Here is a 72089-nt window from a genome sequence, read left to right as displayed (position 1 = left end):
TAATATTGTGTCTGGTTTCATCCATCAGATGTCTGTGATCTCACACTGGACCCAAACACAGTACACAGACTCCTCTCTCTGTCTGAGGAGAACAGAAAGGTGACATGTAGGAGACGGGAGCAGCCGTATCCTGATCACCCAGAGAGATTTGACTACTATAGACAGGTGCTGTGTAGAGAGGGTCTGACTGGGCGCTGTTACTGGGAGGCAGAGTGGAGTGGGAGAGGGGGGCTGATATAGCAGTGACATATAAAGGAATCAACAGGAGAGGAGGGGGGGTTAATGACTGTGTGATTGGATTAAATGACAAGTCCTGGACTCTGTTCTGCTCTGACAACAGTTACTCTGCCTGGCACAATGATAATACCACTACCATAGACGTCCCCTCCTCCAGCTCCCACAGAGTAGGAGTGTATCTGGACTGGCCAGCCGGCACTCTGTCCTTCTATAGAGCCTCCTCTGACACACTGACCCACCTGATCACATTCACCTCCACATTCACTGAGCCCCTCTATCCAGGGTTTGGAGTGGATTATGTTGACTCCTCAGTGTCCCTTTAAACAATAACACACACAGAACACAAACACTGGACACACACACACGCTGGACACAGACACACACACACACTGAACACACACACACACACACACACACACATACACACACACACAACCAGGACACACACACACACACACAGGACACACAAACACTGGACGGAGACACACACACACAAACACACACACACAGGACACACACACACACAGGCTGGGCACACACACACTGGACACACACACACTGGACAAACACTGGACGCACTGAACACACACACAGGACACACACACTCACACACTGTACACACACACACACTCCCTTGACACACACACACACACACTGTACACACACACTGGATAGACACAGACACACACACACTGAACACACACACACTGGACATACACACACAAACTAGACACACACTGGGCAAACACCCTTTACACACACCCTTGACACACAAACTGGACTCACACACACAGGACACACACACAAACTGGACTCTCTCACACACACACACACACAGGGCACACACACTGTACACACACACTGGACACACGCACACACTGTACACACACACTGGGCACACACACACACTGGGCACACACTGGACACACACACTGAGTACACACACACACTGGACACACGCTGGACACACACTGGACATACACACACACACTTGCACAAACACACACTGGACACACACACACACACACACAGGACACACACACACACAGGACACACACACACAGGACACACAGGACACACACACAGGACACATACACACAGGTCACACACACAGGACACACACACAGGACACATACACACAGGACACATACACACAGGTCACACAGGACACACACACAGGACACATACACACAGGTCACACACAGAAACACACTGGACACACACCCTTGACAATCACCCTTGACACACACACAGGACACACACACACACAGGACACACAAACATACCGGACACACACACACACACAAACTGGACTCACACACACACATGACACACACACACAAGACACACATACACATGCACACACACACACACACACACACACACACACACACACACACACACACACACACACACACACACACACACACACACACACACACACACACACACACACACACACACACACACACACACACACACACACACACACACACACACTGGACACACACTGACACACACACTGACACACACACACACTCTGGACACACACACTGGGCACACTCTCACACACACACACACACACGCGTATTCCTATAATTGTGAGGACCTTGTGATCTTGACTCAGGAACTTCAAATGATTCATTTCTAATAGAATTGGGAACAGACACCTCATTCCAGCACCAAGTGGTCCCACAAACACAGAGGTGTAAATATAACAGGAATACAAATATTACAGAATATTCTGCAAATGTTGATGAAGACGTCACTCAATCCCCCCAAAACAACATGCAGTCTTTCCACAAGACTCCCATGAAGTTATAGTGTGACGTTATGAGTTGACGTTAAATTAACATTCTCAGAACATACTGCACTTGTTTTATACTGTTTTAGATGGATCCTCTGTTTATCATCTTGTTTAATACTGTTTTAGATGGATCCTCTGTTTATCATCTTGTTTTATACTGTTTTAGATGGATCCTCTGTTTATCATCTTGTTTTATACTGTTTTAGATGGATCCTCTGTTTATCATCTTGTTTTATACTGTTTTAGATGGATCCTCTGTTTATCATCTTGTTTTATACTGTTTTAGATGGATCCTCTGTTTATCATCTTGTTTTATACTGTTTTAGATGGATCCTCTGTTTATCATCTTGTTTTATACTGTTTTAGATGGATCCTCTGTTTATCATCTTTAAACATTTAAACTCTTAAATTTAAACAATTTAAACAATAACACCGTTAAAATACCAATGTGATCATTTGTTGTACGTCTTTTATGTTGAATAACAAATAGTACAATTATGTATGGACATACGCTCCACATACACTGCTGATTTCGCAGAAACAACCAGAGGGTAGTGAGGTCTGCACAACGTATAACATCATCAAGGACATCAACCACCTGATGTCACAGGAAGGCCATAAAGATCATCAAGGACAACATCCACCTGATGTCACAGAAAGGCCATAAAGATCATCAAGGACATCATCCACCTGATGTCACAGAAAGGCCATAAAGATCATCAAGGACATCATCCACCTGATGTCATCTTGTTTTATAAAGATTTAGATGGACATCATCCACTGATGTCACAGGAAGGCCATAAAGATCATCATACTGACAACATCCACCTGATGTCACAGAAAGGCCATAAAGATCATCAAGGAAGATGGACATCCACCTGATGTCACAGAAAGGCCATAAAGATCATAGATGGACATCATCCACCTGATGTCACAGGAAGGCCATAAAGATCATCTTGGACAACATCCACCTGATTCACAGAAAGGCCATAAAGATCATCAAGGACAACATCCACCTGATGTCACAGAAAGGCCATAAAGATCATCAAGGACATCATCCACCTGATGTCACAGAAAGGCTATGAAGATCATCAAACAACATCCAATGTCACAGAAAGGCCATGAAGATCATCAAACATCATCCACCTGATGTCACAGAAAGGCCATTTGATCATCAAGGACAACATCCACCTGATGTCACAGAAAGGCTTGAAGATCATAACAAATCCACCCGATGTCACAGAAAGGCCATGAAGATCATCAAGGACATCATCCACCTGATGTCACAGAAAGGCCATAAAGATCATCAAGGACAACATCCACCTGATGTCACAGAAAGGCCATAAAGATCATCAAGGACAACATCCACCCGATGTCACAGAAAGGCCATAAAGATCATCAAGGACATCATCCACCTGATGTCACAGAAAGGCCATAAAGATCATCAAGGACAACATCCACCCGAGGCACTGCCTGTTCACCCCGCTATCATCCAGAAGGCGAAGTCAGTACAGGTGCATCATCACCACCGAGCCACTGCCTGTTCACCCCGCTATCATCCAGAAGGTGAAGTCAGTACAGGTGCATCAAAGCAGGGACCGAGAGACTGAAAAACAGCTTCTATCTTAAGGCAATCAGACTGTTTATCAGCCACCACTAACATTGAGTGGCTGCTGCCAACATACTGACTCAACTCCAGCCACTTTAATAATGGGAATTGATGGAAATTGATGGAAAAAAATGCATCACTAGCCACTTTCAATGCCACTTAATATAATGTTTACATACCCTACATTACTCATCTCATATGTATATACTGTACTCGATACCATCTACTCCATCTTGCCTATGCCGTTCTGTACCATCACTCATTCATATATCTTTATGTACATATTCTTTATCCCTTTACACTTGTGTATATAAGGTAATTGTTGTGAAATCGTTAGGTTAGATTACTCGTTGGTTATTACTGCATTGTCGGAACTAGAAGTACAAGAATTTCGCTAAACTCTCATTAACATCTGCTAACCATGTGTATGTGACAAATAAAATGTATACAAGAAGATATTGTATTTTTCATATTAAAACATAATTGAAACAAGAAAAGGCATGTTAATTGTGAAAACAATTTCGTTTTTGATTTTACATTGCCTCTCCCAGTCGCAGGTTGATGTTTATCATGAATCTTGACCTGGAGGCAGAACTGCGTGATTTCCTCCAGATATTAAAAACCTGTTGAGGCTAGGGGGCAGCATTTTCACTTTTGGATGATGCCCAGAGTGAACTGCCTCCTACTCAGTCCCAGATGGGAATATATGCATAGTATTATTACTGGTGGATAGAAAACACTCTGGAGATTCTAAAACTGTTTGAATTATGTCTGTGAGTATAACAGAACTCATGGCAGACAAAAACCTGAGAAGAAATCCAAACAGGAAGTGAGAACTCAATTTAGAAAACAGTGCCATTGGATGTCCATCTTAGATATGGATGAGCATGCACTTCCTAGGGCTTCCACAAGATGTCACCGTCTTTAGATTCTGGTTGTATGATTCTACTATAAAGGTGGGGCTCATAATAGCTCTTTGAGTGGGTGGTCTGGCAGAAAGCCTCGGTCTCGTTATGCGCGGTCACGAGAGAGTGTCCTCCCGTTCCTATGCTTTTCTTCAGACAATGAAATTCTCCGGTTGGAACCTTATTGCTGATTAATGTTTAAAACATCCTAAATATGGATTGCATACATCATTTGACTTGTTTCTACGACCTGTAATGGAACTTTTTGAGTTTTTGTCTGGAGGAATTGCTCGTGCTTTTTGAAGATTGAATGCTGGGCTGAACAAGCTAACAACAAGTGGCTAAATTATGGGCTTTTTGGAACTTTATGGAACAAATCAGTCATTTATTGTCGAACTGGGATTCCTGGGACTGCCTTCTGATGAAGATATTCAAAGGTAAGTGAATATTTATAGTGTTTTTTGTAGCTTCTGTTGACGCCAAAATGGCGGCTATTTCTTTGGGTTCTGAGCGCCGTTCTCAGATTATTATTTTTCCGTACAGTTTGTTTTAAATCTGACACAGCGGTTGCATAGAGGATACATTTATCTTTAATTCTGTGAATAACACTTGCATCTTTTATCAATGTTTATTGTGAGTATTTCTGCAAAATCACCGGAGGTTTTGGAATCAAAACATTACTGCACAGTAACACCTGCCTCTGATTGAGAACCAATGTAAACTGAGATTTTTAAAAATATATATATATATAATGTTTATTGTGAGTATTTCACATTATCGAACAAAACACACAATACATGTATAACATGATGTCCTATGAGTGTCATCTGATGGAGATAATCAAAGGATAGTGATTCATTTTATCTATATTTATGCTTTTGTGACTGTGACAAATCGCTGTGTGTGTGTTTTTGAATTTGGTGGTCATCTAACGTAAATATATGTTGTGTTTTCACTGTAAAACATTTTAAAAATCGGACACGATGGGTAGATTAACAAGATGTTTATCTTTCATTTGCTGTATTGGACTTGTTAATGTGTGAAAGTTAAATATTTCTAAAGAACATTTTTTTCAGCTGAATGGGAGGGGGCGTTCCCTTTAGGGAACTCCTTGTGCCCCCTAGCCCCAGCTGCAAAGTAAAAATTGGCTGTAGGATTAAAATCAGATTGTATTACTTTGTGCCTGTGTCAGCTAGTGACCACTTTGCTGAACTGCCTCCAGGGAAAGATTCATGACAATAAATGCCAACCTGCCTCCCAGTCATCCCCTCCTTATCTTTACAAGGCTGCAGAACATGCAAGCTAGTGATGTGGGGTTCTCTCATAACCCTCAGTCCCCAGGTGGGTAGATGACAGGTTGAATAAAGAGAAGCTAGTGATGTGTGGGTTCTCTCATGACCCTCAGTCCCCAGGTGGGTAGATGGCAGGTTGTATAAAGAGAAGCTAGTGATGTGGGGGTTCTCTCATAACCCTCAGTCCCCAGGTGGGTAGATGACAGGTTGAATAAAGAGAAGCTAGTTATGTGGGGGTTCTCTCATAACCCTCAGTCCCCAGGTGGGTAGATGGCAGGTTGAATAAAGAGAAGCTAGTGATGTGGGGTTCTCTCATAACCCTCAGTCCCCAGGGGGTTAACTGAATTGAATAAAGAGAAGGGTGTTCTTAAACCCTGTCCACTCAGGTGTTTAACCTATAGAATAAAGAGAAGCTAGTGATGTAGGGCTTCTCAGTGTATAACCCTCAGCCTACACTGCTCAATTAGAAGGGTGTCCTTAATATTGTGTCCACTCAGTGTATATAACCTATAGACCATACTGCTCAGTTAGAGTAATATCTAGTCCACTCAGTGTATAACCTATAGACCATACTGCTCAGTTAGAGTAATATCTAGTCCACTCAGTGTATAACCTATAGACCATACTGCTCAGTTAGAGTAATATTGTCACGACTTCCGCCGAGGTTGGCTCTCCTGCCCGTTCAGGCGGTGCTCGGCGGTCGTCGTCACCGTCCTACTAGCCACTACCGATCCCTTTTCGTGTATCTGTTGGTTTTGTCTGATTGGTTTCACCTGTGTGTTGTTTAGTTTATTAGTGTCTGTATATATAGTAGGTTGTCCCGCCCTTGTTTTGTGCAGGATTGTTTATTTGTCATCTATGTCTGTCGGTGTATCTTGTGTTCTTATTTCTCCGGTTAGTCTGTTATCCTGTGTTGGATAATTTCACCCTGTGTGTGTTTGGGTTGACCTTGTTTCTTGTTCACCGGAGAATAAACTTTCATATCGCTATCTGCTCTCTGCGCCTGATTCCACCCACCTTGATTAGACGTGACAGAATCCCGCACCACCATGGAATCAGCAGGAGCAGCAGCGTCTCCTCTCCCATCGATGGAGGAGAGGGTCCTCCATCATACCAGCGTGATTCACCGGATTGGTTCTGCTATGGACCAAATGATGGAGAGAATAGATCGATGGGAGAGGAGTGGCCTCCCCACCTCATCTCTAGCAACCCCTTCTCCAGCACCTCCTGTTTCTGCGACCACATCTGGCTCCGGGGCTCTTCAGCTGACACTCCCACGGGAGTATGACGGATCGGCGGCTGGGTGCCAGGGTTTCCTCCTTCAACTGGAACTATACCTGGCTACCGTGCGTCCTGCTCCCTCTGGAGAGGAGAGTGTGTGCGCCCTAGTCTCCTGCTTGACTGGGCAAGCCCTCGAGTGGGCCAACGCAGTGTGGAATGGTCCGGACTCGGCTAAGGATAATTACCCAGAGTTCACCCGCCGATTCCGAGCTGTTTTTGACCATCCACCCGAGGGTCGGGCAGCGGATGAACGGCTGTTCCACCTGCGTCAGGAGATGAGGAGCGTACAGGATTTTGCTTTAGAGTTTAGGACTTTGGCAGCAGGAGCAGGATGGAACGACAGGGCCTTGATTGATCATTTTAGATGTAGTCTCAGCAAGGACGTCCGCAGGGAGCTGGCATGTCGGGACACCACATTCACTCTGGATGGACTTATCGATCTGGCTATCCGTCTCGACAACCTGCTGGCAGCTCGCGGGCGTTCGGATCAGGTCCTGTCGTTTCCTATCCCCAGCCCCCCTGTCCCTATCCCTATGGAATTAGGAGGTACGGCTTCGAGGGGGACCGGAGGAGGAGTGTCCTCCTGCACCAGTTGTGGTCGAAGAGGGCACACGTCCGACCGGTGGTGGAGGAACTCGTCTAGGAGTCGGGAGGACAGGCGGAACACTGCTCGATCACCCCAGGTGAGTAAGCACCAAACTCATTCAGAGCTTCCTGTCGGTCATGTGTTTGTATTGATTTCTTTCCCTGGGTTTTCCCCCTCTCTACAGCATAAGGCGCTAGTCGATTCAGGCGCAGCTGGGAATTTTATGGATCGTGGGCTTGCGTTAAGGCTAGGGATTCCCCTGGTGTCTTTAGATCGACCTTTCCCCGTGCACTCCTTAGATAGCCGACCATTAGGGTCAGGTGAAATTAGGGAGGCTACGGTGCCGCTGGACATGGTAACGCAGGGTGATCATAAGGAGCAGATTAGCCTGTTCCTTATAGATTCACCTGCGTTTCCAGTGGTGTTGGGGGTTTCCCTGGTTAGCTCAACACAACCCGGTGATTTCCTTGCGACAGGGGGCTCTTAAGGGGTGGTCAGAGGAGTGTTCAGGTAGGTGTATAGGAGTTGCCGTTGGTGCGACTACGGTGGAGAGTCCAGACCAAGTTTCCACCCTGCGCATTCCCTCTGAATATGCCGATTTGGCTATCGCCTTTAGTAAAGGGAAGGCGACCCAATTACCACCTCATCGTCGAGAGGACTGCGCGATAAACCTTCTGGAAAACGCTGCACTTCCTAGGAGTCACGTGTATCCATTGTCCCAGAAGGAGACAGTTGCGATGGAAACATGTGTTTCTGAATCACTGGGACAGGGGTACATTCAGCCTTCCGTATCACCCGTCTCCTCGAGTTTCTTTTTTGTGAAGAAAAAGGAGGGAGGTCTGCGTCCGTGTATTGATTATAGAGGCCTAAATTCCATCACAGTGGGGTTTAGTTACCCACTACCTCTCATCGCTACGGCAATGGAATCATTTCACGGGGCGAGCTTCTTCACAAAACTGGACCTGAGGAGCGCGTATAATCTGCTACGTATCCGGGGAGGAGATGAGTGGAAAACCGCATTTAGTACTACTTCTGGTCATTATGAGTACTGCGTCATGCCATACGGGTTGAAGAATGCTCCAGCCGTTTTCCAATCCTTCGTAGATGAGATTCTCCGAGACCTGCTCGGGCAGGGAGTGGTAGTGTACATTGATGACATCTTGATCTATTCTGCCACACGCGCGGAGCATGTGTCTCTGGTGATTGGCCGACTCCGACCACGGTGAAAGAAGTGCAGCGGTTTTTAGGGTTTGCAAATTACTACCGGAGGTTTATCCGGGGTTTTGGTCAGGTGGCTGCTCCCATCACCTCACTGCTGAAGGGAGGACCGGTGCGCTTGCGCTGGTCAGCAGAGGCGGGTAGAGCTTTCAGTCGTCTGAAGGAGCTGTTCACTAATGCGCCCGTGTTGGCGCATCCGGACCCCTCTTTAGCGTTCATAGTGGAGGTGGATGCGTCCGAGGCTGGGGTTGGAGCCGTGCTGTCCCAACGCTCGGGCGTACCATCCAAGCTCCGCCCGTGTCCTTTCTTTTCGAGCAAGCTCAGCCCAGCGGAGCGAAACTATGATGTGGGGGACCGGGAGTTGTTAGCTGTAGTCAAGGCTCTGAAGGTGTGGAGACATTGGCTTGAGGGGGCTAAATACCCTTTTCTCATCTGGACTGACCATCGTAATCTCGAGTACATCCGGGCAGCTAAGAGACTAAATCCACGTCAAGCTAGATGGGCCATGTTTTTTACCAGGTTCCAGTTTACCCTCACATATCGGCCAGGCTCCCAAAACACCAAAGCTGACGCACTGTCTCGCCTCTATGATACCGAGGAACGGTCAGTTGAGCCAACTCCCATCATTTCACCGTCATGTCTCGTGGCACCGGTGGTATGGGAGGTGGACGCTGAGATAGAGAGGGCCTCACGGTCAGAGCCAGCTCCTCCTAACTGTCCAGTAGGGACCAAGTACGTGCCGAGGGGGGTCCGGGACAAGCTGATTCGGTGGGCTCATACTCTTCCCTCCTCGGGTCATCCTGGTATCAAGAGGAGAGTGCAGAGTCTGAGAGGGAGATACTGGTGGCCCACACTGGCTAAAGACGTGAGATTTTATGTCTCCTCCTGCTCAGTGTGTGCTCAGAGCAAGGCTCCTCGGCACCTGCCTAGAGGGAAATTACAACCCCTCCCCGTTCCACAACGGCCGTGGACACACTTATCGGTGGATTTTCTTACAGACCTTCCCCCGTCCCAGGGAAGTACTACGATCCTGGTCGTTGTGGATCGGTTTTCTAAGTCCTGTCGCCTCATTCCGTTGCCCGGTCTCCCTACGGCCCTGCAGACTGCTGAGGCTTTGTTTACCCATGTCTTCCGGCACTATGGGGTGCCTGAGTACATCGTCTCTGATCGGGGTCCACAATTCACGTCCAGAGTGTGGAGGGCGTTTATGGAGAGACTGGGGGTCTCGGTTAGCTTAACCTCAGGTTTTCACCCCGAGAGTAATGGGCAGGTGGAGCGCGTAAACCAGGATGTGGGCAGGTTTCTGCGGTCCTATTGTCGGGACCGGCCTGGTGAGTGGGCAAGGTATGTTCCATGGGCCGAACTAGCCCAGAACTCCTTACGCCACTCCTCTACTAACTTGTCTCCTTTTGAGTGTGTGTTAGGTTACCAGCCGGTCCTGGCTCCATGGCATCAGAGTCAGACCGAGGCTCCTGCGGTGGAGGAATGGGTACAGCGCTCCAAGGACACCTGGAAAGCCGTTCAGGACTCATTACGGTTAGCGGGAGAACGGCAGAAGAGGAGCGCTGACCAGCACCGCAGTGAGACCCCCGTGTTTGCACCGGGGGACAGGGTCTGGCTCTCGACCCGAAACCTGTCCCTCCGCCTGCCCTGTCGGAAGCTGGGGCCGCAGTGTGTGGGGCCGTTCAAAGTCCTGAGGAGAATAAACGAGGTGTGTTACAGGTTATAGCTTCCTAGGTATTACCGTATTAACCCCTCGTTTCATGTGTCTCTCCTCAGGCCGGTGGTGGCTGGTCTCCTGCAAGAAGGTGAGGTGCCTGAGGTCCCTCCGCCCCCTCTGGACATCGAGGGGTCCCCGGCGTACACAGTTCGAGTCATTCTGGATTCGAGACGCCGGGTGGGGGGCCTACAGTACCTTGTGGACTGGGAGGGGTACGGCCCGGAGGAGAGATGCTGGGTTCCGGTGAGGGACATTTTGGACCCTTCTCTCCTGATAGAATTCCACCGCCTCCACCCGGATCGCCCAGCACCTCGTCCTCCGGGTCGTCCTCGAGGACGGTGGCGGCGCGCTGCAGCAGCCGCGCGTCAGGGGGGGGGGTACTGTCACGACTTCCGCCGAGGTTGGCTCTCCTGCCCGTTCAGGCGGTGCTCGGCGGTCGTCGTCACCGTCCTACTAGCCACTACTGATCCCTTTTCGTGTATCTGTTGGTTTTGTCTGATTGGTTTCACCTGTGTGTTGTTTAGTTTATTAGTGTCTGTATATATAGTAGGTTGTCCCGCCCTTGTTTTGTGCGGGATTGTTTATTTGTCATCTATGTCTGTCGGTGTATCTTGTGTTCTTATTCTCCGGTTAGTCTGTTATCCTGTGTTGGATAATTTCACCCTGTGTGTGTTTGGGTTGACCGTTTCTTGTTCACCGGAGAATAAACTTTCATATCGCTATCTGCTCTCTGCGCCTGATTCCACCCACCTTGATTAGACGTGACAAATATCTAGTACACTCAGTGTATAACCTATAGACTACACTGCTCAGTTAGAGTAATATCTAGTCCACTCAGTGTATAACCTGTAGACTACACTGCTCAGTTAGAGTAATATCTAGTCCACTCAGTGTCTAACCTATAGACTACACTGCTCAGTTATATCTAGTCCACTCAGTGTATAACCTGTAGACTACACTGCTCAGTTAGAGTAATATCTAGTCCACTCAGTGTCTAACCTATAGACTACACTGCTCAGTTATATCTAGTCCACTCAGTGTATAACCTGTAGACTACACTGCTCAGTTAGAGTAATATCTAGTCCACTCAGTGTATAACCTATAGACCACACTGCTCAGTTAGAGTAATATCTAGTCCACTCAGTGTATAACCCATAGACTACACTGCTCAGTTAGAGTAATATCTAGTCCACTCAGTGTATAACCTATAGAGTGCACTGCTCAGTTAGAGGCCGTCTGTTAAGGTGCCTCTTTATCAGCATCATAAAAGCTGATAGTTTTTCAACCACATCAAATATCCATCCAAGTCAAACTGAAATCTTATCTGAAACATGTTGGGCCTTTTACAATGAAGATTGTCCACTAGATTATTACCAGTTTATATTCATAACTAAAACATCCCCTCATTTTAACATTCTGTCATAAAGAACACATTCTAACATTCTGTCATAAAGAACACATTCTAACATTCTGTCATAAAGAAAACATTCTAACATTCTGTCATAAAGAACACATTCTAACATTCTGTCATAAAGAACACATTCTAACATTCTGTCATAAAGAACACATTCTAACATTCTGTCATCAAGAACACATTCAAATTAGTAACTAAAATAAAAACACATTCAAATTAGTTTTTTTCCATCTCAAAAGGTTAAATAAAGAAATGACTATATTAAGAGCATATTAAGTGCCAAATTGACAATTTGTGGAAATAGGAAGGCAAATGTGAATAACTGTTGTTATTAAGTGCCATGACCAATTTAAAGGCACAAATACCATAACTATTCTCTGGGGAAGTGGGTATCAATACCATAACTATTCTCTGGGGAAGTGGGTATCAATACCATAACTATTCTCTGGGGAAGTGGGTATCAATACCATAACTATTCTCTGGGGAAGTGGGTATCAATACCATAACTATTCTCTGGGGAAGTGGGTATCAATACCATAACTATTCTCTGGGGAAGTGGGTATCAATACCATAACTATTCTCTGGGGAAGTGGGTATCAATACCATAACTATTCTCTGGGGAAGTGGGTATCAATACCATAACTATTCTCTGGGGTGGGTAAGTGGGTATCAATACCATAACTATTCTCTGGGGAAGTGGGTATCAATACCATAACTATTCTCTGGGGAAGTGGGTATCAATACCATAACTATTCTCTGGGGAAGTGGGTATCAATACCATAACTATTCTCTGGGGAAGTGGGTATCAATACCATAACTATTCTCTGGGGAAGTGGGTATCAATACCATAACTATTCTCTGGGGAAGTGGGTATCAATACCATAACTATTCTCTGGGGAAGTGGTTATCAATACCATAACTATTCTCTGGGGAAGTGGGGATCAATACCATAACTATTCTCTGGGGAAGTGGGTATCAATACCATAACTATTCTCTGGGGAAGTGGGTATCAATACCATAACTATTCTCTGGGGAAGTGGGTATCAATACCATAACTATTCTCTGGGGAAGTGGGTATCAATACCATAACTATTCTCTGGGGAAGTGGGTATCAATACCTTGGAAAACAGTTAATAAAAGACTTAGAGCTGGGAGTCAAGAAGATATAAACCCTCTGGACACCGTCAGGAGAGGTTTCAGAATAATAACTACTGAAATGGAGACAGAAGGACCAGATTCTCCCTGTAAAGTGGGACTAGATGAAGATATAAACACCCTGGACACCGTCAGGAGAGGTTTCAGAATAATAACTACTGAAATGGAGACAGAAGGACCAGATTCTCCCTGTAAAGTGGGACTAGAGGAAGATATAAACACCCTGGACACCATCAGGAGAGGTTTCAGAATAATAACTACTGAAATGGAGACAGACGAACCAGATTCTCCCTGTAAAGTGGGACTAGAGGAAGAGAAGAAACACCCTGGACACCGTCAGGAGAGGTTTCAGAATAATAACTACTGAAATGGAGACAGACGGACCAGATTCTCCCTGTAAAGTGGGACTAGAGGAAGAGAAGTTTAATAAAGCCATAGAGGTGCTGAAAGAGGAGCTCCAGCATTCTACTAATTTGGCTCCAATATGGGAACAATGTATCAAACTGGTCATCATTTTGGAGGGTAAGTGTTGGGTTAGGGTTGGGTTGGGTTGGGTTAGGGTTGGATTAGGGTAAGTGTTGGGTTAGGGTTGGGTTGGGTTGGGTTAGGGTAAGTGTTGGGTTAGGGTTGGTTGGGTTGGGGTTGGGTTAGGGTAAGTGTTGGGTTAGGGTTGGGTTGGGTTAGGGTTGGTTTAGGGTTGGGTTAGGGTACGTGTTGGGTTAGGGTTGGTTTCAGGTTAGGGTTAGGTTTTGAATTTGAGTAGGGTTAAAAAGAGACTGATTTGTCTTGTGATGCACAGGTCTATTGTTGTGTACCCCTCCAATCTGAATACATTCTATTGTTAAAATACACTAGACTGACTCCTAAAAACCTTAACAAACGTAAGTAGGTTCATATTGCTTCTAAAATTGATAGTCTGAGTGGTTATCTAGGGTTGGGTTAGGGTTGGGTTAATGTTATCTAGGACCATGAAGGGACTAAGATGTTAAAATATACAAGGGGTCAAGGGAGAGATGCTTTATTAGTACATAAACCAACACAGTTAAAAGCCCATATATCTATAAAAGTGCTATAAGATCAAGTGCTGAGTTGTTAAAACAAATTGAAAAACATAAAAACGAAAGGAATAAAACTAGTATAAATAAGCATCTGTTAAATATAATAAAAGCCACAAACTTTATTTATTGTGTTTATTGTTTTATGGTGCATCCTTCTTCCAACTCCTTGAGAACCCTGTAAACAAGTGCTATGTCCTTCAATTGATCCTATCTTACCAGTTAAAAACACTCATTCAGACCGCTAGGTGTAATTGATCCTATCGTACCAGTTAAAACACTCATTCAGACTGCTAGGTGTAATTGATCCTATCGTACCAGTTAAAAACACTCATTCAGACCGCTAGGTGTAATTGATCCTATCGTACCAGTTAAAAACACTCATTCAGACCGCTAGGTGTAATTGATCCTATCGTACCAGTTAAAAACACTCATTCAGACCGCTAGGTGTAATTGATCCTATCGTACCAGTTAAAAACACGCATTCAGACCGCTAGGTGTAATTGATCCTATCGTACCAGTTAAAAACACTCATTCAGACCGCTAGGTGTAATTGATCCTATCGTACCAGTTAAAAACGCTCATTCAGACCGCTAGGTGTAATTGATCCTATCGTACCAGTTAAAAACGCTCATTCAGCTGGCTAGGTGTAATTGATCCTATCGTACCAGTTAAAAACACTCATTCAGACCGCTAGGTGTAATTGATCCTATCGTACCAGTTAAAAACACTCATTCAGACCGCTAGGTGTAATTGATCCTATCGTACCAGTTAAAAACGCTCATTCAGCTGGCTAGGTGTAATTGATCCTATCGTACCAGTTAAAAACGCTCATTCAGACCGCTAGGTGTAATTGATCCTATCGTACCAGTTAAAAACACTCATTCAGACCGCTAGGTGTAATTGATCCTATCGTACCAGTTAAAACGCTCATTCAGACCGCTAGGTGTAATTGATCCTATCGTACCAGTTAAAAATGCTCATTCAGACCGCTAGGTGTAATTGATCCTATCGTACCAGTTAAAACACTCATTCAGACCGCTAGGTGTAATTGATCCTATCGTACCAGTTAAAACGCTCATTCAGACCGCTAGGTGTAATTGATCCTATCGTACCAGTTAAAACGCTCATTCAGACCGCTAGGTGTAATTGATCCTATCGTACCAGTTAAAAACACTCATTCAGACCGCTAGGTGTAATTGATCCTATCGTACCAGTTAAAAACGCTCATTCAGACCGCTAGGTGTAATTGATCCTATCGTACCAGTTAAAAATGCTCATTCAGACCGCTAGGTGTAATTGATCCTATCGTACCAGTTAAAAACACTCATTCAGACCGCTAGGTGTAATTGATCCTATCGTACCAGTTAAAAACGCTCATTCAGACCGCTAGGTGTAATTGATCCTATCGTACCAGTTAAAAACGCTCATTCAGACCGCTAGGTGTAATTGATCCTATCGTACCAGTTAAAAATGCTCATTCAGACCGCTAGGTGTAATTGATCCTATCTTACCAGTTAAAACACTCATTCAGACCGCTAGGTGTAATTGATCCTATCTTACCAGTTAAAAACGCTCATTCAGACCGCTAGGTGTAATTGATCCTATCGTACCAGTTAAAAACGCTCATTCAGACTGCTAGGTGTAATTGATCCTATGGTACCAGTTAAAACGCTCATTCAGACCGCTGGGTGTAATTGATCCTATCGTACCAGTTAAAAACGCACATTCAGACCTCTAGGTGTAATTGATCCCATCGTACCAGTTAAAAACGCTCATTCAGACCGCTAGGTGTCATTGATCCTATCGTACCAGTTAAAAACGCTCATTCAGATGATGAGGTCCAAGATGGCGTAGCAGTAAGTCGTCCTGTCGTGTCGTGTCCCTTGTATATATCGTTTCTTTTTCGTTTTTTACATATTTTTCTTCGCATATCTCTTTAAAAACATTTTGCTAACCCTAAGCTTCCAAATACTCTCCTGCAACCCGCCTCACCCAATGTAGCTTTTTTTCCTAAAGTATTTATATTTACTTCGGAACCGGAACCCCTCAACTGAAGCTAGCCAGCTAACCACCAGCTATGCTAGCGGTCTTCAGCTAACCGGTCATCAGCTAACCTTTAGCCCGGAAAGCTCTCGCCAGTTCGAACAACGTGACTCTAACCAGAGCATAACGGACCTATTTATTTTTCATCCCCGGATTCATCCCCGGATTCCCACCGCAAACCGAACATTTTTCAGCTGGATCTTCACAACTAGCTATCTAGCTAAACCGCAACCCAGGATGATTACTCCTGGCTAGCGTTTCCACCCACTTAGCTTGAAGCTAGCCTGGCCAGAGCACCTGTAGCATACTCCTGGGCTACAATACCCGGGCCCACAACCGGTCTATCGATGTCAACGCATGAAGAGGGATAAACAGACTCACCCCATCGCGACGTCCCCCAAAGGCTAACTCTCTAGCCCTCGCTATCTCCCTGCTTCTAATTCGGCCTGCTAACTGCTAGCTTGTCTAGCTCCGGTCCGCTAACTGCTACCTTGTTTAGCCCGGGCCTACGAACTGTTAGCTTGATAGCACAGGCCTGCTAACCGTCTGAATCGCCGCGTCCCAAACACTCACTGGACCCATATTTACTTTCTATCTCTTTTTGATTTTTAATTTGTTTATACCTTCCGGAAACCTGCCTCACCCAATGTGATACGGAATCGCTATTATTTTTAATTTTTTAGAACACACTCAAGAACCTCCAGAAGCTAACCAGCTAACTAGCTACAAGCTATTTAGTCATTGTTAGTTTTTTTTAAAACCTGGATAACACTCGCCAGTCCAGCTTCCCTGCCCATCCACCGCTGCCCCCTGGACACTGATCTCTTGGCTACATAGCTGATGCACGCTGGACTGTCCATTAATCACGGTACTCCATTCTACTTGTTTGTTTTATCTGTCGGCCCCGTTGCCTAGTCAACGCCATATTACCTGCTGTTGTTGTGCTAGCTGATTAGCTGTTGTTGTCTCACCTACTGTTTTAGCTAGCTTTCCCAATTCAACACCTGTGATTACTGAATGCCTCGCTGTATGTCTCTCTCAAATGTCAATATGCCTTGTATACTGTTGTTCAGGTTAGTTATCATTGTTTTAGTTCACAATGGAGCCCCTAGTTCCACTCTCCATACCCCTGATACCTCCTTTTTCCCACCTCCCACACATGCGGTGACCTCACCCATTACAACCAGCATGTCCAGAGATACAACCTCTCTCATCATCACCCAGTGCCTGGGCTTACCTCCGCTGTACCCGCACCCCACCATACCCCTGTCTGCGCATTATGCCCTGAATATATTCTACCATGCCCAGAAACCTGCTCCTCTTATTCTCTGTCCCCAACGCTCTAGGCGACCAGTTTTGATAGCCTTTAGCCGCACCCTCATACTACTCCTTCTCTGTTCCGCGGGTGATGTGGAGGTAAACCCAGGCCCTACATGTCCCCAGGCACCCTCATTTGTTGACTTCTGTGATCGAAAAAGCCTTGGTTTCATGCATGTCAACATCAGAAGCCTCCTCCCTAAAATTGTTTTACTCACTGCTTTAGCACACTCTGCTAACCCTGATGTCCTTGCCGTGTCTGAATCCTGGCTCAGGAAGGCCACCAAAAATTCAGAGATTTCCACACCCAACTATAACATCTTCCGTCAAGATAGAACTGCCAAAGGGGGAGGAGTTGCAGTCTACTGCAGAGATAGCCTGCAAAGTAATGTCATACTTTCCAGGTCCACACCCAAACAGTTCGAACTACTAATTTTGAAAATTACTCTCTCCAGAAATAAGTCTCTCACTGTTGCCGCCTGCTACCGACCCCCCTCAGCTCCCAGCTGTGCCCTGGACACCATTTGTGAATTGATCGCCCCCCATCTAGCTTCAGAGTTTGTTCTGTTAGGTGACCTGAACTGGGATATGCTTAACACCCCGGCAGTCCTACAATCTAAGCAAGATGCCCTCAATCTCACACAAATCATCAAGGAACCCACCAGGTACAACCCTAACTCTGTAAACAAGGGCACCCTCATAGACGTCATCCTGACCAACTGGCCCTCCAAATACACCTCCGCTGTCTTCAACCAGGATCTCAGCGATCACTGCCTCATTGCCTGTATCCGCTACGGAGCCGCAGTCAAACGACCACCCCTCATCACTGTCAAACGCTCCCTAAAACACTTCTGTGAGCAGGCCTTTCTAATCGACCTGGCCCGGGTATCCTGGAAGGACATTGACCTCATCAGTTGAGGATGCCTGGTCATTCTTTAAAAGTAACTTCCTCACCATTTTAGATAAGAATGCTCCGTTCAAAAAATGCAGAACTAAGAACAGATACAGCCCTTGGTTCACTCCAGACCTGACTGCCCTCAACCAGCACAAAAACATCCTGTGGCGGACTGCAATAGCATCGAATAGTCCCCGTGATATGCAACTGTTCAGGGAAGTCAGGAACCAATACACGCAGTCAGTCAGGAAAGCTAAGGCCAGCTTCTTCAGGCAGAAGTTTGCATCCTGTAGCTCCAACTCCAAAAAGTTCTGGGACACTGTGAAGTCCATGAAGAACAAGAGCACCTCCTCCCAGCTGCCCACTGCACTGAGGCTAGGTAACACGGTCACCACCGATAAATCCATGATTATCGAAAACTTCAATAAGCATTTCTCAACAGCTGACCATGCCTTCCGCCTGGCTACTCCAACCTCGGCCAACAGCTCTGCCCCCCCCCGCAGCTCCTCGCCCAAGCCTCTCCAGGTTCTCCTCTACCCAAATCCAGATAGCAGATGTTCTGAAAGAGCTGCAAAACCTGGACCCGTACAAATCAGCTGGGCTTGACAATCTGGACCCTCTATTTCTGAAACTATCCGCCGCCATTGTCGCAACCCCTATTACCAGCCTGTTCAACCTCTCTTTCATATCGTCTGAGATCCCCAAGGATTGGAAAGCTGCCGCAGTCATCCCCCTCTTCAAAGGGGGAGACACCCTGGACCCAAACTGTTACAGACCTATATCCATCCTGCCCTGCCTATCTAAGGTCTTCGAAAGCCAAGTCAACAAACAGGTCACTGACCATCTCGAATACCACCGTACCTTCTCCGCTGTGCAATCTGGTTTCCGAGCCGGTCACGGGTGCACCTCAGCCACACTCAAGGTACTAAACGATATCATAACCGCCATCGTTAAAAGACAGTACTGTGCAGCCGTCTTCATCGACCTTGCCAAGGCTTTCGACTCTGTCAATAACCATATTCTTATCGGCAGACTCAGTAGCCTCGGTTTTTCGGATGACTGCCTTGCCTGGTTCACCAATTACTTTGCAGACAGAGTTCAGTGTGTCAAATCGGAGGGCATGCTGTCCGGTCCTCTGGCAGTCTCTATGGGGGTGCCACAGGGTTCAATTCTCGGGCCGACTCTTTTCTCTGTATATATCAATGATGTTGCTCTTGCTGCGGGCGATTCCCTGATCCACCTCTACGCAGACGACACCATTCTATATACTTTTGGCCCGTCATTGTACACTGTGCTATCTAACCTCCAAACGAGCTTCAATGCCATACAACACTCCTTCCGTGGCCTCCAACTGCTCTTAAACGCTAGTAAAACCAAATGCATGCTTTTCAACCGATCGCTGCCTGCACCCGCATGCCCGACTAGCATCACCACCCTGGATGGTTCCGACCTTGAATATGTGGACATCTATAAGTACCTAGGTGTCTGGCTAGACTGCAAACTCTCCTTCCAAACTCATATCAAACATCTCCAATCGAAAATCAAATCAAGAGTCGGCTTTCTATTCCGCAACAAAGCCTCCTTCACTCACGCCGCCAAGCTTACCCTAGTAAAACTGACTATCCTACCGATCCTCGACTTCGGCGATGTCATCTACAAAATGGCTTCCAACACTCTACTCAGCAAACTGGATGCAGTCTATCACAGTGCCATCCGTTTTGTCACTAAAGCACCTTATACCACCCACCACTGCGACTTGTATGCTCTAGTTGGCTGGCCCTCGCTACATATTCGTCGCCAGAGCCACTGGCTCCAGGTCATCTACACGTCCATGCTAGGTAAAGCTCCGCCTTATCTCAGTTCACTGGTCACGATGGCAACACCCATCCGTAGCATGCACTCCAGCAGGTGTATCTCACTGATCATCCCTAAAGCCAACACCTCATTTGGCCGCCTTTCGTTCCAGTACTCTGCTGCCTGTGACTGGAACGAATTGCAAAAATCGCTGAAGTTGGAGACTTTTATCTCCCTCACCAAATTCAAACATCAGCTATCTGAGCAGCTAACCGATCGCTGCAGCTGTACATAGTCTATTGGTAAATAGCCCACCCATTTTCACCTACCTCATCCCCATACTGTTTTTATTTATTTACTTTTCTGCTCTTTTGCACACCAATATCTCTACCTGTACATGACCATCTGATCATTTATCACTCCAGTGTTAATCTGCAAAATTGTAATTATTCGCCTACCTCCTCATGCCTTTTGCACACATTGTATATAGACTCCCCCCTTTTTTTCCTACTGTGTTATTGACTTGTTAATTGTTTACTCCATGTGTAACTCTGTGTTGTCTGTTCACACTGCTATGCTTTATCTTGGCCAGGTCGCAGTTGCAAATGAGAACTTGTTCTCAACTAGCCTACCTGGTTAAATAAAGGTGAAATAAATAAAAAAGACCGCTAGGTGTAATTGATCCTATCTTACCAGTTAAAAACTCTCATTCAGACCGCTAAGTGTAATTGATCCTATCTTACCAGTTAAAAACGCTCATTCAGACCGCTAGGTGTAATTGATCCTATCGTACCAGTTAAAACACTCATTCAGACCGCTAGGTGTAATTGATCCTATCTTACCAGTTAAAAATGCTCATTCAGACCGCTAGGTGTAATTGATCCTATCGTACCAGTTAAAAACACTCATTCAGACCGCTAGGTGTAATTGATCCTATCTTACCAGTTAAAACGCTCATTCAGACCGCTAGGTGTCATTGTTTGTAGGTCTCTTATCCACCTACGTTCCACTGCTTTTCACCGCCCACTGGTCCACCCAGAACACGACTGTAATCCTGATATATGGAGGTAAGTGATGGGGTGATCCTGGAAATGAGTCACTAGTTCTGTGTGTAAATGGGCCCGTTTGATATTGTATAGATGTTGTTTAAGTCTATTTTCTATTGTATTCTGGGTTTCCCCAATGTAGTGTTTTTTGCAAAATGTGCAAGTGATTATATATATGACATTTGGAGTGTAGAGTGAAATGGAATGTAAAACTGGAGTGGAGGTCTTGCTGTATGAGTTTGAAATGAATTTTCTTGGTCTGAAGTGGGCCGTGTAGGGTTTGGGTGGTTGTGGGGGCTTGGTACTGTATTTAGCTTGGATGAGGATGTCTTTGAGGCTCTTATTCCTCCTAAATGCTGAGATTATTCTATAGGTCTGGAGGGGTGTGTGTGCCTGTTGGGTGATGGAAAAATGGTGTTTGAACGCCTGATGTAACGGTTTGATCCTATGTGAGAATGTAGTAACTAGGGGGATGAGGATTGTCTGCTGCTCGGAAGGGGAATGAGAGGAGGAAAGAAGATTGTGGTTCCGAGGGGGTCAATTTACAAATCTGTTGTTCTAGGAGGGGTAAGGTTAGGGGTAGGGTTATGATTAGGATTAGGGGTGGGGTTAGGGTTAGTGGTGGGGTTCGGGTTAGGATTAGCGGTGGGGTTAAGGGTGGGGTTACGGTTAGGGTTAGAGTTAGGATTAGGGTTAGTGGTGGGGTTAGGGTTAGAGGTGGGGTTAGGGGTGGGGTTAGGGGTGGGGTTAAGGTTAGGGTTAGAGTTAGGGTTACTGGTGGCGTTAGGGTTAGCGGTGGGGTTAGGGTTAGGGGTTGGGTTATGGATATGGGCAGGAGCAGGATACCAACCTGAATTAGGGTAAGGGTTAAGGTTAGGGTTGTGGTCAGGGTTGAAATCAGGGGAAGGGGAGGATTTGGAAATGTCTCCGGAACCTCTATAATGGAGGTTGGGGTCCAAAAGAGTGATTGACAGACTTGTGTTATGTGAGTGTGTAGGTTGAATGGGAGAGAGGGCCCCCAAGGTGCTGTTTTTTATGGTTCTGAGATATCGTTTAGAGGGACCTCTCTGTCTGAGTGCATGAAATAATGTTTGAATTGCTTTTCCCAGGTCCTGTTTGCAGGAGGAAATCCTATGAAACCGTATAATTTGTGGTTTAACGATGCCTCTAAATGTATGTTTGGGGTGATGTTAAGGGAATTTTTATCAATAATGACTAATTATGTGTACTTTTCAATCAGGACTGACTAATTATGACTAATTACTAACTATTATGTTACTGTCTAGATGTATGAATTTTCTTTTAACCTTAGTACTGAATATAATGTGTGTAAATATAATCAAGAATTAGAACAATGACTGTCTGTTCCTTGGTAGAAATGAATGAACTTATAGCCAGACTGGCTAGAATGCTTATCTACACAGGCAGACCTTGGCTCGGATCATAAATTATCTTAAGTCTTGAGAACCATACAGCCATTGTACTGGAGCGGAGATGAGACGGGGTAGTACGAAAACTAATGACGTCATTTTCAGTTTATAATCTGTGGTAAACTGTATCATGTTCAGTACTCTCGAAAATAAACGCTGCTGATAGATTTTGAGACTGGTCTCTGTCCATTTCATGCAAATAAGAGTCTTACAAATTTAATTCCTGTAACAGGTGATAACTGTGTTTGTGGAGTAAAGCATGTGTATCTGTTGGTTTGAAATAAACTTTAGTGAATATTGTTTTTTGAGACTGATTTATGTGATTAAAGAAAACTGTAGTAACCAAGAAGTGTACTTCACATGGATCTATTCTGTATTTAACCTTAATGGATGGGTGTTGGCTGTTGAGAATGATAATGAATTCAGTGAATAGGTGGATATCATGAGGCCAGGCTCCTATAATGTCGTCTAGAAGTCTGTAATAGAATGTAGGTTGATGTGGGCACTTGGCCAATGTCTCTCTCTCCCATTCAGCCATGTAAATGTTTGCATATTCCGGGGCACATTTCTTGCCCATAGCTGTTCCCTCCACCTGTAAGTAGTGCTTATCATTGAATATAAAGTCATTGTGTGTGAGGCTGATTTCTAATAATTGTAGTATTTCATTGTCTGGTCTATTGCTATCTGGGTGTGCATGGAAAATATTTCTGACGGTCTGTAGTCCTGTTGCTGTATTTATGTTAGTGTATAAGCTATCAATGTCTATAGTGAATATATATGTTTGGGAGGGAACAACTATGGGTTTGATCTTCTCAAGAAAGTGATAAGTGTCTGAGGGAGCTGGGGTGTCTAGTGGAGAGAGGATTGATATAATGATCAATATATTGGGCTATGTTGTATGATTAGCTATTACAGTCTGATACGATTGGCCTGCCAGGAGGAACTTCATAGGGAATAGTCCAGGTTTCTGGTTCTTTATGAATGTTGCAAAGCAGGTAAAACAGTCTAGGTGGTGGAGTGTCTGGTCCAAATAGAAAGTCTGGTTGTTTATTCGTGATGTGCCGTTTATCATAAAGTGTTTGTATGATTCTACGTAATGTAGTCTGGGTCTGTGGTTGTAGGCTGTTTCCTATTGGTACATAATACTTGGTGTTGGATAACTGTCTATTTGCCTCGTATGTGTATTGATGTTTATCTAGGATCACTATTTTAGATCCCTTATCTGCCGGTTTCAATATTATGTGAAAGGGTTGTTTATAAGTTATTTTATGGCTTGTCTTTCGATGCGGGTGATGTTGTCCTCTCTATCTGCCTGGGTGTGATAGTTGTGAAGGGTGTCTTGGTCGGTTCTGATTAGGTTCTTTACCCTCCTATCTATCTGGGACAGTTTGGGTTCCCAGATTGAAGGAAGGGTGAATGGTAAATGGTTGTCATTCGTCTGATAGTCAAAGTAGTCTAGAAGTTTAAGTCGTCTATGTTATGTATGTGTGTCCCTATGAAGTTCCTCCCAGTCACATTTACCAGGGCGGGGAATGAAAGACAACCCCCTCTCCAAAGGTTGGGTCTGTGCTGTTGTGAGTTGAAAAGACTTGGATAAATTCATGATGTTTGATGAGAGGGGGTCAACTACCCCCTCTGCTGGGTAATCTAAGAAAGCAACTGGGGGAGGAAAGGGGGGAGAGAGTACAGGGGGTTGGGGGGAAAAGAAGGGTGTGGTGTGGCTAGGTGGATCCAAATTGTGGGTAGAGCCTATTCTAAATTTAGCTACTCACACTAATTCTTAAAAATGAGGTCTGTTGTGGTTGTTGTCCAGTGTATCAGGTCTGTTGTTGTGTGAAATTCATCATGGGGTATCTCCAAGAGAAATGGGCCATGTGTGGTGATGTAACCGTTAATGACTGAGGTTTCGTTTTCGATCTGGTGAAAGGAGGTGTGAGTGGTTAATAATGGGGATGTAAATAATTGCATTTGGGAAAGTGACTCTTGCTTCCTTGTACATTGATGCAATCTGTTTGATTGATGTTTTGTATGGGTCATTATCCATATTGTTTATGCCCACCGAGAGAACCACTATGCTGGTGTCTAAATGAACCTCTGTTTTCTCCAGAACCTTTGTGAAATGGTCAAATGTTGCTCCAGGGTAACTGTCCACTTGTATGTTTGGGTTATGAAATGGAGGGATTCTATTAACATTTGAGTCTCCCAAGACTAGTATTGGTTTATTTCCCTTAAAATTCCAATCTGCCACCTTGCCTTTTGGTCTGTCTTTATGGTACGATGGTTTCTGAAGGGTTGCTGGGGTTGGGGGTTGATGCTGGGGCTGAGGCTGGGGTTGGGGTTGATGCTGGGACTGAGGCTGGGGTTGGGGGTTGATGCTGGGGCTGAGGCTGGGGTTGGGGTTGATGCTGGGGCTGAGGCTGGGGTTGGGGGTTGATGCTGGGGCTGAGGCTGGGGTTGGGGTTGATGCTGGGGCTGAGGCTGGGGTTGGGGGTTGATGCTGGGGCTGAGGCTGGGGTTGGGGGTTGATGTTGGGGCTGAGGCTGGGGTTGGGGGTTGATGTTGGGGCTGAGGCTGGGGTTGGGGGTTGATGCTGGGGCTGAGGCTGGGGTTGGGGTTGATGCTGGGGCTGAGGCTGGGGTTGGGGGTTGATGCTGGGGCTGTGGCTGGGGTTGGGGGTTGATGCTGGGGCTGAGGCTGGGGTTGGGGTTGGGGTTGATGCTGGGGCTGAGGCTGGGGTAGGGGTTGGTAAAATCATAATGATTCTACATTTATAGTATGAACCTGGATCATCATAAAGATTGTACATGTTATAATATGAACCTGGATCATCATAATGATTCTACATGTTATAGTATGAACCTGGATCATCATAATGATTCTACATGTTATAGTATGAACCTGGATCATCATAATGATTGTACATGTTAGAGTATGAACCTGGATCATCATAATGATTCTACATGTTATAATATGAACCTGGATCATCATAATGATTCTACATGTTATAGTATGAACCTGGATCCATAATAATGATTCTACATGCTATAGTATGAACCTGGATCATCATAATGATTCTACATGTTATAATATGAACCTGGATCATCATAATGATTCTACATGTTATAATATGAACCTGGATCATCATAATGATTCTACATGTTATAGTATGAACCTGGATCATCATAATGATTCTACATGTTGTAGTATGAACCTGGATCATCATAATGATTCTACATGTTATAGTATGAACCTGGATCATCATAATGATTCTACATGTTATAATATGATCCTGGATCATCATAATGATTCTACATGTTATAGTATGAACCTGGATCATCATAATGATTCTACATGTTGTAGTATGAACCTGGATCATCATAATGATTCTACATGTTATAATATGCCATGGCCTTTACTGGCCAAAGGTTAAACTGCTGTTATGGTTATGATATACTATGGTGTTGTGTCACTAGACTTTGACCAGATATTATTGCATCCAAAGATCAACTGTACCTAGAACATAGATACAGAGACACTTGTCATCAGGAAGGTGCTCTCTCAGCACAACGGAAAATATCTCAATGACTTGACATGTTCTGGTTGTGAATTCAGGCTACAAGGTAAGAATCTTCCCAGTGATTATTGTAAAGTGTGTAGAGACATTAAATGTGTGGTGTTATTTTAGTGTAGTGAATGACAGTAAAACACTCAGGTGTAACAGTCCATTTCACCTGGGACAGCTACGTGACAGTTCAATCATACAAAATGGCGCTAACTGGGTGTAGTCAAGTCAAATTCAATAACATGTTGTTCATATATTCGTATATCGCGGTTATTTTACAATTTGTATATTTTTTATGTATAAATTGACTACACCCAGTTAGCGCCATTTTGTATGATTGAACTGTCACGTAGCTGTCCCAGGTGAAATGGACTGTTACACCTGAGTGTTTTACTGTCATTCACTACACTAAAATAACACCACACATTTAATGTCTCTACACACTTTACAATAATCACTGGGAAGATTCTTACCTTGTAGCCTGAATTCACAACCAGAACATGTCAAGTCATTGAGATATTTTCCGTTGTGCTGAGAGAGCACCTTCCTGATGACAAGTGTCTCTGTATCTATGTTCTAGGTACAGTTGATCTTTGGATGCAATAATATCTGGTCAAAGTCTAGTGACACAACACCATAGTATATCATAACCATAACAGCAGTTTAACCTTTGGCCAGTAAAGGCCATGGCATATTATAACATGTAGAATCATTATGATGATCCAGGTTCATACTACAACATGTAGAATCATTATGATGATCCAGGTTCATACTATAACATGTAGAATCATTATGATGATCCAGGATCATATTATAACATGTAGAATCATTATGATGATCCAGGTTCATACTATAACATGTAGAATCATTATGATGATCCAGGTTCATACTACAACATGTAGAATCATTATGATGATCCAGGTTCATACTATAACATGTAGAATCATTATGATGATCCAGGTTCATATTATAACATGTAGAATCATTATGATGATCCAGGTTCATATTATAACATGTAGAATCATTATGATGATCCAGCCATACTATACCAGTCAGCCCCATCATTAATGGAACCAGGTTCATACATAACCCTCAACCCCCATGTATGTTGATCTCTGTTCAACCCCCAACATGTAGAATCAATGAATCAGGTTCATACCCTAACATCAACAATCATTACATGATCCAGGTTCATACTATAACCTAATGTAGAATCATTATGAACCCAGGTTCAACCCAACATGTAGAATCATTATGATGATCCAGGTTCATATTATAACATGTACAATCTTTATGATGATCCAGGTTCATACTATAAATGTAGAATCATTATGATTTTACCAACCCCAACCCCAGCCTCAGCCCCAACCCTCAACCCCCCAACCCCAACCCCAACCCCAGCCTCAGCCCCAGCATCAACCCCCAACCCCAGCCACAGCCCCAGCATCAACCCCAACCCCAGCCTCAGCCCCAGCATCAACCCCAACCCCAGCCTCAGCCCCAGCATCAACCCCCAACCCCAGCCTCAGCCCCAACATCAACCCCCAACCCCAGCCTCAGCCCCAGCATCAACCCCCAACCCCAGCCTCAGCCCCAGCATCAACCCCCCAACCCCAGCCTCAGCCCCAGCATCAACCCCAACCCCAGCCTCAGCCCCAGCATCAACCCCAACCCCAGCCTCAGCCCCAGCATCAACCCCCACCCCAGCCTCAGCCCCAGCATCAACCCCCCAACCCCAGCCTCAGTCCCAGCATCAACCCCAACCCCAGCCTCAGCCCCAGCATCAACCCCCAACCCCAGCAACCCTTCAGAAACCATCGTACCATAAAGACAGACCAAAAGGCAAGGTGGCAGATTGGAATTTTAAGGGAAATAAACCAATACTAGTCTTGGGAGACTCAAATGTTAATAGAATCCCTCCATTTCATAACCCAAACATACAAGTGGACAGTTACCCTGGAGCAACATTTGACCATTTCACAAAGGTTCTGGAGAAAACAGAGGTTCATTTAGACACCAGCATAGTGGTTCTCTCGGTGGGCATAAACAATATGGATAATGACCCATACAAAACATCAATCAAACAGATTGCATCAATGTACAAGGAAGCAAGAGTCACTTTCCCAAATGCAATTATTTACATCCCCATTATTAACCACTCACACCTCCTTTCACCAGATCGAAAACGAAACCTCAGTCATTAACGGTTACATCACCACACATGGCCCATTTCTCTTGGAGATACCCCATGATGAATTTCACACAACAACAGACCTGATACACTGGACAACAACCACAACAGACCTCATTTTTAAGAATTAGTGTGAGTAGCTAAATTTAGAATAGGCTCTACCCACAATTTGGATCCACCTAGCCACACCACACCCTTCTTTTCCCCCAACCCCTGTACTCTCTCCCCCTTTCCTCCCCCAGTTGCTTTCTTAGATTACCCAGCAGAGGGGGTAGTTGACCCCTCTCATCAAACATCATGAATTTATCCAAGTCTTTTCAACTCACAACAGCACAGACCCAACCTTTGGAGAGGGGTTGTCTTTCATTCCCCACCCTGGTAAATGTGACTGGGAGGAACTTCATAGGGACACACATAAATAACATAGACGACTTAAACTTCTAGACTACTTTGACTATCAGACGAATGACAACCATTTACCATTCACCCTTCCTTCAATCTGGGAACCCAAACTGTCCCAGATAGATAGGAGGGTAAAGAACCTAATCAGAACCGACCAAGACACCCTTCACAACTATCACACCCAGGCAGATAGAGAGGACAACATCACCCGCATCGAAAGACAAGCCATAAAATAACTTATAAACAACCCTTTCACATAATATTGAAACCGGCAGATAAGGGATCTAAAATAGTGATCCTAGATAAACATCAATACACATACGAGGCAAATAGACAGTTATCCAACACCAAGTATTATGTACCAATAGGAAACAGCCTACAACCACAGACCCAGACTACATTACGTAGAATCATACAAACACTTTATGATAAACGGCACATCACGAATAAACAACCAGACTTTCTATTTGGACCAGACACTCCACCACCTAGACTGTTTTACCTGCTTTGCAACATTCATAAAGAACCAGAAACCTGGACTATTCCCTATGAAGTTCCTCCTGGCAGGCCAATCGTATCAGACTGTAATAGCTAATCATACAACATAGCCCAATATATTGATCATTATATCAATCCTCTCTCCACTAGACACCCCAGCTCCCTCAGACACTTATCACTTTCTTGAGAAGATCAAACCCATAGTTGTTCCCTCCCAAACATATATATTCACTATAGACATTGATAGCTTATACACTAACATAAATACAGCAACAGGACTACAGACCGTCAGAAATATTTTCCATGCACACCCAGATAGCAATAGACCAGACAATGAAATACTACAATTATTAGAAATCAGCCTCACACACAATGACTTTATATTCAATGATAAGCACTACTTACAGGTGGAGGGAACAGCTATGGGCAAGAAATGTGCCCCGGAATATGCAAACATTTACATGGCTGAATGGGAGAGAGAGACATTGGCCAAGTGCCCACATCAACCTACATTCTATTACAGACTTCTAGACGACATTATAGGAGCCTGGCCTCATGATATCCACCTATTCACTGAATTCATTATCATTCTCAACAGCCAACACCCATCCATTAAGGTTAAATACAGAATAGATCCATGTGAAGTACACTTCTTGGTTACTACAGTTTTCTTTAATCACATAAATCAGTCTCAAAAAACAATATTCACTAAAGTTTATTTCAAACCAACAGATACACATGCTTTACTCCACAAACACAGTTATCACCTGTTACAGGAATTAAATTTGTAAGACTCTTATTTGCATGAAATGGACAGAGACCAGTCTCAAAATCTATCAGCAGCGTTTATTTTCGAGAGTACTGAACATGATACAGTTTACCACAGATTATAAACTGAAAATGACGTCATTAGTTTTCGTACTACCCCGTCTCATCTCCGCTCCAGTACAATGGCTGTATGGTTCTCAAGACTTAAGATAATTTATGATCCGAGCCAAGGTCTGCCTGTGTAGATAAGCATTCTAGCCAGTCTGGCTATAAGTTCATTCATTTCTACCAAGGAACAGACAGTCATTGTTCTAATTCTTGATTATATTTACACACATTATATTCAGTACTAAGGTTAAAAGAAAATTCATACATCTAGACAGTAACATAATAGTTAGTAATTAGTCATAATTAGTCAGTCCTGATTGAAAAGTACACATAATTAGTCATTATTGATAAAAATTCCCTTAACATCACCCCAAACATACATTTAGAGGCATCGTTAAACCACAAATTATACGGTTTCATAGGATTTCCTCCTGCAAACAGGACCTGGGAAAAGCAATTCAAACATTATTTCATGCACTCAGACAGAGAGGTCCCTCTAAACGATATCTCAGAACCATAAAAAACAGCACCTTGGGGGCCCTCTCTCCCATTCAACCTACACACTCACATAACACAAGTCTGTCAATCACTCTTTTGGACCCCAACCTCCATTATAGAGGTTCCGGAGACATTTCCAAATCCTCCCCTTCCCTGATTTCAACCCTGACCACAACCCTAACCTTAACCCTTACCCTAATTCAGGTTGGTATCCTGCTCCTGCCCATATCCATAACCCAACCCCTAACCCTAACCCCACCGCTAACCCTAACGCCACCAGTAACCCTAACTCTAACCCTAACCTTAACCCCACCCCTAACCCCACCCCTAACCCCACCTCTAACCCTAACCCCACCACTAACCCTAATCCTAACTCTAACCCTAACCGTAACCCCACCCTTAACCCCACCGCTAATCCTAACCCGAACCCCACCACTAACCCTAACCCCACCCCTAATCCTAATCATAACCCTACCCCTAACCTTACCCCTCCTAGAACAACAGATTTGTAAATTGACCCCCCTCGGAACCACAATCTTCTTTCCTCCTCTCATTCCCCTTCCGAGCAGCAGACAATCCTCATCCCCCTAGTTACTACATTCTCACATAGGATCAAACCGTTACATCAGGCGTTCAAACACCATTTTTCCATCACCCAACAGGCACACACACCCCTCCAGACCTATAGAATAATCTCAGCATTTAGGAGGAATAAGAGCCTCAAAGACATCCTCATCCAAGCTAAATACAGTACCAAGCCCCCACAACCACCCAAACCCTACACGGCCCACTTCAGACCAAGAAAATTCATTTCAAACTCATACAGCAAGACCTCCACTCCAGTTTTACATTCCATTTCACTCTACACTCCAAATGTCATATATATAATCACTTGCACATTTTGCAAAAAACACTACATTGGGGAAACCCAGAATACAATAGAAAATAGACTTAAACAACATCTATACAATATCAAACGGGCCCATTTACACACAGAACTAGTGACTCATTTCCAGGATCACCCCATCACTTACCTCCATATATCAGGATTACAGTCGTGTTCTGGGTGGACCAGTGGGCGGTGAAAAGCAGTGGAACGTAGGTGGATAAGAGACCTACAAACAATGACACCTAGCGGTCTGAATGAGTGTTTTAACTGGTAAGATAGGATCAATTACACCTAGCGGTCTGAATGAGTGTTTTTAACTGGTAAGATAGGATCAATTACACCTAGCGGTCTGAATGAGCGTTTTAACTGGTAAGATAGGATCAATTACACCTAGCGGTCTGAATGAGCATTTTTAACTGGTACGATAGGATCAATTACACCTAGCGGTCTGAATGAGCGTTTTTAACTGGTAAGATAGGATCAATTACACTTAGCGGTCTGAATGAGAGTTTTTAACTGGTAAGATAGGATCAATTACACCTAGCGGTCTTTTTTATTTATTTCACCTTTATTTAACCAGGTAGGCTAGTTGAGAACAAGTTCTCATTTGCAACTGCGACCTGGCCAAGATAAAGCATAGCAGTGTGAACAGACAACACAGAGTTACACATGGAGTAAACAATTAACAAGTCAATAACACAGTAGAAAAAAAAGGGGGAGTCTATATACAATGTGTGCAAAAGGCATGAGGAGGTAGGCGAATAATTACAATTTTGCAGATTAACACTGGAGTGATAAATGATCAGATGGTCATGTACAGGTAGAGATATTGGTGTGCAAAAGAGCAGAAAAGTAAATAAATAAAAACAGTATGGGGATGAGGTAGGTGAAAATGGGTGGGCTATTTACCAATAGACTATGTACAGCTGCAGCGATCGGTTAGCTGCTCAGATAGCTGATGTTTGAATTTGGTGAGGGAGATAAAAGTCTCCAACTTCAGCGATTTTTGCAATTCGTTCCAGTCACAGGCAGCAGAGTACTGGAACGAAAGGCGGCCAAATGAGGTGTTGGCTTTAGGGATGATCAGTGAGATACACCTGCTGGAGTGCATGCTACGGATGGGTGTTGCCATCGTGACCAGTGAACTGAGATAAGGCGGAGCTTTACCTAGCATGGACGTGTAGATGACCTGGAGCCAGTGGCTCTGGCGACGAATATGTAGCGAGGGCCAGCCAACTAGAGCATACAAGTCGCAGTGGTGGGTGGTATAAGGTGCTTTAGTGACAAAACGGATGGCACTGTGATAGACTGCATCCAGTTTGCTGAGTAGAGTGTTGGAAGCCATTTTGTAGATGACATCGCCGAAGTCGAGGATCGGTAGGATAGTCAGTTTTACTAGGGTAAGCTTGGCGGCGTGAGTGAAGGAGGCTTTGTTGCGGAATAGAAAGCCGACTCTTGATTTGATTTTCGATTGGAGATGTTTGATATGAGTTTGGAAGGAGAGTTTGCAGTCTAGCCAGACACCTAGGTACTTATAGATGTCCACATATTCAAGGTCGGAACCATCCAGGGTGGTGATGCTAGTCGGGCATGCGGGTGCAGGCAGCGATCGGTTGAAAAGCATGCATTTGGTTTTACTAGCGTTTAAGAGCAGTTGGAGGCCACGGAAGGAGTGTTGTATGGCATTGAAGCTCGTTTGGAGGTTAGATAGCACAGTGTACAATGACGGGCCAAAAGTATATAGAATGGTGTCGTCTGCGTAGAGGTGGATCAGGGAATCGCCCGCAGCAAGAGCAACATCATTGATATATACAGAGAAAAGAGTCGGCCCGAGAATTGAACCCTGTGGCACCCCCATAGAGACTGCCAGAGGACCGGACAGCATGCCCTCCGATTTGACACTGAACTCTGTCTGCAAAGTAATTGGTGAACCAGGCAAGGCAGTCATCCGAAAAACCGAGGCTACTGAGTCTGCCGATAAGAATATGGTTATTGACAGAGTCGAAAGCCTTGGCAAGGTCGATGAAGACGGCTGCACAGTACTGTCTTTTATCGATGGCGGTTATGATATCGTTTAGTACCTTGAGTGTGGCTGAGGTGCACCCGTGACCGGCTCGGAAACCAGATTGCACAGCGGAGAAGGTACGGTGGGATTCGAGATGGTCAGTGACCTGTTTGTTGACTTGGCTTTCGAAGACCTTAGATAGGCAGGGCAGGATGGATATAGGTCTGTAACAGTTTGGGTCCAGGGTGTCTCCCCTTTGAAGAGGGGGATGACTGCGGCAGCTTTCAATCCTTGGGGATCTCAGACGATATGAAAGAGAGGTTGAACAGGCTGGTAATAGGGGTTGCGACAATGGCGGCGGATAGTTTCAGAAATAGAGGGTCCAGATTGTCAAGCCCAGCTGATTTGTACGGGTCCAGGTTTTGCAGCTCTTTCAGAACATCTGCTATCTGGATTTGGGTAGAGGAGAACCTGGAGAGGCTTGGGCGAGGAGCTGCGGGGGGGGGCAGAGCTGTTGGCCGAGGTTGGAGTAGCCAGGCGGAAGGCATGGCCAGCTGTTGAGAAATGCTTATTGAAGTTTTCGATAATCATGGATTTATCGGTGGTGACCGTGTTACCTAGCCTCAGTGCAGTGGGCAGCTGGGAGGAGGTGCTCTTGTTCTTCATGGACTTCACAGTGTCCCAGAACTTTTTGGAGTTGGAGCTACAGGATGCAAACTTCTGCCTGAAGAAGCTGGCCTTAGCTTTCCTGACTGACTGCGTGTATTGGTTCCTGACTTCCCTGAACAGTTGCATATCACGGGGACTATTCGATGCTATTGCAGTCCGCCACAGGATGTTTTTGTGCTGGTTGAGGGCAGTCAGGTCTGGAGTGAACCAAGGGCTGTATCTGTTCTTAGTTCTGCATTTTTTGAACGGAGCATTCTTATCTAAAATGGTGAGGAAGTTACTTTTAAAGAATGACCAGGCATCCTCAACTGATGAGGTCAATGTCCTTCCAGGATACCCGGGCCAGGTCGATTAGAAAGGCCTGCTCACAGAAGTGTTTTAGGGAGCGTTTGACAGTGATGAGGGGTGGTCGTTTGACTGCGGCTCCGTAGCGGATACAGGCAATGAGGCAGTGATCGCTGAGATCCTGGTTGAAGACAGCGGAGGTGTATTTGGAGGGCCAGTTGGTCAGGATGACGTCTATGAGGGTGCCCTTGTTTACAGAGTTAGGGTTGTACCTGGTGGGTTCCTTGATGATTTGTGTGAGATTGAGGGCATCTTGCTTAGATTGTAGGACTGCCGGGGTGTTAAGCATATCCCAGTTCAGGTCACCTAACAGAACAAACTCTGAAGCTAGATGGGGGGCGATCAATTCACAAATGGTGTCCAGGGCACAGCTGGGAGCTGAGGGGGGTCGGTAGCAGGCGGCAACAGTGAGAGACTTATTTCTGGAGAGAGTAATTTTCAAAATTAGTAGTTCGAACTGTTTGGGTGTGGACCTGGAAAGTATGACATTACTTTGCAGGCTATCTCTGCAGTAGACTGCAACTCCTCCCCCTTTGGCAGTTCTATCTTGACGGAAGATGTTATAGTTGGGTGTGGAAATCTCTGAATTTTTGGTGGCCTTCCTGAGCCAGGATTCAGACACGGCAAGGACATCAGGGTTAGCAGAGTGTGCTAAAGCAGTGAGTAAAACAATTTTAGGGAGGAGGCTTCTGATGTTGACATGCATGAAACCAAGGCTTTTTCGATCACAGAAGTCAACAAATGAGGGTGCCTGGGGACATGTAGGGCCTGGGTTTACCTCCACATCACCCGCGGAACAGAGAAGGAGTAGTATGAGGGTGCGGCTAAAGGCTATCAAAACTGGTCGCCTAGAGCGTTGGGGACAGAGAATAAGAGGAGCAGGTTTCTGGGCATGGTAGAATATATTCAGGGCATAATGCGCAGACAGGGGTATGGTGGGGTGCGGGTACAGCGGAGGTAAGCCCAGGCACTGGGTGATGATGAGAGAGGTTGTATCTCTGGACATGCTGGTTGTAATGGGTGAGGTCACCGCATGTGTGGGAGGTGGGAAAAAGGAGGTATCAGGGGTATGGAGAGTGGAACTAGGGGCTCCATTGTGAACTAAAACAATGATAACTAACCTGAACAACAGTATACAAGGCATATTGACATTTGAGAGAGACATACAGCGAGGCATTCAGTAATCACAGGTGTTGAATTGGGAAAGCTAGCTAAAACAGTAGGTGAGACAACAACAGCTAATCAGCTAGCACAACAACAGCAGGTAATATGGCGTTGACTAGGCAACGGGGCCGACAGATAAAACAAACAAGCAGAATGGAGTACCGTGATTAATGGACAGTCCAGCGTGCATCAGCTATGTAGCCAAGAGATCAGTGTCCAGGGGGCAGCGGTGGATGGGCAGGGAAGCTGGACTGGCGAGTGTTATCCAGGTTTTAAAAAAACTAACAATGACTAAATAGCATGTAGCTAGTTAGCTGGTTAGCTTCTGGAGGTTCTTGAGTGTGTTCTAAAAAATTAAAAATAATAGCGATTCCGTATCACATTGGGTGAGGCAGGTTTCCGGAAGGTATAAACAAATTAAAAATCAAAAAGAGATAGAAAGTAAATATGGGTCCAGTGAGTGTTTGGGACGCGGCGATTCAGACGGTTAGCAGGCCTGTGCTATCAAGCTAACAGTTCGTAGGCCCGGGCTAAACAAGGTAGCAGTTAGCGGACCGGAGCTAGACAAGCTAGCAGTTAGCAGGCCGAATTAGAAGCAGGGAGATAGCGAGGGCTAGAGAGTTAGCCTTTGGGGGACGTCGCGATGGGGTGAGTCTGTTTATCCCTCTTCATGCGTTGACATCGATAGACCGGTTGTGGGCCCGGGTATTGTAGCCCAGGAGTATGCTACAGGTGCTCTGGCCAGGCTAGCTTCAAGCTAAGTGGGTGGAAACGCTAGCCAGGAGTAATCATCCTGGGTTGCGGTTTAGCTAGATAGCTAGTTGTGAAGATCCAGCTGAAAAATGTTCGGTTTGCGGTGGGAATCCGGGGATGAATCCGGGGATGAAAAATAAATAGGTCCGTTATGCTCTGGTTAGAGTCACGTTGTTCGAACTGGCGAGAGCTTTCCGGGCTAAAGGTTAGCTGATGACCGGTTAGCTGAAGACCGCTAGCATAGCTGGTGGTTAGCTGGCTAGCTTCAGTTGAGGGGTTCCGGTTCCGAAGTAAATATAAATACTTTAGGAAAAAAAGCTACATTGGGTGAGGCGGGTTGCAGGAGAGTATTTGGAAGCTTAGGGTTAGCAAAATGTTTTTAAAGAGATATGCGAAGAAAAATATGTAAAAAACGAAAAAGAAACGATATATACAAGGGACACGACACGACAGAATGACACCTAGCGGTCTGAATGAGCGTTTTTAACTGGTACGATGGGATCAATTACACCTAGAGGTCTGAATGAGCGTTTTTAACTGGTACGATAGGATCAATTACACCCAGCGGTCTGAATGAGCGTTTTAACTGGTAATAGGATCAATTACACCTAGCGGTCTGAATGAGCGTTTTTAACTGGTACGATAGGATCAATTACACCTAGCGGTCTGAATGAGCGTTTTAACTGGTAAGATAGGATCAATTACACCTAGCGGTCTGAATGAGTGTTTTAACTGGTAAGATAGGATCAATTACACCTAGCGGTCTGAATGAGCGTTTTTAACTGGTAAGATAGGATCAATTACACCTAGCGGTCTGAATGAGTGTTTTAACTGGTACGATAGGATCAATTACACCTAGCGGTCTGAATGAGCGTTTTTAACTGGTAAGATAGGATCAATTACACCTAGCGGTCTGAATGAGTGTTTTTAACTGGTACGATAGGATCAATTACACCTAGCGGTCTGAATGAGCTTTTTTAACTGGTACGATAGGATCAATTACACCTAGCGGTCTGAATGAGCGTTTTTAACTGGTAAGATAGGATCAATTACACCTAGCGGTCTGAATGAGCGTTTTTAACTGGTACGATAGGATCAATTACACCTAGCGGTCTGAATGAGCGTTTTTAACTGGTACGATAGGATCAATTACACCTAGCGGTCTGAATGAGCGTTTTTAACTGGTAAGATAGGATCAATTACACCTAGCGGTCTGAATGAGCGTTTTTAACTGGTACGATAGGATCAATTACACCTAGCGGTCTGAATGAGCGTTTTTAACTGGTACGATAGGATCAATTACACCTAGCGGTCTGAATGAGCGTTTTAACTGGTAAGATAGGATCAATTACACCTAGCGGTCTGAATGAGTGTTTTAACTGGTAAGATAGGATCAATTACACCTAGCGGTCTGAATGAGCGTTTTTAACTGGTACGATAGGATCAATTACACCTAGCCAGTCTGAATGAGCGTTTTTAACTGGTAAGATAGGATCAATTACACCTAGCGGTCTGAATGAGTGTTTTTAACTGGTACGATAGGATCAATTACACCTAGCGGTCTGAATGAGCGTTTTTAACTGGTAAGATAGGATCAATTACACCTAGCGGTCTGAATGAGCGTTTTTAACTGGTACGATAGGATCAATTACACCTAGCGGTCTGAATGAGCGTTTTTAACTGGTACGATAGGATCAATTACACCTAGCGGTCTGAATGAGCGTTTTTAACTGGTACGATAGGATCAATTACACCTAGCGGTCTGAATGAGCGTTTTTAACTGGTAAGATAGGATCAATTACACCTAGCGGTCTGAATGAGTGTTTTTAACTGGTACAATTACACCTAGATAGGATCATAGGATCAATACACCTAGCGGTCTGAATGAGTGTTTTAACTGGTACGATAGGATCAATTACACCTAGCGGTCTGAATGAGCGTTTTTAACTGGTAAGATAGGATCAATTACACCTAGCGGTCTGAATGAGTGTTTTAACTGGTACGATAGGATCAATTACACCTAGCGGTCTGAATGAGCATTTTTAACTGGTACGATAGGATCAATTGAAGGACATAGCACTTGTTTACAGGGTTCTCAAGGAGTTGGAAGAAGGATGCACCATAAAACAATAAACACAATAAATAAAGTTTGTGGCTTTTATTATATTTAACAGATGCTTATTTATACTAGTTTTATTCCTTTCGTTTTTATGTTTTTCAATTTGTTTTAACAACTCAGCACTTGATCTTATAGCACTTTTATAGATATATGGGCTTTTAACTGTGTTGGTTTATGTACTAATAAAGCATCTCTCCCTTGACCCCTTGTATATTTTAACATCTTAGTCCCTTCATGGTCCTAGATAACATTAACCCAACCCTAACCCAACCCTAGATAACCACTCAGACTATCAATTTTAGAAGCAATATGAACCTACTTACGTTTGTTAAGGTTTTTAGGAGTCAGTCTAGTGTATTTTAACAATAGAATGTATTCAGATTGGAGGGGTACACAACAATAGACCTGTGCATCACAAGACAAATCAGTCTCTTTTTAACCCTACTCAAATTCAAAACCTAACCCTAACCTGAAACCAACCCTAACCCAACACGTACCCTAACCCAACCCTAAACCAACCCTAACCCAACCCAACCCTAACCCAACACTTACCCTAACCCAACCCCAACCCAACCCAACCCTAACCCAACACTTACCCTAACCCAACCCAACCCAACCCTAACCCAACACTTACCCTAACCCAACCCTAACCCAACCCAACCCAACCCAACCCTAACCCAACACTTACCCTCCAAAATGATGACCAGTTTGATACATTGTTCCCATATTGGAGCCAAATTAGTAGAATGCTGGAGCTCCTCTTTCAGCACCTCTATGGCTTTATTAAACTTCTCTTCCTCTAGTCCCACTTTACAGGGAGAATCTGGTCCTTCTGTCTCCATTTCAGTAGTTATTATTCTGAAACCTCTCCTGACGGTGTCCAGGGTGTTTCTTCTCTTCCTCTAGTCCCACTTTACAGGGAGAATCTGGTTCGTCTGTCTCCATTTCAGTAGTTATTATTCTGAAACCTCTCCTGATGGTGTCCAGGGTGTTTATATCTTCCTCTAGTCCCACTTTACAGGGAGAATCTGGTCCTTCTGTCTCCATTTCAGTAGTTATTATTCTGAAACCTCTCCTGACGGTGTCCAGGGTGTTTATATCTTCATCTAGTCCCACTTTACAGGGAGAATCTGGTCCTTCTGTCTCCATTTCAGTAGTTATTATTCTGAAACCTCTCCTGACGGTGTCCAGAGGGTTTATATCTTCTTGACTCCCAGCTCTAAGTCTTTTATTAACTGTTTTCCAAGGTATTGATACCCACTTCCCCAGAGAATAGTTATGGTATTGATACCCACTTCCCCAGAGAATAGTTATGGTATTGATACCCACTTCCCCAGAGAATAGTTATGGTATTGATACCCACTTCCCCAGAGAATAGTTATGGTATTGATACCCACTTCCCCAGAGAATAGTTATGGTATTGATCCCCACTTCCCCAGAGAATAGTTATGGTATTGATAACCACTTCCCCAGAGAATAGTTATGGTATTGATACCCACTTCCCCAGAGAATAGTTATGGTATTGATACCCACTTCCCCAGAGAATAGTTATGGTATTGATACCCACTTCCCCAGAGAATAGTTATGGTATTGATACCCACTTCCCCAGAGAATAGTTATGGTATTGATACCCACTTCCCCAGAGAATAGTTATGGTATTGATACCCACTTCCCCAGAGAATAGTTATGGTATTGATACCCACTTCCCCAGAGAATAGTTATGGTATTGATACCCACTTCCCCAGAGAATAGTTATGGTATTGATACCCACTTCCCCAGAGAATAGTTATGGTATTGATACCCACTTCCCCAGAGAATAGTTATGGTTCCCCAGAGAATAGTTATGGTATTGATACCCACTTCCCCAGAGAATAGTTATGGTATTGATACCCACTTCCCCAGAGAATAGTTATGGTATTGATACCCACTTCCCCAGAGAATAGTTATGGTATTGATACCCACTTCCCCAGAGAATAGTTATGGTATTGATACCCACTTCCCCAGAGAATAGTTATGGTATTGATACCCACTTCCCCAGAGAATAGTTATGGTATTTGTGCCTTTAAATTGGTCATGGCACTTAATAACAACAGTTATTCACATTTGCCTTCCTATTTCCACAAATTGTCAATTTGGCACTTAATATGCTCTTAATATAGTCATTTCTTTATTTAACCTTTTGAGATGGAAAACTGTTTTTTATTTTAGTTACTAATTTGAATGTGTTCTTTATGACAGAATGTTAGAATGTGTTCTTTATGACAGAATGTTAGAATGTGTTCTTTATGACAGAATGTTAGAATGTGTTCTTTATGACAGAATGTTAGAATGTTTTCTTTATGACAGAATGTTAGAATGTGTTCTTTATGACAGAATGTTAGAATGTGTTCTTTATGACAGAATGTTAAAATGAGGGGATGTTTTAGTTATGAATATAAACTGGTAATAATCTAGTGGACAATCTTCATTGTAAAAGGCCCAACATGTTTCAGATAAGATTTCAGTTTGACTTGGATGGATATTTGATGTGGTTGAAAAACTATCAGCTTTTATGATGCTGATAAAGAGGCACCTTAACAGACGGCCTCTAACTGAGCAGTGCACTCTATAGGTTATACACTGAGTGGACTAGATATTACTCTAACTGAGCAGTGTAGTCTATGGGTTATACACTGAGTGGACTAGATATTACTCTAACTGAGCAGTGTGGTCTATAGGTTATACACTGAGTGGACTAGATATTACTCTAACTGAGCAGTGTAGTCTACAGGTTATACACTGAGTGGACTAGATATAACTGAGCAGTGTAGTCTATAGGAGACACTGAGTGGACTAGATATTACTCTAACTGAGCAGTGTAGTCTACAGGTTATACACTGAGTGGACTAGATATAACTGAGCAGTGTAGTCTATAGGTTAGACACTGAGTGGACTAGATATTACTCTAACTGAGCAGTGTAGTCTACAGGTTATACACTGAGTGGACTAGATATTACTCTAACTGAGCAGTGTAGTCTATAGGTTATACACTGAGTGTACTAGATATTTGTCACGTCTAATCAAGGTGGGTGGAATCAGGCGCAGAGAGCAGATAGCGATATGAAAGTTTATTCTCCGGTGAACAAGAAACACGGTCAACCCAAACACACACAGGGTGAAATTATCCAACACAGGATAACAGACTAACCGGAGAATAAGAACACAAGATACACCGACAGACATAGATGACAAATAAACAATCCCGCACAAAACAAGGGCGGGACAACCTACTATATATACAGACACTAATAAACTAAACAACACACAGGTGAAACCAATCAGACAAAACCAACAGATACACGAAAAGGGATCAGTAGTGGCTAGTAGGACGGTGACGACGACCGCCGAGCACCGCCTGAACGGGCAGGAGAGCCAACCTCGGCGGAAGTCGTGACAGTACCCCCCCCCCCTGACGCGCGGCTGCTGCAGCGCGCCGCCACCGTCCTCGAGGACGACCCGGAGGACGAGGTGCTGGGCGATCCGGGTGGAGGCGGTGGAATTCTATCAGGAGAGAAGGGTCCAAAATGTCCCTCACCGGAACCCAGCATCTCTCCTCCGGGCCGTACCCCTCCCAGTCCACAAGGTACTGTAGGCCCCCACCCGGCGTCTCGAATCCAGAATGACTCGAACTGTGTACGCCGGGGACCCCTCGATGTCCAGAGGGGGCGGAGGGACCTCAGGCACCTCACCTTCTTGCAGGAGACCAGCCACCACCGGCCTGAGGAGAGACACATGAAACGAGGGGTTAATACGGTAATACCTAGGAAGCTATAACCTGTAACACACCTCGTTTATTCTCCTCAGGACTTTGAACGGCCCCACACACTGCGGCCCCAGCTTCCGACAGGGCAGGCGGAGGGACAGGTTTCGGGTCGAGAGCCAGACCCTGTCCCCCGGTGCAAACACGGGGGTCTCACTGCGGTGCTGGTCAGCGCTCCTCTTCTGCCGTTCTCCCGCTAACCGTAATGAGTCCTGAACGGCTTTCCAGGTGTCCTTGGAGCGCTGTACCCATTCCTCCACCGCAGGAGCCTCGGTCTGACTCTGATGCCATGGAGCCAGGACCGGCTGGTAACCTAACACACACTCAAAAGGAGACAAGTTAGTAGAGGAGTGGCGTAAGGAGTTCTGGGCTAGTTCGGCCCATGGAACATACCTTGCCCACTCACCAGGCCGGTCCCGACAATAGGACCGCAGAAACCTGCCCACATCCTGGTTTACGCGCTCCACCTGCCCATTACTCTCGGGGTGAAAACCTGAGGTTAAGCTAACCGAGACCCCCAGTCTCTCCATAAACGCCCTCCACACTCTGGACGTGAATTGTGGACCCCGATCAGAGACGATGTACTCAGGCACCCCATAGTGCCGGAAGACATGGGTAAACAAAGCCTCAGCAGTCTGCAGGGCCGTAGGGAGACCGGGCAACGGAATGAGGCGACAGGACTTAGAAAACCGATCCACAACGACCAGGATCGTAGTACTTCCCTGGGACGGGGAAGGTCTGTAAGAAAATCCACCGATAAGTGTGTCCACGGCCGTTGTGGAACGGGGAGGGGTTGTAATTTCCCTCTAGGCAGGTGCCGAGGAGCCTTGCTCTGAGCACACACTGAGCAGGAGGAGACATAAAATCTCACGTCTTTAGCCAGTGTGGGCCACCAGTATCTCCCTCTCAGACTCTGCACTCTCCTCTTGATACCAGGATGACCCGAGGAGGGAAGAGTATGAGCCCACCGAATCAGCTTGTCCCGGACCCCCCTCGGCACGTACTTGGTCCCTACTGGACAGTTAGGAGGAGCCGGCTCTGACCGTGAGGCCCTCTCTATCTCAGCGTCCACCTCCCATACCACCGGTGCCACGAGACATGACGGTGGAATGATGGGAGTTGGCTCAACTGACCGTTCCTCGGTATCATAGAGGCGAGACAGTGCGTCAGCTTTGGTGTTTTGGGAGCCTGGCCGATATGTGAGGGTAAACTGGAACCTGGTAAAAAACATGGCCCATCTAGCTTGACGTGGATTTAGTCTCTTAGCTGCCCGGATGTACTCGAGATTACGATGGTCAGTCCAGATGAGAAAAGGGTATTTAGCCCCCTCAAGCCAATGTCTCCACACCTTCAGAGCCTTGACTACAGCTAACAACTCCCGGTCCCCCACATCATAGTTTCGCTCCGCTGGGCTGAGCTTGCTCGAAAAGAAAGCACACGGGCGGAGCTTGGATGGTACGCCCGAGCGTTGGGACAGCACGGCTCCAACCCCAGCCTCGGACGCATCCACCTCCACTATGAACGCTAAAGAGGGGTCCGGATGCGCCAACACGGGCGCATTAGTGAACAGCTCCTTCAGACGACTGAAAGCTCTACCCGCCTCTGCTGACCAGCGCAAGCGCACCGGTCCTCCCTTCAGCAGTGAGGTGATGGGAGCAGCCACCTGACCAAAACCCCGGATAAACCTCCAGTAGTAATTTGCAAACCCTAAAAACCGCTGCACTTCTTTCACCGTGGTCGGAGTCGGCCAATTACGCACGGCTGTAACGCGATCATCCTCCATCACCACCCCGGAGGTGGAAATACGATACCCCAGGAAGGAAACGGACTGTTTGAAAAACTCACATTTCTCCGCCTTGCAATACAGGTCATGCTCCAGTAGTCTCCCAAGTACCTTACGCACCAGAGACACATGCTCCGCGCGTGTGGCAGAATAGATCAAGATGTCATCAATGTACACTACCACTCCCTGCCCGAGCAGGTCTCGGAGAATCTCATCTACGAAGGATTGGAAAACGGCTGGAGCATTCTTCAACCCGTATGGCATGACGCAGTACTCATAATGACCAGAAGTAGTACTAAATGCGGTTTTCCACTCATCTCCTCCCCGGATACGTAGCAGATTATACGCGCTCCTCAGGTCCAGTTTTGTGAAGAAGCTCGCCCCGTGAAATGATTCCATTGCCGTAGCGATGAGAGGTAGTGGGTAACTAAACCCCACTGTGATGGAATTTAGGCCTCTATAATCAATACACGGACGCAGACCTCCCTCCTTTTTCTTCACAAAAAGAAACTCGAGGAGACGGGTGATACGGAAGGCTGAATGTACCCCTGTCCCAGTGATTCAGAAACACATGTTTCCATCGCAACTGTCTCCTTCTGGGACAATGGATACACGTGACTCCTAGGAAGTGCAGCGTTTTCCAGAAGGTTTATCGCGCAGTCCTCTCGACGATGAGGTGGTAATTGGGTCGCCTTCCCTTTACTAAAGGCGATAGCCAAATCGGCATATTCAGAGGGAATGCGCAGGGTGGAAACTTGGTCTGGACTCTCCACCGTAGTCGCACCAACGGCAACTCCTATACACCTACCTGAACACTCCTCTGACCACCCCTTAAGAGCCCCCTGTCGCAAGGAAATCACCGGGTTGTGTTGAGCTAACCAGGGAACCCCCAACACCACTGGAAACGCAGGTGAATCTATAAGGAACAGGCTAATCTGCTCCTTATGATCACCCTGCGTTACCATGTCCAGCGGCACCGTAGCCTCCCTAATTTCACCTGACCCTAATGGTCGGCTATCTAAGGAGTGCACGGGGAAAGGTCGATCTAAAGACACCAGGGGAATCCCTAGCCTTAACGCAAGCCCACGATCCATAAAATTCCCAGCTGCGCCTGAATCGACTAGCGCCTTATGCTGTAGAGAGGGGGAAAACCCAGGGAAAGAAATCAATACAAACACATGACCGACAGGAAGCTCTGAATGAGTTTGGTGCTTACTCACCTGGGGTGATCGAGCAGTGTTCCGCCTGTCCTCCCGACTCCTAGACGAGTTCCTCCACCACCGGTCGGACGTGTGCCCTCTTCGACCACAACTGGTGCAGGAGGACACTCCTCCTCCGGTCCCCCTCGAAGCCGTACCTCCTAATTCCATAGGGATAGGGACAGGGGGGCTGGGGATAGGAAACGACAGGACCTGATCCGAACGCCCGCGAGCTGCCAGCAGGTTGTCGAGACGGATAGCCAGATCGATAAGTCCATCCAGAGTGAATGTGGTGTCCCGACATGCCAGCTCCCTGCGGACGTCCTTGCTGAGACTACATCTAAAATGATCAATCAAGGCCCTGTCGTTCCATCCTGCTCCTGCTGCCAAAGTCCTAAACTCTAAAGCAAAATCCTGTACGCTCCTCATCTCCTGACGCAGGTGGAACAGCCGTTCATCCGCTGCCCGACCCTCGGGTGGATGGTCAAAAACAGCTCGGAATCGGCGGGTGAACTCTGGGTAATTATCCTTAGCCGAGTCCGGACCATTCCACACTGCGTTGGCCCACTCGAGGGCTTGCCCAGTCAAGCAGGAGACTAGGGCGCACACACTCTCCTCTCCAGAGGGAGCAGGACGCACGGTAGCCAGGTATAGTTCCAGTTGAAGGAGGAAACCCTGGCACCCAGCCGCCGATCCGTCATACTCCCGTGGGAGTGTCAGCTGAAGAGCCCCGGAGCCAGATGTGGTCGCAGAAACAGGAGGTGCTGGAGAAGGGGTTGCTAGAGATGAGGTGGGGAGGCCACTCCTCTCCCATCGATCTATTCTCTCCATCATTTGGTCCATAGCAGAACCAATCCGGTGAATCACGCTGGTATGATGGAGGACCCTCTCCTCCATCGATGGGAGAGGAGACGCTGCTGCTCCTGCTGATTCCATGGTGGTGCGGGATTCTGTCACGTCTAATCAAGGTGGGTGGAATCAGGCGCAGAGAGCAGATAGCGATATGAAAGTTTATTCTCCGGTGAACAAGAAACAAGGTCAACCCAAACACACACAGGGTGAAATTATCCAACACAGGATAACAGACTAACCGGAGAAATAAGAACACAAGATACACCGACAGACATAGATGACAAATAAACAATCCCGCACAAAACAAGGGCGGGACAACCTACTATATATACAGACACTAATAAACTAAACAACACACAGGTGAAACCAATCAGACAAAACCAACAGATACACGAAAAGGGATCGGTAGTGGCTAGTAGGACGGTGACGACGACCGCCGAGCACCGCCTGAACGGGCAGGAGAGCCAACCTCGGCGGAAGTCGTGACAATATTACTCTAACTGAGCAGTGTGGTCTATAGGTTATACACTGAGTGGACTAGATATTACTCTAACTGAGCAGTGTAGTCTACAGGTTATACACTGAGTGGACTAGATATTACTCTAACTGAGCAGTGTAGTCTATAGGTTAAACACTGAGTGGACACAATATTAAGGACACCCTTCTAATTGAGTTAACCCCCTGAGGGTTATGAGAGAAGCCCCACATCACTAGCTTCTCTTTATTCAACCTGCCATCTACCCACCTGGGGACTGAGGGTTATGAGAGAACCCCCACATAACTAGCTTCTCTTTATTCAACCTGTCATCTACCCACCTGGGGACTGAGGGTTATGAGAGAACCCCCACATCACTAGCTTCTCTTTATACAACCTGCCATCTACCCACCTGGGGACTGAGGGTTATGAGAGAACCCCCACATCACTAGCTTCTCTTTATACAACCTGCCATCTACCCACCTGGGGACTGAGGGTTATGAGAGAACCCCCACATCACTAGCTTCTCTTTATTCAACCTGCCATCTACCCACCTGGGGACTGAGGGTTATGAGAGAACCCCCACATCACTAGCTTCTCTTTATTCAACCTGCCATCGACCCACCTGGGGACTGAAGGTTATGAGAGAACCCCCACATCACTAGCTTGCATGATCTTCAGCCTTGTAAAGATAAGGAGGGGATGACTGGGAGGTAGGTTGGCATTTATTGTCATGAATCTTGCCCTGGAGGCAGTTCAGCAAAGTGGTCACTAGCTGACACAGGCACAAAGTAATACAATCTGATTTTAATCCTACAGCCAATTTTTACTTTGCAGCTGGGGCTAGGGGGCACAAGGAGTTCCCTAAAGGGAACGCCCCCTCCCATTCAGCTGAAAAAATGTTCTTTAGAAATATTTAACTTTCACACATTAACAAGTCCAATACAGCAAATGAAAGATAAACATCTTGTTAATCTACCCATCGTGTCCGATTTTTAAAATGTTTTACAGCGAAAACACAACATATATTTACGTTAGATGACCACCAAATTCAAAAACACAAACAGCGATTTTTCAGTCACAAAAGCATAAATATAGATAAAATGAATCACTAACCTTTGATTATCTCCATCAGATGACACTCATAGGACATCATGTTATACATGTATTGTGTGTTTTGTTCGATAATGTGTATATATATATATATTTAAAAAATCTCAGTTTACATTGGCGCGTTACGTGCAGTAATGTTTTGATTCCAAAACCTCCGGTGATTTTGCAGAAATACTCACAATAAACATTGATAAAAGATGCAAGTGTTATTCACAGAATTAAAGATAAATGTATCCTCTATGCAACCGCTGTGTCAGATTTAAAACAAACTGTACGGAAAAATAATAATCTGAGAACGGCGCTCAGAACCCAAAGAAATAGCCGCCATTTTGATTCAAAAAAACACTAAAATATTCACTTACCTTTGAATATCTTCATCAGAAAGTAGGAATCCCAGTTCGACAATAAATGACTGGTTTGTTCCATAAAGTTCCAAAAAGCCCATAATTTAGCCACTTGTTGTTATTGTTCAGCCCAGCATTCAATCTAATTCCTCCAGACATAAACTCAAAAAGTTCCGTTACTTCAGAAACAAGTCAAATGATGTATGCAATTCATATTTAGGATGTTTTAAACATTAATCAGCAAAAGGTTCCATTTTCATTGTCTGAAGAAAAGCATAGGAACGGGAGGACACTCTCTCGTGACCGAAACAAGACCGAGGCTTTCTGCCAGACCACCCACTCAAAGAGCTATTATGAGCCCCATCTTTATAGTAGAATCATACAACCAGAATCTAAAGACGGTGACATCTTGTGGAAGCCCTAGGAAGTGCATGCTCATCCATATCTAAGATGGACATCCAATGGCACTGTTTTCTAAATTGAGTTCTCACTTCCTGTTTGGATTTCTTCTCAGGTTTTTGTCTGCCATGAGTTCTGTTATACTCACAGACATAATTCAAACGGTTTTAGAAGCTCCAGAGTGTTTTCTATCCACCAGTAATAATATTATGCATATATTCCCATCTGGGACTGAGTAGGAGGCAGTTCACTCTGGGCACGCCTTTCATCCAAAAGTGAAAATGCTGCCCCCTAGCCTCAACAGGTTTTTAATATCTGGAGGAAATCACGCAGTTCTGCCTCCAGGTCAAGATTCATGACAAACATCAACCTGCGACTGGGAGAGGCAATGTAAAATCAAAATCGAAATTGTTTTCACAATTAACATTCCTTTTCTTGTTTCAATTATGTTTTATTATGAAAAATACAATATCTTCTTGTATACTTGTACAACTAAATAAACTAAAATTACATTTTATTTGTCACATACACATGGTTAGCAGATGTTAATGCAAGTTTAGCGAAATTCTTGTGCTTCTAGTTCCGACAATGCAGTAATAACCAACGAGTAATCTAACCTAACGATTTCACAACAATTACCTTATATACACAAGTGTAAAGGGATAAAGAATATGTACATAAAGATATATGAATGAGTGATGGTACAGAACGGCATAGGCAAGATGGAGTAGATGGTATCGAGTACAGTATATACATATGAGATGAGTAATGTAGGGTATGTAAACATTATATTAAGTGGCATTGAAAGTGGCTAGTGATGCATTTTTTCCATCAATTTCCATCAATTCCCATTATTAAAGTGGCTGGAGTTGAGTCAGTATGTTGGCAGCAGCCACTCAATGTTAGTGGTGGCTGATAAACAGTATGATTGCCTTAAGATAGAAGCTGTTTTTCAGTCTCTCGGTCCCTGCTTTGATGCACCTGTACTGACTTCACCTTCTGGATGATAGCGGGGTGAACAGGCAGTGGCTCGGTGGTGATGGTGCACCTGTACTGACTTCGCCTTCTGGATGATAGCGGGGTGAACAGGCAGTGCCTCGGGTGGATGTTGTCCTTGATGATCTTTATGGCCTTTCTGTGACATCAGGTGGATGATGTCCTTGATGATCTTTATGGCCTTTCTGTGACATCGGGTGGATGTTGTCCTTGATGATCTTTATGGCCTTTCTGTGACATCAGGTGGATGTTGTCCTTGATGATCTTTATGGCCTTTCTGTGACATCAGGTGGATGATGTCCTTGATGATCTTCATGGCCTTTCTGTGACATCGGGTGGATGTTGTCCTTGATGATCTTCATAGCCTTTCTGTGACATCAGGTGGATGTTGTCCTTGATGATCTTTATGGCCTTTCTGTGACATCAGGTGGATGATGTCCTTGATGATCTTCATGGCCTTTCTGTGACATCGGGTGGATGTTGTCCTTGATGATCTTCATAGCCTTTCTGTGACATCAGGTGGATGATGTCCTTGATGATCTTTATGGCCTTTCTGTGACATCAGGTGGATGTTGTCCTTGATGATCTTTATGGCCTTTCTGTGACATCAGGTGGATGTTGTCCTTGATGATCTTTATGGCCTTCCTGTGACATCAGGTGGATGATGTCCTTGATGATCTTTATGGCCTTTCTGTGACATCAGGTGGATGTTGTCCTTGATGATCTTTATGGCCTTTCTGTGACATCAGGTGGATGTTGTCCTTGATGATCTTTATGGCCTTCCTGTGACATCAGGTGGATGATGTCCTTGATGATCTTTATGGCCTTTCTGTGACATCAGGTGGATGATGTCCTTGATGATCTTTATGGCCTTTCTGTGACATCAGGTGGATGATGTCCTTGATGATCTTTATGGCCTTTCTGTGACATCAGGTGGATGTTGTCCTTGATGATCTTTATGGCCTTCCTGTGACATCAGGTGGTTGATGTCCTTGATGATGTTATACGTTGTGCAGACCTCACTACCCTCTGGTTGTTTCTGCGAAATCAGCAGTGTATGTGGAGCGTATGTCCATACATAATTGTACTATTTGTTATTCAACATAAAAGACGTACAACAAATGATCACATTGGTATTTTAACGGTGTTATTGTTTAAATTGTTTAAATTTAAGAGTTTAAATGTTTAAAGATGATAAACAGAGGATCCATCTAAAACAGTATAAAACAAGATGATAAACAGAGGATCCATCTAAAACAGTATAAAACAAGATGATAAACAGAGGATCCATCTAAAACAGTATAAAACAAGATGATAAACAGAGGATCCATCTAAAACAGTATAAAACAAGATGATAAACAGAGGATCCATCTAAAACAGTATAAAACAAGATGATAAACAGGATCCATCTAAAACAGTATAAAACAAGATGATAAACAGAGGATCCATCTAAAACAGTATTAAACAAGATGATAAACAGAGGATCCATCTAAAACAGTATAAAACAAGTGCAGTATGTTCTGAGAATGTTAATTTAACGTCAACTCATAACGTCACACTATAACTTCATGGGAGTCTTGTGGAAAGACTGCATGTTGTTTTGGGGTTGAGTGACGTCTTCATCAACATTTGCAGAATATTCTGTAATATTTGTATTCCTGTTATATTTACACCTCTGTGTTTGTGGGACCACTTGGTGCTGGAATGAGGTGTCTGTTCCCAATTCTATTAGAAATGAATCATTTGAAGTTCCTGAGTCAAGATCACAAGGTCCTCACAATTATAGGAATACGCGTGTGTGTGTGTGTGTGTGTGTGAGTGTGCCCAGTGTGTGTGTCCAGAGTGTGTGTGTGTGTCAGTGTGTGTGTCAGTGTGTGTCCAGTGTGTGTGTGTGTGTGTGTGTGTGTGTCCTGTGTGTGTGTGTGTGTGTGTGTGTGTGTGTGTGTGTGTGTGTGTGTGTGTGTGTGTGTGTGTGTGTGTGTGTGTGTGTGTGTGTGTGTGTGTGTGTGTGTGTGTGTGTGCATGTGTATGTGTGTCTTGTGTGTGTGTGTCATGTGTGTGTGTGAGTCCAGTTTGTGTGTGTGTGTGTGTCCGGTATGTTTGTGTGTCCTGTGTGTGTGTGTGTCCTGTGTGTGTGTCAAGGGTGATTGTCAAGGGTGTGTGTCCAGTGTGTTTCTGTGTGTGACCTGTGTGTATGTGTCCTGTGTGTGTGTCCTGTGTGTGTGACCTGTGTGTATGTGTCCTGTGTGTGTGTCCTGTGTGTGTGACCTGTGTGTATGTGTCCTGTGTGTGTGTCCTGTGTGTGTGTCCTGTGTGTGTGTGTCCTGTGTGTGTGTGTGTCCTGTGTGTGTGTGTGTGTGTGTCCAGTGTGTGTTTGTGCAAGTGTGTGTGTGTATGTCGTGTGTGTCCAGCGTGTGTCCAGTGTGTGTGTGTACTCAGTGTGTGTGTCCAGTGTGTGCCCAGTGTGTGTGTGTGCCCAGTGTGTGTGTACAGTGTGTGCGTGTGTCCAGTGTGTGTGTACAGTGTGTGTGCCCTGTGTGTGTGTGTGTGTGAGAGAGTCCAGTTTGTGTGTGTGTCCTGTGTGTGTGAGTCCAGTTTGTGTGTCAAGGGTGTGTGTAAAATGTGTTTGCCCAGTGTGTGTCTAGTTTGTGTGTGTATGTCCAGTGTGTGTGTGTTCAGTGTGTGTGTGTCTGTGTCTATCCAGTGTGTGTGTACAGTGTGTGTGTGTGTGTGTCAAGGGAGTGTGTGTGTGTGTACAGTGTGTGAGTGTGTGTGTCCTGTGTGTGTGTTCAGTGCGTCCAGTGTTTGTCCAGTGTGTGTGTGTCCAGTGTGTGTGTGCCCAGCCTGTGTGTGTGTGTGTCCTGTGTGTGTGTGTTTGTGTGTGTGTGTCTCCGTCCAGTCCAGTGTGTGTGTGTCCTGTGTGTGTGTGTGTGTGTCCTGGTTGTGTGTGTGTGTATGTGTGTGTGTGTGTGTGTGTGTGTGTGTGTGTGTGTGTGTGTGTGTGTGTGTGTGTGTGTGTTTGTCCAGTGTTTGTGTTATGTTATTTATTTTTAAAGGGACACTGAGTTGCCATCATAATAAACCCCAAAAGCTGGATAGAGGGGCTCAGTGAATGTGGAGGTGAATGTGATCAGGTGGGTCAGTGTGTCAGAGGAGGCTCTATAGAAGGACAGAGTGCCGGCTGGCCAGTCCAGATACACTCCTACTCTGTGGGAGCTGGAGGAGGGGACGTCTATGGTAGTGGTATTATCATTGTGCCAGGCAGATGTAACTGTTGTCAGAGCAGAACAGAGTCCAGGACTTGTCATTTAATCCAATCACACAGTCATTACCCCCCTCCACTCCTGTTGATTCCTTTATATGTCACTGCTATATCAGCCCCCATCTCCCCACTCCACTCTGCCTCCTCCCAGTAACAGCGCCCAGTCAGACCCTCTCTACACAGCACCTGTCTATAGTCCTCAAATCTCTCTGGGTGATCAGGATACGGCTGCTCCTCTCTCCTACATGTCACCTTTCTGTTCTCCTCAGACAGAGAGAGGAGTCTGTTTACTGTGTTTGGGTCCAGTGTGAGATCACAGACATCTGATGGATGAAACCAGACACAATATTAGAAATCATCATCATTCACATTAGAATGTTAACTCACTTTTCACTAATTAATTTAATGTAGATGTTTCTAGGTATCAAAAGGAGAAGTTAAGGTAACTTGAGACTTGTTGAATGATCATATGTTATACTGTATGGTAATATAAAACACACTTATTCCCATTAATTACACACACACACACACACACACACACACACACACACACACACACACACACACACACACACACACACACACACACACACACACACACACACACACAAAGCAACTCTTTGTAAACTTTGGTGTCCCTGATTTCTGCTTCTGAAGAACTACAGCTGATATTTAATATGACCAAGTAAGTAATGATGGTGATCTTTGACTTTGACTTAACATGAATTAAGACTTATTCTTAGTCATACTCTTCACAGTAGTCAACACTCACATTTTCTAAGCCCAGGATTCATTGTGTACTCTCCACCATGTTCCACACTGTAGCGGTAAGCAGAAGAACAGGCAGTCATTGAGTGTCACACACACACACACACACACACACACACACACACACACACACACACACACACACACACACACACACACACACACACTCACACGCACACACACACACACCGACACACACACACACACACACACCTTAGTCCAAGTGGCTGTAATAATGTTTGTCTTAACTATTCTGATAACTAAAACATGTCTGTTTTGAACATTGACATAAACCCTCTACATACTTGAGTTTCTCCAGTCTGCAGTGTGGATCCTCCAGTCCAGCAGAGAGCAGTCTGACTCCTGAGTCTCCTGGGTGATTGTAGCTCAGGTCCAGCTCTCTCAGGTGTGAGGGGTTTGACCTCAGAGCTGAGACCAGAGAAGCACAGCCTTCCTCTGTGACTAGACAGCGTGACAGCCTGCAAAGAGTAAAGAGTCAAATCATATTAAAATCACACTGATGATGATCTTTGGTGGTGAAAACAGTGGCAGTATATTTTTTGAAAATGTTTAGATATATCAGTGTCCTTTCAAATAAAATGTGACATTCTGTCTCATAATAATGAGTGAGAAAACAATAAGGGAGGACAACAAAACATGCTAACCTCTCACCATTACCAATAACAGAGACTACAACAAAACATGCCATCCTCTCACCATTACCAATAACAGAGACTACAACAAAACATACTAACCTCTCACCATTACCAATAACAGAGGCTACAACAAAACATGCTAACCTCTCACCATTACCAATAACAGAGACTACAACAAAACATGCCATCCTCTCACCATTACCAATAACAGAGACTACAACAAAACATGCTAACCTCTCACCATTACCAATAACAGAGGCTACAACAAAACATGCTAACCTCTCACCATTACCAATAACAGAGGCTACAACAAAACATGCTAACCTCTCACCATTACCAATAACAGAGGCTACAACAAAACATGCTAACCTCTCACCATTACCAATAACAGAGGCTACAACAAAACAAGCTAACCTCTCACCATTACCAATAACAGAGACTACAACAAAACATGCTAATCTCTCACCATTACCAATAACAGAGGCTACAAAAAAACATACTAACCTCTCACCATTACCAATAACAGAGGCAACAACAAAACATGCTAACCTCTCACCATTACCAATAACAGAGGCTACAACAAAACAAACTAACCTCTCACCATTACCAATAACAGAGGCTACAACAAAACATGCTAACCTCTCACCATTACCAATAAGAGACTACAACAAAACATGCTAACCTCTCACCATTACCAATAACAGAGGCTACAACAAAACGTGGTAACCTTCACCATTACCAATAACAGAGGCTATAACAAAACATGCTAACCTCTCACCATTACCAATAACAGAGGATACAACAAAACATGCTTACCTCTCACCATTACCAATAACAGAGGCTACAACAAAACATGCTAACCTCTCACCATTACCAATAACAGAGGCTACAACAAAACATGCTAACCTCTCACCATTACCAATAACAGAGGCTACAACAAAACATGCTAACCTCTCACCAGATAGAAATACCTTTAAATAAAAGGTGACATTCTGTACTGTTGCCTAATATGGAACATTACATCTGAAATCCAAAATACTGGACCATAGCAGCACATTTAAAACTGTACGATTCACTGTCCAACCACATATGGTGTGGACTATATGTGTCCGGTAAACACATGTGGATCTGTTGAACAGTTATCACTTGTTGACCAACTACAGGAATACTGACCTCAGAGTCTCCAGTTTACAGTGGGGATTCCCCAGACCATCAGAGAGCAACTTCACTCCTGAATCCTTCAGGTCATTGTTACTCAGATCCAGCTCTCTCAGGTGTGAGGGGTTTGACCTCAGTGCTAAGACCAGAGAAGCACAGCCTTCCTCTGTGACTAGACAGCCTGACAGCCTGCAAAGAGTCAAATCATATTCAAATCACACAGCTATTCTGTGACGGTCAGAAGTCGCGGCAGTATATTTTTCCAACATTTTCATATATATCAGTGTCCTGAAACCTGCCATATCTATTCATAAACTAATGAATGTGTCATTATTATAAATGATCATAATATTACTTGTAGAGTGAAACATTAATATCCCAAATATTTGACTAGACTGACCAGACCAGTTTAAAAAGCAGTATCAGTCAGAAGACAGACAGTGAGGTATCAGATTTAGATTGTATTGAGTATACAGTCCACACCACATCTATATTGACAGTGAAGCTAACATTTAAATGTGGCTCTATACTCCAACATTTTGGATTTCAGATCAAATGTTTCATATTGAGGTGACAGTATATAATGTCACCTTTTTTGGGGGGGTTTCTTAATACATGTCTGTTTCACGTTTTTAAATAAAAACACTTTATATACCTCGTCCCTCCGTTTGAATTTGTCATAAGTAATCTGACCAATTCACTTTCAGTGTATTAAAATAGTCAACAAAAAAAAAAGTTCAGTATTTTGTCCGATATTCCTTGAACTTCATCAAGCTTGTGACTTAAACTCATTTATTGCTTTGGTTGTTGTTGGGTTGTGTTTTGCCCAATATTCAAATGGTGATGAATGGAGTAACCTTCTGTCTCAGTGAGTAGATAACATATTTCTAAAGACAACTAAATAAATGCTGATGATGCCATGATTAACACAAATCTTGAATGAATTATTAATAATAATGAGTAAGAAAGTTACAGAGGCTACAACAAAACATGCTAACCTCTCACCATTACCAACAACAGAGGACACAACAAAACATGCTAACCTCTCACCATTACCAATAACAGAGGCTAACAAAACATACTAACCTCTCAACATTACCAATAACAGAGGATACAACAAAACATACTAACCTCTCACCATTACCAATAACAGAGGTTACAACAAAACATGCTAACCTCTCACCATTACCAATAACAGAGGCTACAACAAAACATGCTAACCTCTCACCATTACCAATAACAGAGGCTACAACAAAACATGCTAACCTCTCACCATTACCAATAACAGAGGCTACAACAAAACATGCTAACCTCTCACCATTACCCATAACAGAGACTACAACAAAACATACTAACCTCTCACCATTACCAATAACAGAGACTACAACAAAACATGCTAACCTCTCACCATTACCAATAACAGAGGCTACAACAAAACATGCTAACCTCTCACCATTACCAATTACAGAGACTACAACAAAACATGCTAATCTCTCACCATTACCAATAACAGAGGCTACAAAAAACATACTAACCTCTCACCATTACCAATAACAGAGGCTACAACAAAACATGCTAACCTCTCACCATTACCAATAACAGAGGCTACAACAAAATATGCTAACCTCTCACCATTACCAATAACAGAGGCTACAACAAAACATGCTAACCTCTCACCATTACTAATAACAGAGGATACAACAAAACATGCTAACCTCTCACCATTACCAATAACAGAGGATACAACAAAACATGCTAACCTCTCACCATTACCAATAACAGAGACTACAACAAAACATGCTAACCTCTCACCATTACCAATAACAGAGGATACAACAAAACATGCTAACCTCTCACAATTACCAATAACAGAGACTACAACAAAACATGCTAACCTCTCACCATTACCAATAACAGAGACTACAACAAAACATGCTAACCTCTCACCATTACCAATAACAGAGGATACAACAACACATGCTAACCTCTCACCATTACCAATAACAGAGGCTACAACAAAACATGCTAACCTCTCACCATTACCAATAACAGAGGCTACAACAAAACATGATAACCTCTCACCAGGTATAAATACCTTTAAATAAAAGGTGACATTCTGTACTGTTGCCTAATATGGAACATTACATCTGAAATCCAAAATACTGGACCATAGCAGCACATTTAAAACTGTAAGCATCACTGTCCAAACACATGTGGTGTGGACTTAGTGTGTCTGGTAAACACATGTGGATCTGGTGAACAGTTATCACTTGTTGACCAACTACAGGAATACTGACCTCAGAGTCTCCAGTTTACAGTGGGGATTCCCCAGACCATCAGAGAGCAACTTCACTCCTGAATCCTTCAGGTCATTGTTACTCAGATCCAGCTCTCTCAGGTGTGAGGGGTTTGACCTCAGTGCTAAGACCAGAGAAGCACAGCCTTCCTCTGTGACTAGACAGCCTGACAGCCTGCAAAGAGTCAAATCATATTCAAATCACACAGCTATTCTGTGACGGTCAGAAAATCGCGGCAGTATATTTTTTCCAACATTTTCAGATATATCAGTGTCCTGAAACCTGCCATATCTATTCATAAACTAATGAATGTGTCATTATTATAAATGATGATAATATTACTTGTAGAGTGAAACATTTATATCCCAAATATTTGAGTAGACTGACCAGACCAGTTTAAAAAGCAGTATCAGTCAGAAGACAGACAGTGAGGTATCAGATTTAGATTGTATTGAGTATACAGTCCACACCATATCTATTTTGACAGTGAGGTATCAGATTTAGATTGTATTGAGTATACAGTCCACACCATATATATTTTGACAGTGAAGCTAACATTTAAATGTGGCTCTATACTCCAACATTTTGGATTTCAGATCAAATGTTTCATATTGAGGTGACAGTGTATAATTTCACCTTTTTTTAACAGTTTCTTAATACATGTCTGTTTCACGTTTTTAAATAAAAACACTTTATATACCTCGTCCCTCCGTTTGAATTTGTCATAAGTAATCTGACCAATTCACTTTCAGTGTATTAAAATAGTCAAAAAAAAAAGTTGAGTATTTGGTCCGATATTCCTTGAACTTCATCAAGCTTGTGACTTAAACTCATTTATTGCGTTGGTTGTTGTTGGGTTGTGTTTTGCCCAATATTCAAATGGTGATGAATGGAGTAACCTTCTGTCTCAGTGAGTAGATAACATATTTCTAAAGACAACTAAATAAATGCTGATGATGCCATGATTAACACAAATCTTGAATTAATTATTAATAATAATGAGTGAGAAAGTTACAGAGGCTACAACAAAACATGCTAACCTCTCACCATTACCAATAACAGAGACTACAACAAAACATGCTAACCTCTCACCATTACCAACAATAGAGGACACAACAAAACATGCTAACCTCTCACCATTACCAACAATAGAGGACACAACAAAACATGCTAACCTCTCACCATTACCAATAACAGAGGCTACAACAAAACATGCTAACCTCTCACCATTACCAATAACAAGGAGGTTACAATTTTTTCTGATCTTAATGCCTCTATAACTTTGGTGTTCGTCATTATTCACGATTCATTCCTGATTATTCATCATCATGGTAGCATCCACGTGAATGTAGAAGTGTTCAGAAACATCTTCTATTCTTACTGACAATACAAGTGAAGTGACTCCAAAATGACAGGACATTATTCACCATTCAGTTTCTATTAGGAAAAACATCTAAAACACAACCAAGACAAACTGCAAATTAATTCAACAAGTTAGTAGAATCACAAGCTTGATGTAATCACGGAAAATTGACATTCTGAAACTCTAAACTTTGATGAAATGTATTTGTCCAAATAATTAAGACTGCTTCAAATGGGAGAACTAGATACATAAAAACTGTACTTTAACTTCTAAACAGTAAAATATATATGTATAAATACAAATAAAAGGTGACATTCTGTACTGTCACCTAATATGAACAGTTGTCACTTGTCACCTAATATGAAACAACAGTGACCCAACTACAGGAACACTGACCTCAGAGTCTCCAGTTTACAGTGGGGATTCCCCAGTCCAGCAGAGAGCAGCTCCACTCCTGAATCCTTCAGGTCATTGTTACTCAGATCCAGCTCTCTCAGGTGTGAGGGGTTTGACCTCAGAGCTGAGACCAGAGAAGCACAGCCTTCCTCTGTGACTCCACAGCCTGACAGCCTGACAAAGAGATCATCATGACTTCACAAACACACTGTTAATTTAACACCAGTAGTGTAGAAGGACAATGGCAGATGCATTTGGTTTATTCTCTGAAACAACATATAGATTCATCTTCCGTTTCCTAGAATTGTATGGTCATATTGTTATACTAATGTGAAAATCAATGAATTTATTCAATGTGTTTTTCAATATAATATTATATACATATCATATCACATATTTTTCACTAAACTGAATATTTCTTCCTGATGATTAGTTCTTATATGTCATTTTATTTACTCACAGAACAGCTCTGGAGGCTTTGACCACTGGCAGCAGCCTCAGAAGACCTTCCTCTGATCTGGAGTATTTCTTCAGGTCAAACACATCCAGCTCCTTTTCTGAAGTCAGCAACACAAAGACCAGAGCTGACCACTGTGCAGATGACAGTTTGCCTCCAGAGAGACTTCCTGAGCTCAGGTATCTTTGGATCTCCTTCACTAGAGAATGGTCATTCAGTTCATTCAGACAGTGGAACAGATTGATGCTCTTCTCTGGAGAGAGATTCTCCCCGATCTTCTCCTTGATGTACTTGACTGTTTCTTCATGGCTCTGTGAGCTGCTTCTTGTCTTTGTCAGTAGACCTCGCAAGTGCTTCTGATTGGACTCCAGTGAGAGGCCCAGAAGGAAGCGGAGGAAAAGGTCCAGGTTTCCTGTCTCACTTTGTAAGGCTTTATCCACAGCACTCTTGTAGAAAGTAACTTCAGGCTTGTCGCTTGTTTGCAGTTTGTCCATTAGATTCTCATTGTTGTTGATGAATGAGAGGAACACATATACAGCAGCCAGAAACTCCTGAATGCTCAGATGAACAAAGCAGTACACCTTGTCCTGGTACAGCCCACATTCCTCTTTAAAGAGCTGTGTGCACAATCCTGAGTACACTGAGGCTTCATTGACATCAATGCCAGCCTCTTTCAGGTCTTCTTCATAGAAAATCAGATTGCCATTCACAAGCTGTTGAAAAGCCAGTTTTCCCAGTGACAGAATGCTCTCTTTATTCCAGTGTGGACCTGTCTCTTCTTTCCCAAGATACTTTTCATTCTTCTGTTTGGTATGAAACACCACAAGGTGTGTGTACATCTCAGTCAGAGTCTTGGGCATCTCTTCTCTCTTATGTTTCAGCATGTGTTCAAGGACTGTTGCAGAAATCCAACAGAAGACTGGAATGTGGCACATGATGTGGAGGCTCCTTGATGTCTTTATGTGTGAGATGATTCTGCTGGCCAGGTCCTCATCACTGAATCTCTTCCTGAAGTATTCCTCCTTCTGTGGGTCATTGAACCCTCGTACCTCTGTCACCTGGTCAACACACCCTGAAGGGATCTTATTGGCTGCTGCAGGTCGGGTAGTTATCCAGAGGAGAGCAGAGGGAAGCAGATTTCCCTTGATGAGATTTGTCAGCAGAACATCCACTGAGGTTGACTCTGTGACGTCCCAACAGATCTTGTTCTTCTGGAAGTCTAGGGGCAGTCGGCACTCATCCAGACCATCAAAGATGAACAGAACTTTGTACTTGTCATAGTTGGAGATTCCTGATTGTTTGGTTTCCATTGAGAAGTGATTGAGAAGTTCAATAAAAGTGTGTTTGTCCCCTTTCATCAAATTCAGCTCCCGAAAAGGGAATGAAAATACAAATTGGACATCCTGATTTGCTTTTCCTTCAGCCCAGTCCAGAATGAACTTCTGCACAGAGACTGTTTTTCCAATGCCAGCGACTCCCTTTGTCAGCACAGTTCTGATACGTTTGTCTTGTCCAGTTAAGGGTTTGAAGATGTCATTACATTTGATTGCAGTCTCTGGTCTTGCTTGTTTCCTGGTTGTTGTCTCAATCTGTCTCAGCTCATGTTCATTATTGACCTCTCCTGTTCCACCCTCTGTGATGTAGAGCTCTGTGTAGATCTTATTGAGAAGTGTTGGGTTTCCTTGTTTAGCGATCCCCTCAAATACACATTGAAACTTCTTCTTTAGATTAGATTTGAGTTCACGTTGGCAAATCACAGCAGGATCATCTGAATCTAGAAATAACACAGAGGATATTAATATTATGTCTGTTTTAATGCCTACAGTATTGTAGGACTGTTATAAAGTTGTACATTATAATAATTTCTTCTCTCAGCTCACTGTATAAATGTTTTAATGTTTTCATAATGCATTACAGACTGGTGTCACTGATTAAAATATTATTGGTATTATTGATGGTATTATTAATGTTGTCTCTCTCTCTCTAAATGAATCAACACAACACATCCCTGCTGCTACTTGATGAGGTCACTAGGTGTTGTGTTAAGGCTGCTACAATATCATTGAGTTACACAGCTACTTTAGCTGTACTTTAGCTACAGCTTTTAAATGTTATGAAACATAATTCATCATGAGGCAGACAGATCTTACATTTCTCCAGTGTGTCAGCAAGCTCCTTCTGGTTCATTTTCCTCAGGACGTGCAGTGTGATCTTCAGAGCCCCCTCTCTGGCACTGCTCTCCTGCTTCTCATCTTCAGCATCCACCACTTCCTTATCCTGCTTCTGACTCTCAAAGCCTTCTGGGAGTTCTGGACTAAGAATCCTCTTGAACATCTTCAGCTCGTTCTTCACAAATGTCATAATTTTCTCTTCAAGCAACTGAAATAAATAAAGTAAATAAGTTAAGCAAGAGAATAAATGCTTTCTCATCAACACATTAAAGAATGATTGACAGATCAACTTTACTTGAGGTAAACAAAAACAAATGTACATAACAGGACCACATACACTGAATATGGAGGCCAGGTCTGTTTGATGACTCTGGGAAGACTGACCACTGAGAATCTCTGACTCTGATCTCTCCTGTTGGTTTCTGTGGACAAAACATGAGATTACATCTCCTCATCCAGGGAGTACACACACACACACACACACACACACACACACACACACACACACACACACACACACACACACACACACACACACACACACACACACACACACACACACACACAGGGAGGGTGTGTTGAATGTTGTGTTTGTTTAATATTGTTTTAGGACTACTATTGACAAAAGGAATAGCCTATGGATTATGAAAACAACAAATAAATGGGAAAATGGGAGAGGAGAAATGACTAGAGACAGTGTTGTTTAACTCACTGACCAGGACCCATGAGTTCTTCTTACCTTTGTTCAGTAGAAAAGTCTCTCTCTCTAAAGTTATAAGAGATTCATGGACCGGTCACTCTTCATGGACACACAGCTGGGAACAGGGGAGGCTGGTCTCTCCTGCTTGATTGGACTTCAACACAACAGAGACAAACATTACATCTCTCATCTACTCTGAGCTCAGATGGGGAAACATAAGAAGAGTTCCAAAACAGAAATGCCCTTAAATTTGCTGTTGTTTCTTAAAGAAATTATGAAAGAGATTGGTGTGTTTTTTCACTATCTAATCACGGCATGGTGTTGTTCAATGACAGACATGTATTTGTTTAAAATGTATCACTGGAAGGTTTCATTTCAGAGAGACAAGGTATTTGCTAAATGCTATACATCTGCCTCACTCTCAGAGAAATCAGTAGTACTGCTAGGTATTACACAGTAATAACATGTATTTAATTTAATCTTTATTTTACTAGGCAAGTAAGTTAAGAACAAATTCTTATTTTCAATGACAGCCTAGGAACAGTGGGTTAGGCCTGTTTAGGGGCAGAACGGCAGATTTGTACCTTGTCAGCTCGGGGATTCGAACTTGCAACCTTTTGGTTATTAGTCCAACACTCTAACCACTAGGCTACCCTGCCTATAAATGCCTCACTCTCAGAGAAATCAGTAGAACTGCTCGGTTTTACACAGTAATAATATATATCTGTCTCACTCTCAGATAAATCAGTAGAACTGCTAGGTTTTACACAGTTATAATATATATCTGCCTCACTCTCAGAGAAGTCAGTAGTACTGCTAGGTTTTACACAGTAGTAATATATATCAAATGTGACCGAAGGGTTATTTGGCCTTATGTTGCAAAATTTGAAACGGTGTTTTTCACATAAGATATAAGCAGAGACTCGGAGCTGGAAAATGGTATATCAGACACTTGTTGAGGAACAATGGGAAAGTTATTCTGCTTTGAAAGATGGTCATCTTGTAACCTCACTTTTGAGAAAATGGCGTTTGAATGTTTTGGTACCTACTGGAGAGCTCTCTTTTGTCTACAGGGCTGTTACTTTGGCAGATAATGTAAATATATTTATTTTTATATAATTAACTACATGTATGATGTTTTTGGTTAATTTCAATTAATTTCATTGTTTGTTAAAGCTATAAATGGTTTTTTATGGTCGTAAGTGGTAAAATGAACTACAAAATGTTATATCTTGCAATTATTAGTAATTACTACTTTTGTAAGGAATTACACATTATTCAGTACTACTGCAGTTGCTACATAATTCCAATAGATGGCGGCATAAGACCACGAAAGACATTTCAGAATATTAGTTTAGTTTTCTCCTGGATACACCACCACTCCCCTCACAGGAAAACTCCTGTGTGCTTCTTCCTGTCCCTTTCCACACTGCTAACACAAGAGGAAGTACTGAAAAGCATTTAACAGATTACTGTGGAGTAATATAATGATGATTCATGTTTATTATTTCCTGGTTTTAGAGGAAGGACTGAAAAGGCATTTAACAGATTACTGTGAAGTAATATAATGATGATTCATGTTTATTATTACCTGGTTTTATGCTCATGTTTTGAAATTATACTTCATTAATATAACGATTATCAATAAACCTGAACATTTATTCAGTCACCTCTGGTTTAGAACAACGTATTTTCCAGGTACATTCACTGTCAAATTCATTAACCAGCATCGACCCGCTCTGCCTTCTCTCACTAGTAGTCAACTCAGCCCCACTAAAAGCTTGTGTCGTCAGTCTGCCTTCTCTCTCTAGTCTGCTGTCAACTCAGCACCACTAAAAAGCTTGTGTCGTCAGTCTGCCTTCTCTCTCTAGTCGTCAACTCAGCACCACTAAAAAGCTTGTGTCGTTACTCTGCCTTCTCTCAACTCACCCCCACTAAAAACTATTTTTTAGTCTGCCTTCTCTCTCTCAACTCAGCCCCCACTAAAAAGCTTGTGTCGTTAGTCTGCCTTCTCTCTCTAGTCGTCAACTCACCCCCACTAAAAAGCTTGTGTCGTTACTCTGCCTTCTCTCTCTAGTCGTCAACTCAGCACCACTAAAAAGCTTGTGTCGTTAGTCTGCCTTCACTCTCTAGTCGTCAACTCAGCCCCACTAAAAGCTTGTGTCGTCAGTCTGCCTTCTCTCTCTAGTCGTCAACTCACCCCCCACTAAAAAGCTTGTGTCGTCAGTCTGCCTTCTCTCTCTAGTCGTCAACTCAGCCCCACTAAAAAGCTGGTGTCGTCGCTCTGCCTTCTCTAGGACATGTTGAGGTTAATTTACTAACTGCTAGGTTGCATGATGCAATTTATTGACGGGCTGGAAGACGCACTCTGTCTTTTCTATTCTGAGGTTGTTTACTCACAATATCAGATATTACAGTAACATGATTTTTTATAATGTATATTAAGGTAAAGGTACTGACTGGTGATTATTTACCCGGGGTTCAATATCTGCTATAGTCACTATTTTTGCTCTCCCAAAAGCAACACAGCCCAAATACAAGATATATAGCTAACTAAAGTAATGAGTGACCATTTTAGAAAATCATGGGACATATAGTTTTTGATTGCATGCTATTTTATGTGCATCATATTGCTGCTTGTAGCCTATAACTGATGCTTTGTGGTATTATGCTGACATCTATTAGAAATATTTAGCAATTTAAAGTTATTAATTAATGTAAGAGAAATGTACAGACATTGATGAGGCACATGAGAAATAAAGTGTATTTTTCTGGTTAATTCCTTAGATCAGTCTCAAACCTGATCCACTTATCCCACGACAATTTAAAATCTGTACAAACCACATTTGAAAAAAAAACTAATGTGTCTTGTTGATCAAGTGTTCTGCCTTGCAATAATATATACAGTGGGGAGAACAAGTATTTGATACAGTGCCGATTTTGCAGGTTTTCCAACTTACAAAGCATGTCATTTTTTATCATAGGTACACTTCAACTGTGAGAGACGGAATCTAAAACAAAAATCCAGAAAATCGCATTGTATGAATTTTCAGTAATTAATTTGCATTTTATTGCATGACATAAGTATTTGATACATCAGAAAAGCAGAACTTAATATTTGGTACAGAAACCTTTGTTTGCAATTACAGAGATCATACGTTTCCTGTAGTTCCTGACCAGGTTTATAAAGTATTTAAAGGTTTATAAGGTATATCAAATTCCAAAACTATAAGAGCTAAATGCTGAGACAGGTTTTGATTAACAAAATAATCAAAATGCTATTTAGTACTATAATTGTATTTACTAACATAATATTATCACTAAAATAGTTTCTAAAAGTGTCCTACGCTACCCTAGAATTAGGGTTAGGGGTTAGTCAAGGGACATAAAGTCTTTGTTTGCTGCTATTTTATGTCCATCATATTGCTGCTTGTAGCCTATAACTGATGCTTCATGGTCCATCATATTGCTGCTTGTAGACTATAACTGATGCTTCATGGTCCATCATATTGCTGCTTGTAGATTATAACTGATGCTTCATGGTCCATCATATTGCTGCTTGTAGCCTATAACTGATGCTTCATGGTCCATCATATTGCTGCTTGTAGCCTATAACTGATGCTTCATGGTCCATCATATTGCTGCTTGTAGCCTATAACTGATGCTTCATGGTCCATCATATTGCTGCTTGTAGCCTATAACTGATGCTTCATGGTCCATCATATTGCTGCTTGTAGCCTATAACTGATGCTTCATGGTCCATCATATTGCTGCTTGTAGCCTATAACTGATGCTTCATGGTCCATCATATTGCTGCTTGTAGCCTATAACTGATGCTTCATGGTCCATCATATTGCTGCTTGTAGCCTATAACTGATGCTTCATGGTCCATCATATTGCTGTTGGCCTATAACTGATGCTTCATGGTCCATCATATTGCTGCTTGTAGCCTATAACTGATGCTTCATGGTCCATCATATTGCTGCTTGTAGCCTATAACTGATGCTTCATGGTCCATCATATTGTAATTAACTGATTCTTTTGGTCTTATGGCTGCCATCTATTGGAAATATTTAGCAATTAAAAGTTATTAATTCACTTACAGACATTGGTGAGGCAGCTGAGAAATATAGTGTATTTTTCTTGTTAATTCCTTAGATCAGTATCAAACCTGCTCCACTTATCCCACGACAATTTTCAAATCTGTCCAAACCACATTTTTAAAATATAACTAATGTGTCTTGTTGATTCTGCAATAATATGTATAATAAAATAACAAACAAATTAAAGCTAAATGCTTAGACAAGTTTTGATTAACAAAATAATCAGTGCTATTTAGTACTATAATGGTATTTACTAACATAATATTATTTCCTAAATAGTTTCTAAAAGTGTTCTAGGCTACCCTTCCCTATAATTAGTTAGGGTTAAGGCTAAAATAGCTAATACGCAGGGTTAGATTTTCTGTATAGCACTTTGTGACATCCAGACGAGCTTCAAGGCCATACAACTCTCCTTCTGTGCCCTCCAACTGCTCTTAAATGTAAGTAAAACTAAATGCATGCTCTTCAACCGATCGCTGCCCTCACCTGCTCGCCCGTCCAGCATCACTACTCTGACGGCTCTGACTTAGAATACGTTAGACTGTAAACTCTCCTTCCAGACTCACATTAAGCATCTCCAATCCAAAATAAAATCTAGAATTGGCTTCCTACATCGCAACAAAGCATTCTTCAGTCATGTAGCCAAACATACCCTCGTAAAACTGAGCATTCTACCAATCCTCGACTTCGGTGATGTCATCTATAAAATAGCCTCCAACACTCTACTCAACAAACTGGATGCAGTCTATCACAGTGCCATCCGTTTCGTCACCAAAGCCTCATACGCTACCCACCATTGAGACCTGTACGTTCTCGTTGGTTGGCCCTCGCTTCATACTCGGCGCCAAACCCACTGGCTACAGGTTATCTACAAGTCTCTGCTAGTTAAAGCCCCGCCTTATCTCAGCTCACTGGTCACCATAGCAGCACCCACTTAGCACGCGCTCCAGCAGGTATATCTCACTGGTCACCCCCAAAGCCAATTCCTCCTTTGGTCGTCTTTCCTTCCAGTTCCCTGCTGCCAATGACTGGAACGAACTGCAAAAATCTCTGAAACTGGAAACACTTATCTCCCTCACTAGCTTTAAGCACCAGCTGTCAGAGCAGCTCACGGATCACTGCACATAGCCCATCTATCTACCTCATCCCCATACTGTATTTATTTAATTATCTTGCTCCTTTGCACCCCAGTATCTCTACTTGCACATTCATCTTCTGCACATCTACCATTCCAGTGTTTAATTGCTATATTGTAATTACTTTGCCACCATGGCCTTTTTATTGCCTTAACTCCCTTATCTTACCTCATTTGCACTCACTGTATATAGACTTTTTGTTTTCTTTGGTTCTACTGTATTATTGACTGTATGTTTTGTTTATTCCATGTGTAACTCTGTGTTGTTGTATGTGTCGAATTGCTATGCTTTATCTTGGCCAGGTCGCAGTTGCAAATGAGAATTTGTTCTCAACTAGCCTACCTGGTTAAATAAAGGTGTTCTCAACTAGCCTACCTGGTTAAATAAAGGTGTGTTCTAACCTCCATCCTGGTTAAATAGAGCCTAGCTACAACCTGGTTACCAATAAAGAGGCTACAAAAAATTACAATGAGTACAACAAAACATGCTAACCTACCATTACCAATAACAGAGGCTACAACAAAACATGCTAACCTCTCACCATTACCAATAACAGAGACTACAACAAAACATACTAACCTCTCACCATTACCAATAACAGAGACTACAAAAAACCTTCATTACCAATAACAGAGGATACAACAAAACATAAACCTCTCACCATTACCAATAACAGAGGCTACAACAAAACATGCTAACCTCTCACCATTACCAATAACAGAGACTACAACAAAACATGCTAACCTCTCACCATTACCAATAACAGAGACTACAACAAAACATGCTAACCTCTCACCATTACCAATAACAGAGACTACAACAAAACATGCTAACCTCTCACCATTACCAATAACAGAGACTACAACAAAACATACTAACCTCTCACCATTACCAATAACAGAGGCTACAACAAAACATGCTAACCTCTCACCATTACCAATAACAGAGGCTACAACAAAACATGCTAACCTCTCACCATTACCAATAACAGAGACTACAACAAAACATGCTAACCTCTCACCATTACCAATAACAGAGGCTACAACAAAACATGCTAACCTCTCACCATTACCAATAACAGAGGCTACAACAAAACATACTAACCTCTCACCATTACCAATAACAGAGGCTACAACAAAACATGCTAACCTCTCACCATTACCAATAACAGAGGATACAACAAAACATGCTAACCTCTCACCATTACTAATAACAGAGGATACAACAAAACATGCTAACCTCTCACCATTACCAATAACAGAGGATACAATAAAACATGCTAACCTCTCACCATTACTAATAACAGAGGATACAACAAAACATGCTAACCTCACCATTACCAATAACAGAGGCTACAACAAAACATACTATTCTCTCACCATTACCAATAACAGAGGCTACAACAAAACATGCTAACCTCTCACCATTACCAATAACAGAGGCTACAACTAAAACATGCTAACCTCTCACCAATACCAATAACAGAGGCTACAACAAAACATGCTAACCTCTCACCATTACCAATAACAGAGGATACAATAAAACATGCTAACCTCTCACCATTACTAATAACAGAGGATACAACAAAACATGCTAACCTCACCATTACCAATAACAGAGGATACAACAAAACATGCTAACCTCACCATTACCAATAACAGAGGCCAACAACACATGCTAACCTCTCACCATTACCACAGAGGATACAACAAAACATACAACAAAACATGCTAACCTCTCACCATTACCAATAACAGAGGCTACAACAAAACATGTAACCTCTCACCATTACCAATAACAGAGGCTACAACAAAACATGCTAACCTCCCATTACCAATAACAGAGGCTACAACAAAACATGGCTAACCTCTCACCAATAACAGAGGCTACTAACCTCACCATTACCAATAACAGAGGCTACAACAAAACATGCTAACCTCACCATTACCAATAACAGAGGCTACAACAAACATGCTAACCTCTCACCATTACCAATAACAGAGGCTACAACAAAACATACTAACCTCTCACCATTACCAATAACAGAGGCTACAACAAAACATGCTAACCTCTCACCATTACCAATAACAGAGGCTACAACAAGACATACTAACCTCTGACCATTACTAACCTAACCTCACCATTACCAATAACAGAGGCTACAACAAAACATGCTAACCTCTCACCATTACCAATAACAGAGGCTACAACAAAACATACTAACCTCTCACCATTACCAATAACAGAGGCTACAACAAAACATACTAACCTCTCACCATTACCAATAACAGAGGCTACAACAAAACATGCTAACCTCTCACCATTACCAATAACAGAGGCTACAACAAAACATGCTAACCTCTCACCATTACCAATAACAGAGGCTACAACAAAACATGCTAACCTCTCACCATTACCAATAACAGAGGATACAATAAAACATGCTAACCTCTCACCATTACCAATAACAGAGGCCACAACAAAACATGCTAACCTCTCACCATTACCAATAACAGAGGCTACAACATATATATAGACTTGTTTATCACCTAATTTGCTCACATTGTATATAGACTTGTTTATACTGTATTATTGACTGTTTTGTTTATCCCATGTGTAACCCTTTGTTGTTGTATGTGTCAAATTTGCTTTATCTTGGCCAGGTTGCAGTTGCAAATGAGAACTTGTTCCCAACCTGGTTAAATAAAGGTGAAATAAAATTTTACAAAATTAAAAAACATCTGCTGATTTAAAAGGGCTTTATAAATACATTTGATTGATTGTTAGGTTTGGGGTTTTTAAGGCAAAAAACAGTATGGGTATATAGGTCTCTTGCTCCTCCCTGTGGCCTTCTGTGGGTACTACATTACTCATTCACGACAACTTCACGACAACTGCTAGGCTCAAAATCTGAGGCAGCAACTGCGTCAGATCTACAAATCAATGAGCTAGACCTATCCATTTGGTTTGTAACTCAGTGAACCTGCACAGCAATCGCTCAATTCGATGTTTGCAAATTAAGATTTCGATAAATATCAAATTACCCAGCAGCCATTCAGAAAAAACAAATCATTAAAAAAAATATTAATCTTAATTTAAAAATGTATTCTGGCTGCTTAAACCCATTTACAGACAGGGGGCAGTATTTCCACTTTGGATGAATTGCGTGCCCATAGTGAACTGCATCAAAATCTGTCCTAAATTGCTAATATATGCATATTATTATTAATATTGGATGGAAAACACTCTGAAGTTTCTAAAACCGTTGGAATTATGTCTGTGAGTATAACAGAACACACAGGGCAGGCAATCTTCCAAACAAGTTTTGAAATCTTGAAAGTTGGGGCAACTTTGAGGTCATCGCCCCCTCCCAACAAGTTATGGATCTGTAAACACTTCCTACGTCTTCCACTAGATGTAGTAGATTCAGATTCATTCAGTAGAAAGTGTAATGGAGCATTTGCTGTGAACTTTGACCTAATGGGAAGGAAAGTAGTTGGTGTCGCAAAAGGATGCCATTTTGTTGAGGCGCGTTTGTCTCTGAGTGCTTCGGCTGTTCCAATCAGCCCCAGATGAAAACGAATGATCCGGTTGGAATGTTATTGGATATATATGATTATGACATCCTGAAGATTGATTCTGCACTTAGTTTGACCAGTTTCTTCGACCTGTAATATGTCATTTGGAAGTTTTGATGCAAAGTTATCCTGGACCAGAAGTAATTTTTTGGGCATTTGAGCTGAAAGTGGTAGCAAATGCTGCTACTTGGACACTAGAATTGAACATTATGAAACAAAACGATTTATTGTTGAACTAGGACTCCTTGCACTGCATTCTGATGAAAGATCATCAAAGGTAAGGGAATATTTATGTTGTAATTTTGT

At 43.4% G+C, this 72089-nt stretch overlaps 1 protein-coding gene and 1 long non-coding RNA gene across 2 annotated transcripts; both read right to left on the bottom strand.

The window, feature by feature from the left end:
* Positions 1-31295: 31295 nt before the first annotated feature.
* Positions 31296-39020, bottom strand: LOC121844123. The gene is made up of 3 exons (XR_006081855.1): positions 38532-39020; positions 38164-38213; positions 31296-32263 (listed from the first exon to the last, which is right to left on the bottom strand). It is a non-coding gene; the product is annotated as an uncharacterized LOC121844123 (long non-coding RNA).
* A 20566-nt stretch (positions 39021-59586) lies between these two features.
* LOC121844124 (NLR family CARD domain-containing protein 3-like) lies at positions 59587-62664 on the bottom strand. The gene is made up of 5 exons (XM_042314032.1): positions 62604-62664; positions 62246-62474; positions 60099-61869; positions 59757-59812; positions 59587-59597 (listed from the first exon to the last, which is right to left on the bottom strand). The coding sequence occupies exons 2-5, from the start codon at positions 62454-62456 to the stop codon at positions 59587-59589; spliced, it is 2049 nt and encodes a 682-aa protein (XP_042169966.1). The 5' UTR covers positions 62457-62474; positions 62604-62664.
* Between the last annotated feature and the right edge of the window lie 9425 nt (positions 62665-72089).

The sequence above is a fragment of the Oncorhynchus tshawytscha genome, unplaced genomic scaffold (assembly GCF_018296145.1).
Source record: "Oncorhynchus tshawytscha isolate Ot180627B unplaced genomic scaffold, Otsh_v2.0 Un_contig_8772_pilon_pilon, whole genome shotgun sequence".
NCBI classification, from domain to species: Eukaryota; Metazoa; Chordata; class Actinopteri; order Salmoniformes; family Salmonidae; genus Oncorhynchus; species Oncorhynchus tshawytscha.
This window is presented reverse-complemented; position numbering and strand designations above follow the sequence as displayed.

What these genes read in the sequence shown, in the direction of transcription:
- LOC121844124 (XM_042314032.1), bottom strand. Translation starts at nt 62,456, where the DNA reads ATGACATTTGTGAAGAACGAGCTGAAGATGTTCAAGAGGATTCTTAGT. An exon ending in TGCTGACACACTGGAGAAAT is followed by an intron (nt 61,870 to 62,245) that starts GTAAGATCTGTC and finishes TGTTATTTCTAG; the next exon opens with ATTCAGATGATCCTGCTGTG. An exon ending in AAAGCCTCCAGAGCTGTTCT is followed by an intron (nt 59,813 to 60,098) that starts GTGAGTAAATAA and finishes TCTCTTTGTCAG; the next exon opens with GCTGTCAGGCTGTGGAGTCA.